Source organism: Strongylocentrotus purpuratus, unplaced genomic scaffold, assembly GCF_000002235.5.
Source record: "Strongylocentrotus purpuratus isolate Spur 01 unplaced genomic scaffold, Spur_5.0 spur5_contig_859, whole genome shotgun sequence".
Lineage (NCBI taxonomy): Eukaryota > Metazoa > Echinodermata > Echinoidea > Camarodonta > Strongylocentrotidae > Strongylocentrotus > Strongylocentrotus purpuratus.
In genome coordinates this window covers 708,380-780,468 of record NW_022145567.1, presented here as the reverse complement: position 1 = coordinate 780,468, position 72,089 = coordinate 708,380, and the positions used below count along the sequence as shown (strand labels likewise).

Genomic DNA, 72,089 nt, shown 5'->3' with positions numbered 1-72,089 from the left:
GAGATCATCAATCATTTCTTGATGTACAGAATGGAATCAAACTAAATTTATATGTTGGTAGTCTCTGGTATAAAAGCATTGAATTTTGATCATTACCCCTCTTAGAAAAGATAGGTAATAAAAACTCTAATTCTGCAAGAGTACAATGTAATTATCTGTTGACTGGTAATAAAAACAGTTTATCTTGACTAGTGGAGGACTTTGTTGGCCATTATGGAACTTGCCCTCTCCTTGTTCTTAATTGATGTACAATGTATCTCTAGGCCTAACTTTTGTATTGGCAAAATCATCTATAATTTGCAACTCCCATATCCAAAAATGCTATTAAGTTATTCCAACAAGTAATTCTAATTCTATCATTTATTATTTTTTAAGGTGAACGGAGAAAATGTGTTTTATTCTCCAGTAGCAAATGATTCTGTTCAGTTAATATTCATTGTGAAGATCTCTTCTCTGTTGTTCGCCATGTTAAATCGCCCGTATGTGAACAATGCCATGTATATGTTGTGTTTGTCTAGATCGTTGGTATCTTAATGTGAACAGGGCCATGTCTGCTGTGCTTGTCTAAATCTTTGGTATCTGATGTGAACAGGCTCATGTCTGTTGTGCTTGTCTAGATCATTGGCATCTTAATGTGAACAGGGCCATGTCTGTTGTGCTTGTCTACTGTACAATGTAGATCATTGGCATCAAAATGTGAACGGGCCGTGCGGGCCGTGTCTGTTGTGCTTATCTGATCGTTTGCATATAAATGTGAGCGGGGCCATGTCCGTTGTACTTATCTGATCATTGGCATATAAATGTGAGCGGGGCCATGTCTGTTGTGCTTATCTGATCATTGGCATCTAAATGTGAACGGGGCCATGTCTGCTGTGCTTATCTGATCATTGGCATCTAAATGTGAACGGGGCCATGTCTGTTGTGTGCTTTTCTGATCATTGGCATATAAATGTGAACGGGGCCATGTCTGTTGTGCTTATCTGATCATTGGCATCTAAATGTGAACGGGGCCATGTCTGTTGTGCTTATCTGATCATTGGCATCTAAATGTGAACGGGGCCATGTCTGTTGTGCTTATCTGATCATTGGCACCTAAATGTGAACGGGGCCATGTCTGTTGTGCCTATCTGGATCATTGGCACCTCACCACACATTGTTGACTCCGGAAGTCTGCTGGTGAGCTAGCAGAGCTGAGCCTATTGACTGAAGTGAAGAGTCTTTTTCTTCTCTTTCCCTCAGGAGGATGTATGCCCAAACACTGCATAAAATATAAAACTTAAAAATCACATGATTGCAATTGTTTTGTTAGTCCGAGCCATTTTTTCTCTCCAGTTTGGAGGGATGTTTAAAAAGGAAGTAGAAATGAGGATGTCTTGATGGTACATGTACATGAAGGGACAAGAAAGTCAAGATGTGCATATGTACACACTTGTGCTGGCTGTTCAGGAGTGTACAGTGGTCAGAAAGCTTATTTCTGTAAGCACTTTCAGTGAAATTGAGTGAGATTTAGTGAAAATGTAGGAATTAGTGTTATATTTCTGTGCATGTAGAATTACACTAGGCTTGTGTGGAGATGTTCATGGAAGAGATTATCAAATTCCTGCATTTACATACAATATGTGACAACTTTGTTTTCTCTTTTCTATAAATAATCAAATAATAAACTTGTTGAGCAAACTTACAGAACAGAGTATGATTCTAGATATAGATGAATTACACATATTGTGTTAACTTTTTGGTGTTATCGCTGTGTTTAATAATAATAATAATAATAATTGTAAATTATAATAATGCGCAGTTTCTATATGTATATACTCAACTGCGCATGACATATTGGATATTATCGCTGTGTTTAAGCTAGTAAGCCACTGTTTACACTATTTCATTTTTCAGAAACATGTAATCTTTCTGATAAAGAGTAATTGATATAGCGAGATTAAAAAGGCTATTAGAAGATACCAATTGATTGAACCATTAGCAAGCCTATTATTGTTGTTCCAAGGATTCTACAAAATGGTCTCGTTAACTAAATGAATTCTAAGATTTCCTTCTAAGAACTGGAAAGTCCCAGAAATTTGAGAATTTTATAGGACTTCACAAAAGGATATTGAACTGTAGAAATAATAGCCAAATGAAAATGGAGTTGAAAAGTTTTTAGGAGTGTGACCCACCAATGCAGACACGATTCATTCACAGTGTGTAGCAGAGCTTAATCCGATTCAAACATCATGCACAGACAATGAGCCTTCACAAAGCCAGCCTTGGATCTGTCTATCTTGAGAATCCTTACTGTCTATAGTATAAGAATCAGGATTGTACACAAAGGCCCATTGATTACCAAAATTGACCACACTGGAAAATACTTGCAAAAGAGAAACTAGCATCACTGAGTCATCATCTACCCATTTACTGGAATCTCTTTAGGGCTGCTGAATGATGACCTCCATAACCCATTATATTTCTAAAAGACTCCACACATGTACCGTAAACTCCATCCTTTTGCTCTACATGCATGGAGTCATTATACTTGGTATATTCGTGTGGGAAGGTGGAAACAGACACACTCTCTTTGAAAGGATTCTCTCGGTAGACAGGACTATTTTCACTGGTTTATAAAAGCGCTTCATTTAATCGCTTGCAATCCCATATGAATGCATTGGACATGCACACACAGTAAGTAAGGTAAGAGTAGAGTACAATTTAATATATAGTCATTGCATTATCTTTCCTACAATACTAAAAGCCACAGTGGATGGTTACCAGGTTAATAAAACTACCAAACTAAATTTATTGTAAGTATTGTAAATTGTGCTGTTCATGCCTGTACAGGGCAATTACTTGTTCTGCAGGTACTCGGGGCCGGGCCCTTGGATTGTCAGTGGAGTGGATAATGAATTTCAATTAAGTATATTTCCATTCATTTTGTGAATTATCACAATTACGGGATAATCTCTCTGAGGAGGATACATGAATGTTGTAATAGTATGAGACCAACAATTTATGGCAAGACTATAGCTGCATTTACACTGCAACCAAAAGTCATTGTTTTTGGCTCACATTCCGGCATAGCAACTACTAGCGGAAAAATTGAAATCTAGAAAACCCACCTCTGCATGGAGTGTAGATTTTTTAAACGCCGGCTGAAGTATTTTTTGCAGTGTAAAAGCAAACTTTGATGAGATACCATTTTATCGTCACTTGACTCTCCTCGCTAACGCATGCAGGGCATGCAGGGCACCGACAAGTCCAGTATGCACACTACTCACCCCAAAACCGGAATGAACAAAGTCAACAGTTTTTCATGGATCTTTATAGTAGTGTAAAGGGTAGACCAACAAATCAATTTTTTTTCAAAATGGTCTTTTGGATGTGTAAATGGGCCTATTGTCACTCAAATCCCATTTTCTTATTGACCTTCAAATTTACTGTAAAAATTCTAGAAAACAACAGTTTTTAAGTTTCTAAGAACACCAGACCAAATGGCCTTTCACACACATATATTTATTGTAATGTATATTGTAAGACATTGTTTAGTACTGATTCTTGTTTTGTCTAAGTATCGATTGTAACAGTAAATTCATTATTTTTTGTTTTGTTACGTTCTCTGAACTGATTTGTAACAAAATACTTTGTTTAGCTGTTTAAGGGGTTGGGTAGGCTCGACTAGCACATGTGCTATTATCTGGCCCCTTTTACCAACCAATAGTTTTCTCTTTCTGTATATAATTATTGTATAAAATGTATGGAATGTATTGCTGTTGCTGTTGGTAAATAAATCAAATCAAATCAATTTTTTTTTTTTTTTTTTTTTTTTAAAGAAAAAAAAAGAAGAAGATATTTTAACTGTGACCATAGTCTCATATTTTTTGTTTGTGTAGAAACAATTTTTAAAACATAAATGTACATGTATGTAAATTAGTAAAATTCTAATTGCTTAAATCTCTCTTGTACAGTGGCTCTTTGTAGATGTTTTTATCCACACATGAAGGACAAAGTAATGAAGAACAGATTCTGTGGTGCGGGACTTTCCTGCTTTGTATTTTCTTGAGTTGAGATGCTTGATTACTTGTGGGGAGCATGGTACAAGCAGTGTTTGTGTGCTTTTGCCCTGGAATCTGTATTGATCTGTGGTTAACACTGCTCAATAAAGAGCTGATCAGTGGATTTATTTGGATTTAGTGGTACAGAAGGAAGTCCTTTATGGATTAATTTCATGGTGTTTGCCTTTAGCTTCACAGGACTGCCAAAGCCCCATGTCATCCTATGGTTATACTGCTGATGTCACTTTAAGTTCGTTCAGTACAGGGAAAAAATAATTTTAAAAATTTTGGGGGCTACTTTTCAAGCATGCTTGCATGAAAATAACACTCTTTAATTTGTTTTGCATTGAACTCTATGCAAATTTGGGGGGGGGGGCGTTCTTTTATGACTTTCAGGGCTCTTTTTGGCTTCAGCAGTATATTTACAATAAAGACAGTTAAAGTGGGAAGATGAATTAAAACAGGTTAACTTGGGAAGCATTTGATGTCATTATCATCATCCTCATCATCAGCAACATTTATTGAAGTCAGCATTTTCCCTCTGATGAGGTGTTACTGACTTTTACACCTCTCCACTTCTTCCTGTCTAAAGCATCCTCCTCATTTAGACCAACTTTACTGCTTTCTTTCTTCACCATATCTTTCAATGGAATCTTCGGTCTTCTTTTCCCTCTTATGCCATCTACTTCCTGATTCCACACTCATTTCACAGGTTCATCATCTTCTCTTCTCAACACTTGACCAATCCATCTCAATCCACATCTTTTTATCACTTCCATCACAGTTGCTTCCGGGCCTAACCTTTCCATGAGCTCACTTGTGTTCTTTCTATCGGACAGTTTCACACCGCACATCTTCGTGCCATGGCTCTTTCTGTTCTCCTCAAGACAGCTTCTTTTACTGTCTTCACCATCAACTTTCTGAACCATATAATATCTAGAATAAACATAGAAGAGAAGGAAAATCAAACTCTTCAACCCAAAACACAAGATACTGTACTAACTACACAGAAAGAGTGTATACTTTTAAGGGGTTGACGTTCATCAAAAGGCTAATTGCCCTTTTTGTTAACCCCTTGTTATCTGTATATCATGTTTGTATGTTTTAATCATTTTTATGGAGAATGAAATAAATAAATGAAATGATGACCATGTGCTTTTACTTCACCTAAACATTAGGGGCGTATAGGGGGCACAGCAGTGACCATGTACATGTAGACAGGGGTGCGGGTGGTTGAACATTGAAGTGCTTCTTGAAAGCCAAATAGAGTACTGGTAGAGAAGGTGTTAATAATTTAGAGAAGAATCATTGGTGTAATTCACAAGTATTTTATCTCATAGTCTACATTGAAGAAACTTTAGTAAGAAGTGTTGTGCATGTTCTGAGTCTTGTCAAATGAGATAGGATCTCTATTCATTTTTTCCTTAGTATTTTCATGTTTCTTGTCCTTTAAGAACTTAATAAATTTCAGTTCTTTGGCTTGCACATGGAACATTCACTGAGTGAGAACTATGTGACCTTGAAACAGTTCAACTTTGCCTGGAAGAATGGAGACTTTACATCAAAATGATGTGTCATGAGATCGAAACAGTCTTTAATTATTGATGTAGAACAAATTACTCCTCCCCCTCCTACAGAATACAGATGTCAGATGATTCATGAAAGTCAACATTATTATTATAATCGTTTTGTTTTTTAATTGATTTTTTAAAATTATACCTGTGTTTTGTATGACAAACCACAATGATTTAAATCTCACACTTTCTCTCTCCCTCTCTCTCTTTCTCTCTTAGACTTCAAATCCGGATTGGATGCTGAGATACAAAGTGAAGTAAGATGGAGACTGTCAGCTTTCAGTGTATGGGGCGATGGTTAGTAGCCTTCCAAGTTTTACTACTGTTACAAAACTCAAGGTTTGGTGAGGCACAGAGCAACCCTGACAACATCACCTTTGTGGTCGAGCCATCGGACAAAGAGACTGATGTGGGTGGGTTTATCATGCTGGAGTGTATGGTCTCGCAGGTGATGAAGGAGAATTACCACCTGGTATGGACTCTCAATGACAATCCAATCTTAGAAGATAACTTTCCCGTCAGTGAAGATGTGAATAAGAATTTCCGAGGGGTGGCGTGTACCCCAGGGCCAATATTCTCATCAGTCCGGTAGCAAAGGTGGACCATGGTGCGCATTTCTCCTGCAGACTCTACAACGGTTCTGTGCAATCCGATGGGGCGAGGCTGATCACAGAATCTAGGAGTGCAGTTCTGACAGTGAAGTACACACCACCAAGCAAGTACCCTCTCTGTAGCGTTGGTCCACAGGAAAAGAATGGTAAGATCACTGTGGTGCTTTCATGTTGCACTGAGATCTCAAGTGTGCGGATGTCATTAGCTTGGATTGCACGGGGAGAGAATGCCAGCTGGAGGTTCACGCAGCAATCTAAAACCGGTTATGAAACCGGTCAGAACTGCCTTGACCATGACATTCACACAGGATTTAACTTTAGCTTGTATCAATGCCAAATGAATGAAGCTTCTGGTGAAAGAACAGAATTTGAATCAAACCCGTGTTCCATTTCAAGATTGAAATCTCTTCACATCGATCTCAAAACGTTGGACCACAGGAATGCGCAGTTTAACTGCAGTGTGGACGTGCCTGGGAGATACCGCTACTTATGGCATCTCAAAGACGAAGCCAAGTCAAATGTCCAAGAAGTGAGTGGTGTGAATGACATCTCAACTCTGGAGCTTCGGCTGAGCAAAGTCAGCAATGGCTCTTATCTTACTTGCACAGTGTTTAATAAGTCTGAGGATTACAGCACGGTATTAGATAAGTCTGATCAGTACATCATGGGAACAACCGACTTACAGATTGTTCATCAGGCTCCACCACCCGGCAGAGGCAATCCAACCATGTTGATTATCGGTATCGTGATAGGAGCAGTGGTCGGGACCCTCATCTTTGGTCTCACCCTGTACTTCATCATGGTTAGATGTGCACGACGCAACGAGAGATCGTACGCATCCCTTGGGCGCGCTTCAGAAGCAGGCATGCAGATTGGTCCAGGTAACACGTACATCTACCACAAGAGCAATGAGAATGGCAACTCAAATGGTACAGTGGTTACGACTGCTGAGGGTGGTACCATTCATTCTGAGGCAGATGAAATCCCTCCGAAGCCGGGTGGCCATCGGACAATCTCCTGGGAACCTGAAGACATCGTCATTCGCTCTAATGGTGGAGTCATCAGCCATGCTGGTGACCCCAAGAGGCGCAACGTAGAGGGTTTGGTTTACGCTGATCTTTCTTTCAAGGAGGGAGAGGAGGAGCAAGATGCGCAAGGTGAAGAGGATGAGGAGGCGATGAAGGGGGCAGTAGGGGGTGATACAAATGGTTCTAAAGAATCCAAACCAGGGACAACAACAAGGGAAAATATAGAGTATGCCAGTATTGTGCCTCCCCTTAGATCCTTGAGATTCTAGTCCTGGTGGCCTTTCAGAAAGAACAATGAACTTCATCAACAGGAAGTCTGTGAATAAAGGATATGTGCATTACAGGGACGTGACATGTAAAGTTGCCAAATGCTCACTCTGCATTTTGGATCCTCATGATAGGTGTATTACATTTATACAGTATTTCTTCTTCAAATACGAGTATGTAGAATACTGTACTTCTCGATTTTTTTATACTCTCTGTGCACTAGATTTGTAGTACTCTTTACAGGGTTTAAACAGTACAGGTAGTACATTGCCAGTTTTGTGTGTACATGTACATGTTTGTGTTATTTTATACGATGCAATTACAGTTGCTAATACGTAGACATAGATGTAACAAGTTCAACTCATTACCACTTTCCCCATGCTGCGTAGTAATGTGATAATTGTGTTTTGGGGATAGTTATCTGAATGAACATATAAATCTGTTAATCTTAAGTTTTTCAGAAACATTCAGAAACGATGCGAGATACATGTATTCATAATCAAGTTGATTAAATAAGACCAAATGCAAAAAAACAATTGTGTTCCTGAGCTAACTTTCTATGGCGTTTGCTTTGCCCTCTTGAATGAATAAAACAAAAGGAATTTATTAAGAAAACCTCATTTTGACCCCTTCAACTGTTACCAATGGTGTGCATATTTGAATAGTTGCAAAAGGCTGAAAATAATGACACCTAGAGCATACATTGTACATGTATCTAGACTTATTAACCCTTACTGTACTGGGCTATTTTGAGCACCTCCTGACTGGGGGGGGGGGCCTGGGAGGCCCCCCCCTATGATCTTGGCCGTCGGATGTCCGATGAACACGAAAATTTGCATGTTTGTAGATATTTACGTAACGAACAAGATGGTGTAATTAGTTTTTTGCGAATATGCAAATTTTTGTCGTTATAGCCTAATTAATTATGCAAAATGCTAATTTTATGCATTTTACAGAAAACGTGTCAATCAAACTTCACTTTTTGAACGTTGAAACTCTTTATTCATATGAAACTTCTTTTCTAACACAAAAATTTATTTGGATGTAATTAATAATAATAATGATTTATGCAAATTTGATGCGATTTTCAAATATTTGTTTTCTTATGTATTTTATTGTTTTTTTTATTTCTTATTATATCTATTGTTTTTATTTCTTATGTATTCTTTTGTTCTGGAATACATCAAGTTACTTTGAGAAACATATAAAAGCAATTCGATATCAATTCATATCACCCACTTAGGAAGGAATACATCTAAACCTGTATTCACATTTCTGCTTGTACATGAATATATGCAATGATAGCATATTTTGATGACATGCGCATACTAATTGTTATGTAACACCTCACAGGTATATCCGATTGTGACGAAAATGGTATCAAAATGTGCGTAAGACTTGAGGGAAAAAAGTCATGAAACGACAATTCAAAATTTCAAGCGGTTGCGGCGCAATCTCCGAAAATGTCGAGGGGGGGGCCTCCCAGGCCCCCCCCCCCAGTACAGTAAGGGTTAAAGGTACCGATAATACAAAGTTTTGGTATGGGGCCATAAATTTGGTTTCAAATGAACATATTGATTATTGATAATAAACTCTTTATATTGTATAGCTCCCTCTCAAGATTGATATTACTTTAGCTTCAAAACAATGTTTCTTTCCAAATTTAGACCAATTTGCTATTCCCTTTTGGAAATTATATACCAGCACTGCATATTCTGAGATTTTCATGATCGCAGCTACCGTATTATAGCCGTAGGTGCTATTTTAAATTTATCGGGAGCACCGATAAATTTGATATTTTAATATTTCGAAATCCTTAGTGTTTTAGAGCCCAATTTGTTCAAAGTTGCTTATTCTAACGGTACATGTACAGGTTTCACAATGAATGTTAATGCAAATTTCAAATTTCTTAATCCAATCTTGTTGGAATATTACCAAAACTTTGTATTACCTTTAACCCATCCAGTACAGTTACTTTCCATGAGCTTGTATTTGTCTTTTGTTCTTTCATTTTGCTCAAAAAATGTATCTGAAAAGAATACATGGCCAGTATTTTTTGTTAAAGATTGATATTGCACTTTCTACAGCAATAATATATTTAACGTACAGTACATGCCAGTTACAATGAAAACTATTTTATGCTTTTTTAACTGTTTTAACGAAATCATTTAGATTAGATTATAATGCATTTGCACCTTATTTATATGATACTAGATATTCACTAAAGTTTTTTTTAAATAAATGAAATAATAGATATTTCCTGTATTTTACATTGTACGGTATGTAGTTTTGAAGTTAATCTTTTGCAAGAATATGTCATGAACTATGTTGAAATACTCCCTCGTCACCTTGTGAATTTCTTTTTGTATTATTATAAATGTAGAGCAGAAATGTTAAAAAAATAGAAATGCACTATTTGCGTGAAGCAAAGACTAAGGAAGTGACTTCATATTTGAACATACATTTACATGTATTCCCATTTACCATACACTATACTTGTACATGTATACATAAATGGTAATTTTGTGCACATTGTATTCTCATTCCAAAGCATGTGCATCTGCTTGCATGGTTTAATGTATTAGTCTAAAGTATCAAATCAATTTTTGTTTGATAATTATCATTACCATGATTAATTTTATGTCCAGACTTTTTTAAACTGATAAATTTCAAAATGTAGGGGCAATGAGCTCTCCATTCCTTGCCCATACTACACTAGCTTCACTTGCCCATACGTATATATGACATTTAGAAATGCATAAAGTCTATTCAGAATTCATATAATCATAAATGGAGCTACCATAGGTACTGAGAAGTAAAGTTTGGAATGATTTGACTACTAACTAAAAGGAAGACTAGTACCTTGTCTTTTAAACAGTATTTGCGATCGATATCAATCGCAACTATGTACATAAGGGAGATAGATACTGTAAACTTGTGATTGATTTGGATCGATCCAAACTCTTTGTAAGATGGGGCTCTGGTTTCACTGTGTTTCCAGCAGGAAGATACAAATACTTAAGTATGTATTCTTACGTGGGGACATGTAACTCTAGAGCATTCTTCAATGGCTCAGAGGACAGTATCTTGCATTATTATCTATTTAAGGCTTCCAAGTGGTACAATAAATCAGCGTATTCAATATCTTTAGCGCAGTACCCGGATGACTGACCAATGTTGTTTTTGTATTGCTCAGTCATCCGGGAACTTCAACTATTGATAACGATATCATATCGATATCACACAAAAAAATCCATATTTACTGATGTAAGTCAAATTTTGTTATTTCGCCAGTCAGCCTGATAAAAATAATAATAATAATATTGTATGGTTTTTTTTTTTGTGTGATACCAGAATATATTGCTCTCGCTAAGACAATAATATTAGACTCGTCTTTGACTCATCCAATATTGTCATAGCTCGAGCAATATATTCTTGTATCCCACTCAAAGCCATCCGATATTATATAAATCACTTTGCAATACATGTTTTGAACAACTGACTACCGTATACAGTCAACTTTACTTCTCAGAGTTGCACAAGTCAAATTTTCCTGAGATCTAATCAATGTTTTGGACCAAACCATGCGTTATTCACACTTCATAAGTCGAATTTTACAAAAGTCAAACTCTTTTTTTGTGGTACCAACAGATTTAACTTTTTGGTATACAAAGTTAACTCTACTTTGGATTTTTACTTGATCCACACCGTATTTCATGATTACAAAAAAAAAAAAAAATTGATTTCAAATAGTGTTATCAGGAATACTGAATGAGTCATTTTTCTTTTTAAATTCCAAACTACTTAAAGATGAATTCAAACTCTGCCCACAAGACCCAGACAATGAACAAACAAGTTTGGATTTATTGTAAATTATGAGCAATGTACAAAGTACATACATGGTGTATACAAGCAGTCAAACATGTGGGCAGAGAATTCAAACTTTGTTTGAACTCCAAAAAGCTATAAAACTCGCACGATTCACTTCATATTTTTTATTGGAATGTGAAACCAGTGGGCAAGAGCGCACCAACAATACAAGATAACAAAAGAGTTTGTTTCATTATCTCAAATGACATTTATTCAAAGGTGTGTTTATAATGTTTCTAGTTTACTGGTAAATGTAGCATGCAAGGTAGCTTTGAAAATTGACAAATGATGCAATTTTATTTAATTCAGTTTTGATCGTGAAGAATGAAAAGGAGGCTTGTAATGACAAGACAATGCCAATGACTTGATGTAGGATATGTAGTGTAGAAAGATCAATCGTACTACACAATATGATTTGGGGAGAAGCTCCTTATTTCCTGTACAAGACATTGAGAAATGTTCAATATTTTATACATGAAAAGTTTGTGCAGGAAATCCTAAGTAGTTGGTATAAAATAATAGGTTTGGAAAATGATTGCACATAACATGGATTGTTTTTAACAAGTTCTTTTAAATGTATCTTTCACAGGGTTTTTAGATTTCAGCTGATCCATTACTGTTATCCTGAAAATACAGAATTTTGTTGTCTTTTTACAAAAATGATAACACATTGTGTTAGGTACAGTGTATAGTGCAAACAGCATGCTCAAATACGGAAGAGAATATTAATTTCACGAGAGCAACTGCTCTAATCAAATTGAAGTGATGAAATTGCTGTGCCCAAGTTTTGAGAGTATGCATATAATTGAGTGTAATGAAAGCCCATCTTCATTGCAATATCATTTCAATGAAGGGATGCCTTCATCATGGTCATTTAGGACTAATTGAAAATGCCTCTGGATAAAAATATGATTGATATATATCTAGCATGGCATTCTAATGCTAGAATACGTGAAGTATATACACACTAATCAGCAATGCTGGAGTTGTGGAGACGTAACCTTTATCGGTACTAAACAAAAACTGATGTGAAGTGGAAGATGCATGATGCACCAATCATGTACCTGAATCTTGGAAATCAAATCAGAGTTAAATCTTAATGGAAAAGATGCATCAAGCTAATGTGTGTAATGGATAAGGGTATTTACCACACACTGGCAACACAAATTTAGTGAATGAAAGAACTAAGATACCTTGTCTGACAGGAATGATGAATGGCGGAGTTGAAAAGCTCATGGGACTTTTCAAAGAAACGGAGAAAATAATTCTTCTAAATGAATTCATCTCATGATGCTGTATTGCATTAAGAGAAGACTGGAGTAGGATAGACCAAACATTAACACTCAAATTTCTGACGTCGGTCCAGAATTAGCCACCAACCCTTTCCTGTCGTTTTCCTGTTTTTGTAGAATGCACACCTACATGTATTCTTGAATGTGATTTCATCTGTAGCTCTTCTTTGCATTGATGTAATGAGCTTTTACATGAAAATATATAATCCAACAAGAGTATACCGGTACTATGAACATTTGAGAGTTGCTCGATGAAAATAAATCATATTATTTCTTTTCGTATTGATATCTCCAAGAAGAAAGAAAATGATATCGGACTAACAGAGGATATTTTTTCAATATTTTACATGGAATGAATAATGAAAGTTTTCAAAATTGAATAAAGCAGACAAAACTTATTTTTCTGTATAACTACAATGTACTATAAATTGTTAAAATTCCACTTGGATATGTTATAAATGTACTTCTCTTTTGAATTGTACTGGTTATGTACTGCTGGAAGTACTACTACATGACTGTATCCTATTGTTTGCTCTCTCTCTCTCTCTCTCTTTTCTTCTCTAATGTACATTCAGGTGCAAGTACTTGGCTAAAGTTAGCTCTGTGTTTACAATGTAGTACTATGCAGGATAAATGTATTGTTGGAAGATGAAATATGTTTATCTTAATTATAGTTAGTTGAAAACAATCAGTACAAAATATCTTTTTCCTGTTATTTTAAAAAGATGTGCTTTTTTTTAAATATGTAATTTACATGTTTACCTTAAACTTTCATATGATAATGTATGTGTTTGTATTTGAAACACACTGCCATTTTACTGTATTTTTTTGTTGTCAATTTGTTGAACTAATTTTTTTAATGAAAGCGATTGAAGCATATTGTGTACTTGCAAAAATATACATCTTGTAAATTATGGTGTCACTCAAATAAAGTAGCATTGAGTAGCTCTATCACTATGGCAAATATTTCTCTTATTGTTGTCATGTTGGAGTTTATTTTTACCTGACTAAAAAAAAAGCTTGTTGATTACAATCAAGCAGTTATCAGAGGGGTTTCTCATGGTAGAGCACTAATGTACCTCTAACTTGGTTTTGAACCCAAGACCTTGGGGTTAAAGTCCATTGATCTTCTCACTGAGCCATCAAATTTTGAATAATTAATTATGAAAGATATACTGTTATAATTGCGTATGATCCCTATGATACATTCTTTTCTATTCTTTAAAAAAACATAATGACGGTGGGAACATGGGTTAAACATACATATCAACAGAATGGGTGTCAATTTGGGGGTTTTATAGACACGTAATTATCAGATCCAATTGATATACATCAGAACTTATTAAATCTTCATCAGATCAAAAATGTGTACATGTGTTTATCTCATTTTCTGCCATTTTTGCAATCAACTTGACATCACAGTATTTATGACTCGGAAATCTAGACTTTGGTTGTAAATTGTGAACTGTTACAAGATACTTTCATGTGATGAATTTTGGGGATTTTGTAATAAAAGAACCCCCCCCCCCCAAAAAAAAAAAAAAAAAAAAAAAACAACAACAACAACGACAAAAAAAAAACAAACAAACAAACAAACAAAAAAAAAACGAAAAAAAACAAAAAAACAACAACAACAACAAAACAAAAAAAAACACTGATGTTGAAGAAAATTGTGAAAATAATATTTGGTAGAAATTGTCACTTCTGGGAACTGCCCTGGTAAAAGTTAGAAGAAACTGAAAGAATTTATGTAATTGATCACTGTCTTGTGTGATACATTTATTTTACAATAAGTTTCATTGGAACCTGTTCTTACTTCCCTGTTACATATTGTTTCATAAGAGATACTATATTCGGTGCATGCAACCGAATCCAGCTTCTTCTTTTTTTAAGGGGAGGGGGTGGGGGAGGGGGGGGGTACTAGCTCTGCGAAAGAACGCATTCAGGGAATTTTCAGAGAAGCGTAGGAGTGAAAGATGTGTGTTGTGACAGGAGAAGAAAAAAACTCGTGGAAGTGATCATTTATGGATGAGGTTTTGAATTGCTTTATATGACCATGAACTCTCTCGAGATTAGGATAGGAAGCAACCAAGAAGAGGACAAAAGAAAAGTAATTCGTTTTGAATACATAAATGATGAAGAAGGATGCAATTCTAGCTATCACAGTGTGTGGAGTATCGGTGAACCTTTGTTGGATCATGATGGTGGTGTGTCATAATGAAAGGATTATGAAAGAACACATTTACATGATGCTAATGATAGGAACTATCTATGGTGGGGATAATGAAGATGATGATGATGAAGATACTGGTGTACGATGTTAATAATACTGTTGCTGTTGCTGAAGATGATATTGATAATAATAATGGGGGTGGTGGTGATTATGATGATAACAGTGATAATGATGGTGATGATGAAGGCAGTCTTGATGATGATAGTGGTGATGATGGTGATGATAACAGTGATAATGATGGTGATGATGAAGGTAGTCGTGATGATGATGGTTTTTAAACATATGAATGATAGCAGTGATGATAAGGTAGACTAATGACTGAGTGATCAAAATATATGTGAACTTTCAAAAAAAGAAACACTTGATGATGGTGATAAATATGGTCACGTCACTCACGTGAGGTGGTCGCACCAAGTTCTAAACGAACATGCCGTAACCTAGCTATCAAGTATGATATTATATTGGGGACAATGATGTTTGAAGATGACACACATTTAAGTGAAATAATACATTTCAAAAGATAAATATGACAATTAATGTCAAATGATAAATACGATCATTAATTTCAAATGATAAATATGATCATTAATTTAAAATTTAAAAAAGGCATTTATTCTAAAATAACGATCCACGATTGTTCTGCATTGAACATTGAACTTCTGATGTGAGCCCCAAACTCGGTAGCCTAGCAGAGTTGGGTAACATTGGAGCACCTTGCGTGGTGGATATGTGTGCCAAAAGTTATCCAATATTATCATTTATATTATAAAATCCTAATTTATGAATCAACATTTCATAATCATAAAGAGACAATCACACGTTGCCCCTCGAAATTTCTGATAAATTTTCTATGAGGCTTTGGCGGCCAGGATGTATAGCTGTCAACTACAAGTAGTTTGACAAAATGGGCCACACTGTAGAGCGCAGAGTAAGTGTGATGATATGTAAAGTAGTGAGCTCATCAGGAGAGTAGCTATGTCTTGTTTGACTGGGGAATACAGATCATGATGTGGAACGATGCAATTGAGATGAAATCTAGCGGATTGGCTTCAGACCAAGCGTTGTTCAGATACAATTATGTGGACTTTGCACAGTGAAGCTTGAAGTGCATGTATGATCAGGACTTTTCTTCCTAGCTTCCCTTTCTCTCGATCCGCCTCTGTTTATATATTATTCATCGCTCTCAAGTCCTTGTTTGTTATACCTCTCTCATTATCTAGTATCGTGCATGTATTTTCACATCTTTTTGTACTCTCATAAAATGTATAAAATTCATTTTACATATCCTGGTAAAGATGATGGTGATGATGGTGATGGTGATGGTGATGGTGATGGTGATGATGATGGTGATGGTGGTGATGGTGATGATGGTGATGGTGGTGATGGTGATGATGATGGTGATAATGATGATGGTGATGATGGTGATGATGGTGATGGTGATGATGGTGATGATGGTGATGGTGGTGATGAGATGATGGTGATGGTGGTGATGGTGATGATGGTGGTGATGATGGTGATGATGGTGATGATGATTGTGATGATGGTGATGGTGATGATGATGGTGATGATAATGCTGATATATGAAGATGAAGATGATGCTGATTGATGAAGATGATGATGACGATGATGATGATGATGATGTTGATGATTGATGATGATGATGATGATGATGATGATGATGATGATGGTGATGATGATGATGATGATTGCTGATATTTATGATGACGATAATGATGATGATGATGATGATGATGATGATAATGATGATGATGATGATGATGATGATGATAATAATCTTCTCTCCACTCTCTCATTCTCATTTTCTGTTTATATTTCTCTCTAAAGAATAAGTACATGTTTGTATTTTGTATTTTCTATCTACTTTCTGTTTGTCATTGATATTTCAGTCTGATTGTCTCAAGATTTTATTGCGTCAATTTTTATTATCTCATATTGATGTATATTTTCCTTTTCATGTACAGTCATTCTGGCACTATCCCTAGACCACCAACACCTCCTCTCCTCTCTCCTTCTTTCTTTCTTTCTCTCTCTACTACTCATGGTATGCATGTTAGAGTAAAATATGATTAACTTCTAGATAATTATGCTAAGATTAAGCATTCTGACATTATTTTAAAAGGTATTTAATTACCTTACATTTGTAAATTTAAAAAATATTTGTAAATAGGGCCTATATCAATAACAATTCAGCATTCTACTTTGAATTGTTGTTGAAACATCAATGGGAAAGAATGCGAGTGGCCATATTGAATTGCACATCAATTTTCAGAACAGAATATAATCCCATATCCCTTTTAACATAAATAACAACAATGATAAATCAGTATTCAAACTCTTTGTGGCGAACTTGCTTTTCAAGCAAATATGAAATTTTCTCACTTTGATGGATGATAAATGCTGACAAATTCAGCCTAATGTATAGATTCTGGAAATAAAGATTATAAGTGTGGTGACAATCCCCTTGCTTTGTGTGTGGAATAAATCATCTAAATACAATATCTATGACTATGATTTTCATGTTTGTTGTATAGTACGCCTACGGTATGAAAGAAATTCTCATGATTGGACATTGAACATCAGCCTTAAATGGGATGTCCATTCCTCAACATTAAAGGCACAAAGATAAATTATGTCAATCAACAATTAAAAATACTTTTACAACTGCAGTACATTGAGATTTTAAAAAGAATTATTTAAAGCTCTGCCAGCGTTTCAAGAGTGACAAAGTTCCCGTCCTCCTAAAAGTTGGATTATATACCACGAGGTAGAAACATGGGAACTCTGATTGTGATAAATGGGATCGCACCCCCCCCCCCCCTCCTCTATCTCCTCCAACTGAGATGCGAGTAGTAGGTGCAAAGATGAGGATTAGACCGCATTCCCACTGGTATCAGCACCCCAAGGGTCTTGGTTCCGCATCTCTAGTCCCCCATCTACAGGACAATGGTGATGATGCGTGCTAATTATCGGTTGTTTTGACGTGAGCATCACACCTCCTATGATCTCCTCATAAACTGATGGGCCCCAATCTGTCCTCCAGCTCAATTATAAGTAACTCTTGAGGGGGATATCCTTAGGCAATGTTAGATGAAGACAACTGGCAACTCTTCTGCAGCCAGGCTGTCGGGAGGAGGCGGAGGCTGATACCATACAAGCAGGAGCCCCCAAGCCTTGCCTCTCCCATGGGATGCAGGAAAATAGAGGATGAAATTAAACTCCGGAGCACGAGCATTCTGTCCCAGGCCGAGATGCTCATTTCATTCCTGTTGACATTCCGTGGAACGGAACGGTGAAGGTAATTACAACGTCTCTTTTTCCCCGCCCCACAAAACGTGTCAAATATTACATGAAGTGCGCACTCCAAAACAGCACTAATGCGCATAATTACATGTACTACTCAGCTCTTGGAATTAAATGTCTTAACATAATTTAAAGTGTGTTTCTCAAAGCCTCTTCTCAAATTGTCATAAATTTATTTCCCCCCCCCCCCCCCCCCCAAGCTCGAAAATGTGGGTGAGCTTTAATTCCTGTAAAGCCGCTTCAAAGTTGCCATACCGCACTTGGCTAACACATGAAAAGCTAGCCTAAAGGTTAATTGAAACTTAAGTCATTTTGTTGGTTATTAAATGAAACCCCCCCCCCCCCCCCCCCCCGCGACGAAAAAAGAGCATTAAAGGTAAAGACCAGTATTGGAAACGCCCCAATTTCAAAAAATGAAATGGAAGCTCTCATTACCAATCATGTGAAAGAATATGTTTTGACTAATACATGATGATAAAAAATTTGCCGGGAACCGCCTACTAATTCATATATTTGATAAATTTGTTTCTCTCATGGTCTGTGAGAGATATAGGTAGTCCCATATAAATCTTTCTGTGTATAGTGCTTGTAACTTTACGAAGAATGGGCCAAATTTCTTATCATTTTGATGATTCCAGAACCTTAAAGATGCTAGATGCTCGATGATCAACCTTTTCTGATCGATTCCACAACGTTTCTTTCACAATGCAATCGCATGACCATAACTGGTCTTTACCTTTAAGTTAGTTGCAAAGCAAATTCAGAGCAGCTCCACAACACCTCTGTGTCGTCATACAATAACCTAGATCCATTCTTGATCACTCCATGGACCTACTACATGATCACCCTGTCTGTATTAGGGGCTATCAGTTCATATAAAGCTAACTTCGTGGCTGCTGAACCTTTCGCTAGCCTGAATAACCTACTGTATCCTACGTTTATGTAAAAGGTTCATACATTGTACATACAATTTTACTTTTTAAGCAACTTTATGAAAATAAACAAAACTTTTTATGAAATGTTCAAAGATTAACATTTTTCGATTGAATTTGTTCTTTCTTTATCAACCCAGAAACACAAAAGGGAAATGATATTCAGTCAAAGTTTACATGCAATTTTCTTCAAAAAGTTGGATAAAAAGAATGCCAACATTTGAATTCAAGACAAATAATTCAAGATAAATGTGATTAAGTAGGTCATGTAAGAATATAATGTTATAACAATCAATGATGAAATTGATTTCCCTAACAACACAAAGCCCCCTAAATAAATTCTATGCTTCCACTGTATGATTTTCACCTAAAGTAGGGGATACTGACAATGGGAGAAGTAACAGGATGGAAATACTGGTAGCTAGCTGTCTATCATGCCAAAGAGACACAGTGTTCCCTGGGAGCATAATTCATCAACCTAATTCACGATCAAGGTCACACAGAAAACTTGCGGCACGCTTATCAACGAACCTTACAACTAAAAATTGATGAAAATGTCAGGGAAAATTAATGAAAATTTCCCACACCACGCAGAGATGATTGTTTTCATTCCGTCTTCCACAAGCAATTAATATTTTGTGGGATGAAATTTGAAGTTGTACATGAAAATAGTACTTAGTTTTATACTGAGCGTTACATGCATGGGAAGTGTAGACAAAGTAACAGTTTGTATCGAACATGTTTTCATGTCAGAAATAATATTAAAGGAACAAGCAGAATTTATACCTAAATATAGCCGCAGTTGTCTGTCCTTGAATCATAACACATTATATGCCTCATGAATGTTTGATGTCATTTTAATTGTTCTGTTGGTAATGTCTCTAATGGCCATGCTATACCAGGAAAGCTTCTCATGATGGATTATGGGAAAAGAGCAGTCTCATTGCCATAATGATTTAAGCCGTTAAATTGTAATGGTATATTGCATTGAATGTTATCCCCGATATAATATCATTATCTCCTTAAACCCCTCATATTTCTCTCTCTCTCTCTCTCTCTCTCTCTCTCTCTCTCTCTCTCTCTCACTCCCTCCGTCCTTCCCTCCCCTCTCTCTTGTTTAAATTCCATGGGGCTATCATTTTTGTTTTCTCGTTTCAAAGTTGGCTTGATCACATTTTTGTTTTTTTCATTTATAGTGAAAATTGTATTTCTTCATGTACAAAATATACTAGATATAAGATACATCAAATAGATAGAATACCTCGTTAACATAGAAGGCGATGGTTGCTTAAAGATAGGTAGTCTAATCTCACGGGGAGGGATGGAGGCTTACCCCTCCATATAGACGCCAGCCAAATAAAATATTTCAGACTTGAAGGTACCATATGCCCCATTTGCAGGCCAAAAATGAAAAGGTTGAATTCCAAAGGCATTTGAAAGATTAATACTAATTTAGAACTTCCCTCAAAAAGAAAGGGCTGGAAAATGTCTTTAAGTGGAAAAATAACTACTATTAGTTGTCGAATCGAATCGACTTTAGTGATTGCAATCCCTTAAGTAGTAGTCTGATTTTAAGACCCTTGTACCGAATGGTCGTACTTGGGAGGAACAAGTCGGTGAAAGTTTGAGCAAAATCCGACTAAAAAATAGAAAAGTGATGAATGTTTAAAGTTGCTTCTGCTTCTATTAAAACCAACTTCGTCTTAAAGGTAATACAAAGTTTTGGTATGGGGTCATGAATTTGGTTCAAATGAACATATTGGAAGCATATGCGATCCTACAATATTCAGTGATAGTTGTCGCGGTTGAAATCGAGTCTAAAGTTATGAAATTGTAAATAATACACTATTTATGTTGTATAGCTCCCTCGCAAGGTCAATATATTAGTTACGCTATAAAACAATGTTTGTTGTCTAAAATCGATCACGGAAATATGTAATCCCTTTTAACTCTTCTAATAATGAGGAGTGTGTGGTATATAGCTATATTGTACAAATCTTCTTATTCATTTTTTAAATGAACTGTGGAACACTACACCGCAAATTCGTGGTGTAACGACTTTACACAACATTGGGGTTGTGTTAAGTTGTGTAAAAGAAAATTACACAACTTTACACAACGAATTTGCAGTATAGGTTTCCCTTACTATCAGGCGCGTACGCAGGATTTTTTCAAGGGGGGGGTTTTAACATTTATAAATCGGTCCGAAAATTTCGCAACGACTCAGCCAGCCGCTGAATAAGCGGGGGGGGGGGGGGGGGGGGGGGGGGGGGGGGGGGGGGGGGTTAAGAGGACACATTTTTTTTTTTTTTTGGGTCTCGAAATTTGGAAATTTGACATTTTGCTCCGTTGGGGGGGTAAGGTCACCTTTTTTAGGTCGGCCATGGGAATAATTTTTTTTTTTTTTTTTTTTTTTTAATAATTAAAAAAAAAAAAAAAAAAACCAAAAAAAAAACCAAAAGGGGGGGGTTTTAGGTTTTTTTAGGGGGGTTACACACAGAAAATTTCCAAAGGGGGGGGTTTAACCCCCCAAACCCCCCCCCCCCCCCCCCCCCCCCCCCACCCCCCCCCCCCCCCCCCCCCCCCCCCCCCCCCCCCCCCCCCCTGCGTACGCGCCTGCTTACTATGCATGTGTCCTTCATCATAGAACTATGAAGTATACTTTCCAGATACATCAGAGAGATAAATATTTGAACAACCATGGTGGAATGTTAGACACAGTAGGCCAGGCGCAGGATCATCACAATGATGACTATTAAACATCGCCACATTTTCATCTCGGCAACCAGCATCATGAATATCTGAGTGCTGTTTGACGGAATCGAATGAATAGGAAATGAAGATGCCTCGCATAGAGAGAGAGAGGGATACTATGTCACTAGGGAGTAGAGCTGGAGATACAACCGGTGTATCTACCCACCTATACAATGTAAACATGCCCTTTAAAACAAAAATACAATTTCACGATTATTTGTTTTCACAGTGATCGATAATGTCATTGTTTTACATCTTTTGGGACAAGAAGTAGAATAGTTATTCACCTGGCTTGTGTTTTTAATGGAATTTTTTTGGCCATAATATCTGCAGGCGATGTAAAACAAAAAAATAAAAGCCTTGGATAGCAAATGGCAGAGATGATGTTTAATTGAAAAGTTTCTATTAAAAAACAAGTGTCCTTGGGGTTATAAGAATGTGAATTAGATATGAATAAATCTGATTAACAATAATGATAACGAATTACATTGACAAGCTTCAGATAATCAATAAGCTCATTCCTCTTTTGTTAGACGATGTCTTGCTCTCATGACAGAGTTTCATCTGCTAAATTTCCATCCATTCAAGAGATTACCTATCATGTGAACAATCCTCTTGTCTGTAACCATAGTACCATACTGAAAAACAAAACATGAAAAACAAACAAACAAACAAAACAAGAAAAATGCATTGCTATTAAAACCCAAGGCAAAGCTACGCCTATATGATATAACTCACCACCTACGGGTAATGTCTTGACTCCTTTGAGTAATTATTAGAAGCCTCCCTTAGCAGCAAGCCTGTCCCTCAGGCTAAAAGGATGATTCGACAAAGTAACAATAATATAGGTTCATAATAATAATGCCACCTCCCGAGCGCAGATTTTGCAAGATTATTTTGATGTTTTACACCTAAAGTCATTAAAAATCATTAGAATAATTAGATTGAAGGAGTGAATTCGGATGTTAGCTATCCCTTTCCCTATACATGTCTCACTCCTCATATCTCTCTCTCTCTCTCTGTGTCCCTGGCTGTCTCTTTCTCTCTCTCTCTTTCTCTCTCTCTCTCTCTCCCCTGTCGCTTCTCTTTCTACAACTCTCTCTCTTCCCCTCATTCTATTTCTTTTCTTCACCATTATCTTTCTTTTTCTTCTGTCTCATTCTCTCTCTCTCTCTCTCTCTCTCTCTCTCTTCTCTCTCTTCTTTCTCTCTCTCTCTCTCTCTCTCTCTCTCTCTTTTCTCTCTCTCTTTCTCTCTCTCTTTTTCTTCCCTCTATTTCCTTTCATATTCTAATTATCTCTTTTTCATTCATCGGGGATAAAAATGAAATGAATGAATAAATAAAAATAATTTCACTGCTTTTATGTAAGGATTTCTTATAGCGGTGGAATTTGATAAATATGTTAAATGGAAATGGGCTGCTAGTTGGCAGGTTGTATACTTCTTTCTTCAAATTATAATTTGATCCCTTCCTTATATTGATAATTACTGTTTGTTGTTATACAGTATAGACTAAATATGTTATCCCCGTATTATTTTTTTCTGCGGAAAGAATGATAAAAAATGAGGTATTATATACATCGAAGAATAAAACACATTAAAACAATAGCTTAGCTCTAGTTTGCTATCTCAATGCTCCCCAAAGTGCACTTTAATCAGACACATACAATCAGATAGACTTGTTTGCTAGACAGAGCAGGAGAAAATAATTTCCTGTTCTGGTGAACAGTTTTGTGTTTGACCTAAGAACTAATGAGAGTGTGTATGTACATCTAGGAATTATTAATTCATAATTATATTCTCCAGATTTTGCTCTGGATATTTTTAATTGCAATCAAATTGCAGCAGTATATTGGATCCTTGGGACCAACGATTGCAACTATATCAGCATCGAAGACAACACAAAAAGGAACCTTGCGAGTGAATTGTTAATATTGTTATGAATGCAACTCTCACGCTCTAAACACACACTGTCATGAGGCAGTCTCCGGATCGCATCCTATATGCATCGAAGCAAGAGGAGACATGAAGGAGACGACTGGAAAGGGGCATGGGAACGCAACAAAGCATGCAGATGACTTGTGACAAGATAATGGGCTATATCAACCCTGACGATGAAATTGGAAATTAAAATGAGAGTAAATGATATTCACTTACTTGGAGGGTTTGGGATAGATAGAAGAGGCAGTGACAGAGAGATCTATTAAGAAAGAACAGAGAGTCGACTACAGAGAGGAAAGAGTGGGGATATGTTGTGTGATGTGGAAAAAGGGGAGTGTGTGCGAAAAAGAAAGAGAGAGAGAGAGAGAGAGAGAGAGAGAGAGAGAGAGGGAGGGAGAGAGGGAGGAGAGAGAGAAAAAAAAAACACACGCAGATGGGGGAGGGGTGCAGTGGGTGGAAGGGAAAGATATGAGATGGTGGAAATAGACAAAGAGAGCAAAAGAGGAAAAGAAGAGAGAGAGAGGGGGGCATGGAGCGACAAAGCGAGAGAGAGAGATATGGGGGGGGGGGGAGAGATAGAGAAAAAGAGAATAAGATAGATTCACATGGATAATACAAGCAAGATATGTGTAGATTAAAATAAGGATTGGCCAACATGTTGATATCTATTTGATGTTTGTTTTTGTTTTTCATTCACAATTTAGGTAAACTATCCCTAATATCAGTTTTGTTATATTATAATTAATTTTTATAATATTTTTTTTTTATTGAACTGCATTTGTTGGGTATCATTCAAAAATCGTTTGCCTCTTGTCTAATTATTTTTCCTTGTATACAAACGTTTTAAGCAAAGAATACAATGTTTACCTGAGAACCTTGTATATGCCTGTAACAATGCTTTGAAAAGGAGATGCTTGATAATGCTAAAAAGAAACTTGTACCTCATCATCATTAGCACTTCCTGTTTAGGTATTTCGAGGACAAAATTCAAACAAAGAACACAAAAACATTGTCTGACTTACTTACTTTACCCGAAAGAGGTTTAAGGAATAAGAGAGCTTAATCTGTATTTGTGGTGGCATCGGTACTGAGCCTTGAGCACCACAACTTCCATAAGTGTCTATATTGAGCATCAAAAATGGATGCGGTTGGATGGTACACATAGCCCTAGATGATAATCAAGAGTTCAATGTCAAATATGGCCGGATGCAAACCGCGTTTGTTCAGACGTGCATGGCACACCAAAATAACGGATAGAAAGAAAAAAGGGGAAAGGTTTGACAGTTTTAGAGAGAGAATGAGACATGAAACAAAGAAAGGGAGAAAGAGAAGACGAGAGGAAGAGTAATTGAGACAGAGAGAGAGAGAGAGGGGGGGAGTGGAGAGAGAGAGAGGGGGGAGAGAGAGAGGGGGAGAGAGAGAGAGAGAGAGGGGGAGAGAGAGAGAGAGGGGGGGAGTGGGAGAGAGAGAGAGAGAGAGAGGGGGAGTGGAGAGAGAGAGAGAGAGGGGAGAGAGAGAGAGAGAGAGAGGGGGAGTGGAGAGAGAGAGAGAGAGAGAGAGAGAGAGAGCGCGGTGGAGGTGAGAGGAAGAAGACTTGCAGAGACATAAAGGAATATCGGAGAGAAGGGATAACGATACAAAATATGGCAGAAAGGTAGCTATAAAGGCAAAGACAGAGAGGGTAGGATAGGACCAGTACAAACGTATTGGAAGGGAGCCAGATAAGGAAATCTGCAGCAGTATGTCTACCTGTTATAGCATATTTCATAACTCGATGTTGACTACATCAAAATAAAACTTATGATAGGCTCTTATAATTTCTTATATGACGAACAAGAGAGGGCTCTTTCCCAATAGCATATTTGAAATACATTGAGTGATTTCATATCGTTGCTACGAACACACAATTCCCCCATAGTCGACAGAATGATTCTCCCACTTTTTTCACTTATCCTCTTTATAATGAGCCTTTCACGCATCGAAACATTTTCTGATGAGCAGAACAAAGACTAAATATGAATTAAGTTAAAGTTTTCTTCACCTGATTATTGCTTTACAATTCAAATACTTTATCAATATGCAATAAAACTGGACAAATATGTTTTTATCCGATGCCTTTATTTATGGTACATGACTGTAGATATTCATTTTTCTGTGAAATCCAACAAAATATCACTTCTGGCCAGTAGCATTGTTTTATTTCATTGAAATGTGTACAATCCATTAACACCCCCCCCCCCCCCTCGAAAAAAAATCCTGCGTTCGCGCCTGCATGAACCAATCACATCACTTTACACGACACTCCTTTGTTCTCTTTGTATAAACTCTACTTCCTCTGTGCCTCCTATCTTCTATTATCTCTCTTTCTACTATTATCTTATAATCATCGATTAATAACTTCTTTCCTATCTCTTAATCCTAGCAATGCCAATTTCCTCCTTTGAATACGTCCTCAAGAACCATTCACCACTATAGCTCAATCTTCGATACGATGATGTTGCTAATTGTCCTCCACACAGATACAATTTTTGCTTCTTCCAGGACTTTTATTTACACAACAGCAGCATAATACTCGAAATCTCTGAAGATTTTGTTGTTGATCATCAGAAGCAGTCCGATGCCTGAAGTGGAATATACTCCAGATATATTTTGGACATGATCGTTAGCTCTACAACCATCCTGAATATCATTGAACCTACCGAAAAAGTTCATGGTGTAATTATTTGAATCTGAACATCCAGCATAAAACAAACGCAGTGCCGATTTTGCTTTTATGCTATAGCATCTTGTATTATCTTGGAGTGCGTCAGCTTGTATCAGCTTTATTGGACAGTGGACCTATTGAACCTATTCAGGACTATTATTATTCTCAGAGATGGTGTTTTGATGTGTCATTTTTCAATTCCCAATGTATGGATGACCAATGTTTGCTGATTTGAGATGGGAAAGAAGTTACATTGTTTTGAATAATCATATAACTGCCATTTGATTTCATATGGACATTTCAACTCTTGGATTTATAAAAGAGGGGAGCTGGGAATGAACTTATACGATTGATACACAGACCAGAAGACCTTGAAGGAAAGTATCAACTATCAATACAAACTATTCCTACTGAATCGAAGCTGAGTTAAGTATAACAGACAGACACTGATTGTGGAAGCAAACAAAGGTAACAAGGATGAAACCTTCCAAGACAGCTGCAAAATGTGTGAATTGTGTAGTGTTTGTGCTATGCGTTGCCATGGGAACTGCATCACTGGACATGTTCCTCCAGGAGCCAGAGGACAGTGCATCCATTACAGGAGATCCTGTCACACTGAAATGCAAAGTCAATTTGGAGGCTTTCACTCAAAATACACATCACATGATTGTTGCTTGGAAACAAGATAATGTGCTCCTGGTAAACTCATCATCCTCGACCACATCATCATCATCATCATCATCATCACCATCTAAGGGTGTCCTCATGACTGGCAATTCTTCCATTGGAGAGTACGACCTCACTTTCACATCTACCTCTGAGGTAAACTCTGGGAACTACACTTGTGATATCTACACGTTTGTGATGGTGCAGATATTAGGAGGAGGCGTGCACAACGTGACAGTGTTTGTAGGAGAAACTGATCCAGCAGCACTTACTGTTCTCCCAGATGTAAGACCCGTATGTTCCTTTAGTTTTGATCTACAGGATGATGACGATCCCACAATCCTCACAGGAACCACGTTGACTTTTATTTGCAGCATCACTGAGGTAAACTCCTTTCAACTACACTGGAGGGTTAAAAGCTCGACTTCAACCGATTTCAATGGTAATTTTATGGAAGAGGCTGAGCGTAAGATGGGTTCTAATACCACAACTCTGTTTTACAATAGAACGGTAACTCCTTTAGATAATGGTAACGTCTTTGAGTGTGAGATGCGCAGTTCAGGTTTCCCAGCCATGACCAGGACTTGTACTTTACCACCACTCAGCATCTTGTACAAGCCCAATGTGAACATTGTTCCTCTCTCCAACATTTCAAACATCCATGTTGGTGATGACTTAAGCTTCTTCTGTTCTGTGGATGCTAGTCCTTTGGAAGATGAGATAGAGTGGATTGTCACGCCCCCTCAGAACATTGCCTTTCACCGTCAACAGATTGAAGTTCACCAGGCTTCTTCACCACAGAACTTCATCAATCTAACTTGTCAGGCTTCAAATGAAATTGGAATGACATCAATCTCTATTTCCGTGCATCTCAAACCGGTATACAAACCACTGATCTATATCTCCATGGTAACAACCTCCCTAAACACCAAGCCGGAAGATGGGGTGAGATTTCGGTGCAACATTGATGCAAGCCCATCAGAGGTGACTATACAATGGGTGGTTGTGCCTCGCAATCATGTCATTATCCAAGAGAGTGAAAGAGAGATGACCCTGAGCAGCCTCAGTACCGAGTCCATGTACGTTGATATATCATGTCTTGTAACAAACAGGGTTGGAAAGGCCATGGCTCGTGTATTCATCTATCTCTCATCAGCATCTTTAGAACAGTCTACCAGTAACCCCCTGGGAAGCAGACTATCATCTGCCAATACAACGGAGGCAGAATCAACCGCACAATACCTGGTGAACCTGGCCGAGCAATCTGCAACTTCAGAAACACCTCTCCCGGAAACACCCCTCCCAGAGACTACTTTAGCACCACTTTCTTCAAATACCACGACATTGGAGCCACGCGTGATTGGATCTCTTCCTTTCTCACCTTTCGAGGAACGTTTTCACACATCTTCTATTCCACAAGCTACTATCGACTCAACTCTAACAGAACAACAGGACACTGTCATCACCAGGGAAAGATATCCATCAATCACAGACACTCTGGTGAGATCCCAAGGAAACGCTTTCAGAGGCTATGAGTACATCATAGGTGGTGGTGCTGCTGGAGGACTCCTCCTTGTGATCATCCTAGTTGCCATGGCACTCTGCTTCTCCAGGATGAAAATAAACAAAGCCCTTCGGAGCGGATGTACAAGGGTGATGTACCGTCCAGGTGACAACTCTCTGATCCTACCGTTTGCTCAGTCTAGACAAGCTGTTGGAAACCCATATGAGTCTCTGACTGCTCCTGATCAGGCTTGTCATCAGGTGTCAAGAGAGGTCAATTTCCAAATGCTACAACAAATTTTGAAAAGTGAACTTCGCAAAACTGTTTAAGAAATTGCTTGAATAAAAAAAAAAGGTATTGTGTGGGAGTGTCGTGGCCGAGTGGTTTAAGGCGCTTGACTGGAGATGCGAAGGTCGAGGGCTCGAAACCCGGCACGGCACTAATATCCTTTGGCAAGATATTAGCCTGCACTTGCTTGGGTACCCGGTAGGATGCGACCGTCATTGTTGGTCAAACAGTTTTTGAGCGTCAAGTAACACCTGGCTAAAATGCTCCCCAGGGAGTGGGAAATGTGCACACAGTGGGCAAGCACTGAAACCAAAGACCGGGGTAAAATATTATGTAAAGCGCTTAGAGACATTGTATTAAGCGCTACATAAAAGAGGAATACTATGCTACTTATGCTAAATCATTTTGCTAAATTACATCAGTTTCTCTTCTGATGTCTGCTTCCTCATAATTTTTAAAAATCAAGTCACCACATTCCCTTATATATGCATAATTGTAAATATGTTATTCTTTTTAGGAATCCTGTATCCTTGTCTACATTTTGTATCATGATTTTTGTCTAAATATGCGCATTGACTTTTGATGGTGGGTATTGTTTTCCAATTGATTTGATGGACAAACTGTATTGTAAATATCCTTTTCATGTCTGACATATTTTCATTTTGTTATAATATGTTTTGATCTCAAATAGCATTAAGATCATAAAACTAAGACTAATCAAAACATATCAAAATTAAGTCATGTATTAATATTTGTTACTTTGATTTCTGCCACATCTCATGTTTTGTTTAAAAAAAAAATATAGACAAGAAAAAAAGAAAGAAAAGAAAAAAACAATCCAATTCAAAACAAATATACTAATTTCAACTATATCACCTTGATCACCATAAGTTGCGAATCTTAAAAAGAAGTACCTTGAGCAGTGTTCTTTGGTTACCATACAATCGTCGATATACTAAGCATTTGTTACTCATCTTGCGAAATTTGAGGTCGAAAATAGTTTAATCAACCAGTTAAAAGTTTTTCATTTTTGCACATACAATTTGTGTTAGTTTTACATTAGTATTCTATGATAAAACTATGATGAAATTGTCATTCTTTGTTTACTGTATGCCTAATAATTATCATACCGATAGTAATATTTATATCACATTATAACTTGCACCTCTGATATACTTTCAATAAATGACATTTCACCATTAAAAAAATGTTTAAACTTAGTCATTAGCAGTGATGAGTTCCGAAACAATCGGGTGAGTGTGAGGAGCATGTGGACTGGAGGGACAGATCATCTTCTTTGCCATAGCAAGTTGAGAAAGAGAAAGAGAAAGAGAGAGAGAGAAAAAAAAGAGAGAGAGAAAAAAAAAGAGAGAGAGAGAGAGAGAGGGGGAGAGAGAGAGAGAGAGAGAGGGGGGGGGAGGATACTCATAATGGATCTAGAGACTGACAAACTTAGGAACAAAGAAGTTAACTGAGGTAAATATCAAGCAGGACTTGATGTCATCATTTTCCCCCAATTATTATGCTCTTCCTTAACAAAAACTATACCCTTTCACCAGAATGTCTCATAAAGTACTACAGGTAATTATATGTCTTATAATGATTGACAAATATCTCATTTCTCCCCTTTAGTATTGTCCATCTATATTAATCCATCAGTCATCACCACCTAAAAATCACAAATTATATTGATATGAAACTACTGACCAAAATACCTTGGATCACATTTATTTGAAATGAGGGTCAATTCTATCAAGAATCAAACTGTTTAACGGTCTTAATTATTTCATATGCACCTAAATAATTTCCACATCCCCTATTCGTCCCTCCTGCCCCCAATCACAGACCCCACAAGCTTCCTTCATGATGCATGTTAATATTTTTGATACTTTATTTTCTCTCACTCTCCTCATGTTTATGTCTCTGATGATCTCTTTCTCTGTTACTCTTAAAATGTATTTACACCGAGTAAAACCTACACATACAGCACTAATATACTCATCACTTTTGTATATTCTATATTATCATACTGACACAACACGGACAGGGAAATGCGAAATATGAATTACAGCCATAATATATGCCATGCTATTACTACTGTACTCATTCTACTTGAATCATATACCAAGCATACTGATACACACACATTCTTATAATCATTAATTGAGTATAACTATTATTACGGGATTTCACCTAATATAATTATTCTCACTCACCAGTCACCCAATTTCTGAATGTACTTGCAGACAGTTTGACCTTTCCCTTCACATCACTGCTGTCTTTCCCTGGTTCGGAAGCCATGTTGTTGAATGAGAGACTGGTATGTAGTTTGGAGCAGACGACACGAATATTAGAATTCAAGATAGGAGCAAAGATGTTTGATTTTAATGACACGCACGACCTTAGATAGATATATGGCACCATTAGAGTGACGTCATAGACTTAGTAATGTTACAGTAGCTGTTTGCGATGATTTGCAAGGCTATAGAGAGAAAGAGAAAGGTCTCATTCTAGTCGATGTTTACTCTTACACTAGCCTGCATTATAATGGACGGGTAGGAGTTGTATTGTACGATGCATGTAGAGTGAGATCGATAGTACACGCATCTAGTGCACATGACTATACATGCATCCATCTACACTGCGATAATAATAATAACAATATTCAGTTCTTGTATAGCGCATAATACGTTATCAAATAACATCTCTTTGCGCTTCCAAAGAGCGTTGGAAATTATTACCCTAGCTAATTAGCGAAAGCGTTTGCGAGATGGACTACGGAGATGGACGAGGAGGGGAGGTAGGGGAGGTCGAGGGGTATTGAGGGAAGGTAGAAGGTAGGTAGATCGAGAGACAAGATGGAGGGGAGTAGCTAGGGTGGATCTAGGACTGTCCAAACTGAGGGATGGGGGGGGGGGGGTGTGAAATGTACTGCGAGGCCTTCATGGGGTCCAGGCCCGCCGGCCCCTGGTGCTTCATGGTGCATTCTGAGGAATTTCTGAATGTTGAGTAAACTGAACATTTTGTTTTGGGGGATGAAACTGAAAGGTAAAAGGGGGCGTGCGCCCTCACGCCCCTCCCATGGGACCGCCACTGGGGAGGAAGGAGGACGGGAAGACAATGAGGGGAGAGGGAGCTTCATTTGACGAAACAAATACGATTTTTATCACCATGCATTTCTGTAGCCAGAAGTTTTTTTAAATGTTTTTAAGACTGTGTTTTATTACGTTTGAAATAGAGAAATGCATATTGAAATTAAGAAAAATGCGTAAATGCCAAATTTCAAAATGTGGAAATCATTGATTAATTTTGTGCTTATATTTCAGTATTGTAAATTTTATAAATGTTCGATATCCGTTCTGTGTATTTTGTTGTATCATAATTTTAATTAATGTTAGTATGCTTCTCCATATTAATTCATACATAAAGTCAACCCGCTTGTTCAGTGTTAGCTTAGGGAGTTGGGATTGGATTAGAACTAGATCAACACCTCGATGTATATAGGCCTTGAGGCCTACTCTTAATTGTGATTGATTGATTTTTTATTCGACAATTAAGCTTCCAACATACAACAATATACAATAATAACAGATCAAAAATAAGTCAGCTTGAACAGGATAACACACGAAAGCTCGAGAGCTTATTTCCAGTGGGGTCCCTTACAGACATAAAAATTAATAAGTTAAAATAGTAATACTTACAGACAGATAAGAAAAATAAAAGAATTACTTATCAAAGATAATAATAATAATAACAACATTAAACTGATGATAGAAATGATAATAAGTACAAGAAGAAAAAGAAGAAGAAGAAAAAGAGGAGGAGGAAGAAGAGGCAAATAATGATGAATTTGTAGAATTTCTATAACGTACAAAAACATAAGTATATACAAAATGAAAAAGTATGAACCGGCAGAAGAATACAAATTTCAATCATATAACATGTCATTCACTTCTCTTCTCTGACTGTCAAGTATTAGATATTCCTTATTGTGATATTATTTCAACAACAAAAAAGATATTGAAAAAAGTTGATGGATGTTTGAACTTGCAATGACAGACTTATTAATCATTTTATATACTTTGTTGTTCTTTAGTGATGTGTCTGTATCATCTAAATTGATATAAATCAATCTCCGTTGAAGTCTGTTCTGACACAAAAACTGAAACTTTTCAAATCTTATTCCGTTATTTTGCAGTAATTGGTTGGTGGTTGTTATTCAGTTTACCTGACTGCTAAGAAAGCATAAATGCTTGTAAGTAAGCAACCAGACGGCCGACGGCTTTAGGTCCTCTCCGAGGGACCTGATAATAATCGAGGTAAAATTATAAGTTTTAAAAGATAATAGAGTCAGACCATTAATATATAGCTCTATGAGTCAGATACACCACAGTCTTATTCTGAATACGCTGTGTTCAAATATAATAATATCGGAGCAGCCCCTTTTCTCTGACATGTAACTTTTTTAATGACTGTGGGGTAGGTCTAAATCTGTGTCATGTTCCATAACCTATTATCAACGACAACTACATTATAAACTAGTTAGCATAGCTACTGAACTCCTTACATTTGATTGATTGTGAGTATATTTGTTACAGAAGTATGGAACTTGCTATTAAGGTTCTAGATACTTCACTCTCTGCATGACCCCTTTCATTCCCTTTACTGCACCCCTTCCAGATGTTACCCTTCCTCAGCTTCCTAGTATACTGCCCTCACTAGTCCTTTGCTGTTCAGTTAAATATTCATCATGGCCGCCAGGAGATGTCTACCTTTGGTAAGATTTGATAAATTTTTACATTTCACAATACAATGTTGAATATTTGTTGTTAAGAAATGATGAATAATTATATAATGTCAATATTCATGTGTTTTTCTCCATGCTAAAGAGAGTATATGATGCGAATAATTGGGAGTGAAAATGTGACTGCCGCGAAGCATCGCCCTTGGGCGGCTACTGTGTGAGTGCGGTGCAGTACACGGCTGGCGCGTTTCCGTTTTACACCCTGCCCTAGGCTTTTCTCCAATAAAATTTTACAAACCGACTGGTATTCGGAGTCTAGTCGTCCACATCTTGCCTCGGCGCTCTGCACACCACCAGAACTCTGAAAACGTCACGTAGCGCTAGCTAACTCTCTATACTAACTAGTTGATCTTCCTAGTCGTATCATTTATTTTTATCCATTAATACGCAATACTCTAAGAGCGTGAGGATGCGTGATCAGCTCGCAAAATTTAGCCCAGCGATAACAAAACAATAATATATCGGGAAAACCGTCTTGAACAAGAAGACCCTCGCATCCCCAATTGAAATTGTACATAAGCTTTGGCTTCGCTATTCTTGACGTCGATATAAACAAACTTAGACTTCGGATACAGCATGTTTCGTGTAATTTCTTGCCGAAAAGCCTAGGGCAGGGTGTAAAACGGAAACGCGCACACGGCTGCCGGTGTTTGAGTTGGAATGGGAATCTCTTGGATCTAGTTGCCCGGTATGGTTATGGTATAGACGAACAAAAAAATCTATGATGGGGAGTCGTGTGTCTGCGCAACTATAAATATAATTGACTTAAGATATCCAAAGATTTTTGTTTGTACATTCGCTCCGCCAACAGGTTTTGCATGAACTAAATTATAAATTAAACAGTTTCGGGTAGGATTCTAATTTTTTGAGGAATGATTAGTAGCTAGGCCTAGATGATAGATCTAATTTCATTACCCAAGACTCGAGATCTCTGTGTAATCTTTGTAAGCTGGTAACTTATGGTCGTTTAATTCTCTTTCTTGTGTTCCGTAGGTTCGTCATTTCAGCACCTCATCAGTGGGTGCTCAAATGGTGAAGGTAAGTTGATAAAGATTTATAATCATCATAATTCCATTTTCCATTGGGAGTTTTTTTTAGGGCCAACATCGTGTATCTTAAACTTTTTAACTTTTAGTTTCTGAAGATACTTTAAAATAGATTCAGTCATTATTTCCAGTGATTGAAGGGGTATGATATGACGTTTAACAATGTAGACCTATCTTATTGATTTGTGTAATCCATCTGTTATCTGATTCTCTTTTTTCATATTTAGCCATGAAAATTGACAACAAAATAATAATACTAATAATAATAATCTTTTAGTCCACTCCAAATTTTATTAAACCGAAAATGGAAATTCTTTTTGCCCAATTGATCGTGAGCCAGGCAGCCACTGAGCAGCGCCAGATCGACGTTGCTCTATCCCCTTATTGTTGAACGCCAAACAGGTAGCAGCAACTTCCGTCTTTTAACGTCTTTTGGTATGACGCGGCCGGGGTTTCGAACCCACGACCTCCCGGTTGTGAGGCGGACGCTCTACTGACTGAGCCAACACACCATAATGACTTGTTACATCTCAATCAGCAAAGTTGTACATATGTCACACAATGATGAAGGATTACAAGACTGTTAGACTTAAATACACACAAGCTTGCATTCTACATTTAAAGTTTATTGCATGTGCATTGGACTTCAAAGTTGAATGCTATGGTACATTGTTAGAAATTATCCTGGTAACAGTGGTATTACATCAATGTGGAAAATATAATTAATTATGTTCCTTTCAATACCCTTCCAGCCACCAATTCAGGTTTATGGTTTTGGTGGTCGCTATGCTACAGCTCTCTACTCAGCGGCTAGCAAACAGAAGACTCTGGACCAAGTAGATAAAGATATGGGCAGTGTTCAGGTATGTCATCTAGACTTGATTGTTAAAAGATTAATTGGTACAACATGAATACAATTTGGCATGTTCAGAATTCATATATGTTCAATTCCGAATAAACATATTAGCCTTAGGCATACTTTGTAATGTAGAACCAAAGTGCAGGTTCAACTAAAAAGACGTGAGAAAAGAAAGTGGTAATGAAATTTAAACTCACCGATAAGGAACTAAGAAAACTGAAGTAAGGAGACTGGAAATGATCCAAAAACTTGGAAGTGTCTTCTCGACGAATTCACTACGTAATCTCGACGATGAAACACTCTGTCAATTCCACAAGGCAAATGCAATAAACAATCTTATCAGAAGCTTCGACGAAAACCGAAACTATCAGGAATATATATACAATAATAAGATTTGCTCAGAAACAAAATGGCTGTGTCAACCGAAGGAAAAGAATGAATAGCCTACTTGGCGAATTAAACAAATGTAGAACCGTATTTAATCCAGCGAAGAAAAGAAATATTACCGCAGACGATTAAATAGACCGAGAAAAATACAACGTCGCAAAAATCGTACGCGAAATGTATGAAGTAAGGAAAATGACTTAAACCGTAGACACGTGTAGCTCTGACGAGTACAAACGGGATGAGTGCCGATAATCACGCTGCTTAGCCAAAAACACAAGACTATGGAACACCGTGATTGGCGCTTCGAGAAAAACAAACCATGGAGACCACAAATGTCATATCGCAGGTGCGAGGTAATTTACAAGACAAAAAGGAAGTGCCGATATAAATGAAAGAAAGAAATGCCGATATCTTGCAATCTCCGAAAGTTTGTTGACCCACAACAAATGGGTGTATGGATCACTACAGTAATATCAAATAAAACTTCTCCTGTTATTCTTCGTAATGTATCCATTTGAATGTCTGTAATAGATTTTAAAGTATGATTCAATAGATTTTTATGTCTTCTGAAAATAATGATTGCTTCTTATAAAGTGCTCTTACTGAATACTTATCAGCGCTGATGCAACCAAAACAAAGAATACATTTAGAATAAGAACATGATATACGTATAGTAATTATCGATATACAATGATTGGGCATATATTCATGACAATATTATAAAAGATATCATGATATTCTACATAAGTATGTGTTTGTGTAAGATTGGTCCCTCATTAAAACCAATATCATGCCATTTCAGTCAACGCAAGATTTACGTGTAAGTTTACGCAACTGTTTTTTCATTCTTTTCTTGCTTTCAGTCCCTGATGAAGCAGAGTGCCGTCCTATCTGACTTCATGAAGAACCCCACCATCAACAAGAAGGCAAAGATCAGTAAGTTCACACATTATCTCTCTTTTTTTGAGATGGTTAAATATAAAGTTGGGTTCAGGTCATGCGATTGCATTGTGAAAGAAGCGGTGTGGAATCGATCAGAAAAAGTTGATCATGTAGCATATAAGTATTGGTGTGAACTGCAAGGTTCGGGAGTCATCAAAATGATAAGCAATTTGGCTCAGTCTTGGTAAAGTATCAAGCACTGTGAACATAAAGGAAACATTTTTTCTCTGATGTTTTCCATACTTGCATAATAACAATGATAGCGCTCACAAATAATTTTTCACCTCTCCCCAGAACTCAACCTTCTCTTTAACTACCATGTTGATGAACAATTATTGTAAGTGTTCATTCAAGATACATGTTCTTTATTAATGAAATGTACATTTCAGAACACATATATCAATGATTTTCAGGGAGAATACAAATTAGTTCTTATGCCAAGTTTATGAACAATTATTGTAAATGTTCATTCAAGATACATGTTCTGTATAAATGAAATACCGGTAAACTTTTCAGAACACATGTATCAATAACTTTCAGGGAGAATACACATTAGTTCTAATGCCAAGTGGTAACCTTTATCCAATCAGGTAAATTGTTCATCTTGGACCAGGAAGGGAAGGGCTGAAGTAGTAGGTGAAATTTCATAACCCTTGGTTATAGGTATGGATACAGACAATCTTTTCAGCAGAGAAGTGCCATATATGCTGGACTGAAACCAATGTGATTTCTTTTCTGTAATGTAGGTGTAATATCTGATGTACTGAAGGGTGAGAAGATGGCCGATTCGACGGTCAACTTCTTTGGCATGCTAGCTGAGAACGGTCGACTGAACAAGGTCAAAGAGATCTTTGTGGCTTGGACTAAGATCATGGCAGCACACAAGGGAGAGATCATCTGCAAAGTCACAACAGCCAAGGTGAGTTAAAGCCCCATTGTACTACTTGTAGCTACTTGCTCCCTCTATATAGAAAACTTCCCCAATCGGTGCCTGTTGGTCCCCCATGAACATCTTTTTCATATGTTAATTGAGAGATGAGCTGATGAGATGGCCACATGTCAGTGACCTTACTGGGTGGTCAAAATCCTTTCTGGCTGAAACTAGTACAGACGGCCTTTAACATCATTGTTGGCTTATGTCAGCAATGTGCACAAATATCCACATGTGGAAGGTGCTGTATGTATGTTAGGTCTTTTAGAATGATCATTCCCAATGGCTTCATGGATAGATTTCTTTTTCCCTTTCAAAAAGTATTAAAGTATTACCCCCTCCCCACCCCCCACCCCCCCCCCCCCCCCCCCCCTCCTGGAAAGGAAAAATAATGTCTATCACTGGTTTACATGTGTTTTTAATCATTATGACCATGACAAAATTGTCTATCGAAGCCCTCGAAGGTGAATTCATGTAAAGCTTTGCTTGAAAAAAACATGTAACAAATTTTATCTCCTTTCTCGTCAATATCTATTTTCTTTCCATGAATAATGACAGAGCAACCCTTTTCTTTAAAGCTTCCCACTTTCCAAATCAAAGATTTTGTTTATGGTCGCATGAAAGCAGTTGCTTACTTGACGTACTTGTACACATATACATGTACTGACGTATGCATCAATCGTTACTTCTGTTTTCATGTGGATTAAAGATAATGTATTGATAATTGAATGAATTGATGATTGAATGTTTTGATAGTTGAATGTATTGATAATTGAATGTATTGATAATTGAATATATTGATAATTGAATGTATTCTTAATTGAATGTATTGATAATTGAAGGTATTCTTAATTGACTGTATTGATGATTGAATGTATCCTACCCAATGCTTATTTCATGATAGACATTGGATGCAAGTCAACAGAAGCAGGTCCAAGAAGCTCTCAAGGCTTTCATCAAGAAGGGAGAGTCATTGCAGCTCAACCTCACTGTAAGTACTCACTCACACACATGTTGTAACAGCAGTAAGGCGTTAACAAAAAAGATGTTGTATTGCCCTTTGCGACCGACCCAAAAGTCTTGAAATCTACGGTCTGCTTTTTAATAATTTATTTTTTCTACCCTGTTTTAGAGAAAAAAATATTTAATGAATACAAAATATGTATTATTGATAAATATCAGCCCAAAGAGGGAGGAAAAAAAAATAACAATAAAATTAGACCGACCGATCCATGTTTGGGCACCTAAAGGCAATACAACTAGAGAATCTTTTTTTATAGGCCTAATGCTGTTGTTCACTGTTTCCTTGGGTTCCAGGATCAATGGAAATTGAGTTATTAATTGGACTTGTGTACTAAATTATTGCTATTTTCACAAGGAATACACTTAAGTAATCGACAGTAGTGGATTTTAATCTATAATTCCCTACTACCCATTTAAAAATATTCAATATGATCATCACTAAGTGTATAATATGTTAAGAGTACACGGTATGGTTGATGACTTAACATGTTCCTTTAAAGATCTTTAAAAAAAGAAAAGAAAAATGGTGGGGGAGTGGTAATTTAGGTAATACTTAATCCACCTTTCCAAAATGATAGCAATATGGAAGAACCAGTTTACATTCCATTTGCAGACCTATTGACTTCATTCAATCCAGCTATGATAGCTTCATCAGAAGATCCAAACGTGATAGGTTTTTAGCTTTCCCTCATGCATTGTGAAATTGCAATAAATAAATGAATTATAAATGCACTAAATGTGAAGTTGGAACCAGTTGATTTGATTTATTTATTTCTGCAATAGTTTCCTAGTTACACCGGTGTGTTGGCTCAGTCAGTAGAGCGTCCGCCTCACAACCGGGAGGTCGTGGGTTCGAACCACTGCCTCGTCATACCAAATGACAGGAGTTGCTGCTTCCTTATTTGGCGTTCAACAATAAGGGATAGAGTAACGTCGATCTGGCGCTGCTCAGTGGGTGCCGGGGTCACGATTAATTGGGCAAAAAAGAAATTCCATTTTCGGTTTAACTTAATAAAATTTGGAGCGGACTTTAAAAGATTATTATTATTACACTAATTCATTTATCCCCAATCCTCTTTGTTTGATTGCAGGTGGACCCAACATTGATCGGAGGGATGATTGTAGAGGTCGGTGATAAGTACGTTGACATGTCAACCGCATCCAAAGTCAGGAACCTCACAAACCTCATCAAAGAAACAGCATAACCTTTGACCTTTCAACCCCTCCCTGTAAATGATTATTAGAGAGTTTATAGTGATAAAGTGTGTATTCCAGGTACATTATGTGGGATGACTTGCTTGGGGCGGATGTTCTACTCCATGAACGAAGGGGACATTTAGAGTAGTTTGATCCATGCAACAATTGAACATGTGTTCCTATGTACTTCCTTGTTATATTAAATTTACCAAGCAAGAGTACAGGACCTTTTAAAAGCACCCAATTCCAAATCACATAAGAGTCTTAAGAAGACAGATGTTTTGTGGATCCCAATATATTTGATCTTAGCTTTGATGTGTATGTGTTCACATACAGATTTCACTTCACTTACCAACTTCTGATCTCAATCAACAGTTTGGATTGGAGATTTATTTATGTCACTGTAACACTTTGCCGCTATGACATGATGTGGGGTATTTAAAGAGCTTTGCTGGAACTATCCCATACTTTTGTGTATCTTTGAATAGAGAATGTAATAAATACAATAAACATTTGATGAATATGATGCTTGATTTTGTTGATTTTTATTTTTTAAATACTTTGTGAATTACTGAAACACTGCAAAGTAATGTATATGGAGGAAGAAGCATTACATTGAAGGAAATTGGGCATGAAGTAAAAAAAAAAATAGCCTTCAGACTGATGCTGCTACCTGTAAACAAATCAGATACATGTAAATCTAGTATTGTGATACATATCATTAGGAATTCAGCATTTAGTTTGCATGTAAGAGGTTTAAACCAGAATACCAGAGTTAGAAAAGACAAAAGGGGAAGTGAGTGAGTGAGAGAGAGGGGGGGGGGGGGGGGAGCAGCGAGAAGGGGAGGAAGAAAGAATCGGACAAAGTAAGATGAGAGAGCATGAGAGAGATGAAATGATTTGACAGAGAGGGGAGTGTGAAAAGCTGATATAGAATGACAGAAAAAGAGAGGGAGAGAGAGAAGTAAGAAAAGAAGGAGAAAAAAAAGAGACAGACGGACTGAAGTTGACAGGAATGCCTTCCTGTCCCCTCCCTTGCGTCTTACCTTTTCAGTAGAAAGAAAATGCTGCAACACACATGAATGTACTACATGTATTCCAAAGTCTAACATTCTACAGTTTGGATGAAAAACAAGCTGCAATATAACATTCTGCAGTTTGGATATAAAACAAGCTGCAATATAACATTCTGCAGTTTGGATATAAAACAAGCTGCAATATTCAATTCAGTTCATATTTATTTCATTTCCAACAGAATTTGAAAGATAAACGATATAAATGATTTGCAATTCCAAAGTCTAACATTCTGCAGTTTGGATAAAAAGCAAGCTGCAAATGAATGATTTGCAATTCCAAAGTCTAATATTCACTAGTTTGCATGACCTTTAGCCAGGTGATCATAAGGTAGCATAGACATGGAGGAATGCAAACCCCGTCTTACATACTTTGCAGGTCGAGGATTTGGTGAATCTATTCGCCTGGCCTTCTCTGCAGCGGGAATCGAAGTAAGTACCCTAGCATCAGACAGCCTTTATTCATTAATGCACTGTTATTATCAACTCATTAGCTATAGCTCTGTTATCAAAGTCTTATCCATTCATTGCTTGAAATGATATCATACTTGGGTTGATCCGAACTCGGTCTATATAGATAAGAGCAGGTATTACATACCCTTCTTCTTGACCTCTTTTAGTAATGATCAGAATGACATTTTTCTAAAGATATTCCTTTGCCAAGATTGATTAGAGGGACAACTGTTTCCTTCAACTTGGTTTTGGATTGTTGGTATAATTTTTACGAATGAGAATTTACATTTTAACTGGTTTCAAAATATGTATATTTACAGTATATTAGTATAGTTATTATAGTATACTTAAGAGACAATGGTAATGATAATAACATTCATACATAATTCCTTGCTGATGTAAACAAATACAAAATAAAATCGTAGGGATTTTGAAGATGTAGCTGTACCATCATGTCTGCCTCCTTTATAGATATCCATTGTTTGACTTTTCAATTTTTCAGTATGAAGACGCGTACCTCGAATCGAGAGATCAGTTTTTGCAGTTGGTGAATGGTAGGTGCGATCACACCTGGAGCAGGGTGTAAGATAATTTTGAAGGGAAAAGAGAGAAAGAGAAAATAGAGCAGGTAATGAGAGAGGAGTTGAGGTATCAAGAAAGAGATAAATGGGGCCCGAGGGGCGGGGATGCATGCACGTCGGCTTGCTTCAAACTTCAAATGTATAATGTTGGATACGCAATTGGAAGGGGATGGAGGGATGGGGGAGCTCTACAGATAATAGATAGATGGAAAGATTTAGATAGGTATATAGATAGATAGATAGATGGGGAGAGAGAAAGATAGAGAGAGGGAGGGAGAGAGAGTGAGTGTGTATGTGTGTGTGTGTGTGAGAGAGAGAGAGAGAGAGAGAGAGAGAGAGAGAGAGAGAGAGAGATTGAATGGGGGGGGGGGCGGGGCGCTGACGTGCAGTCGAGTGGAACCATAATCTCCTCATTCATGCAGAAACTATAACGAGAGAGAGAGAGAGAGAGAAATTGCATGAGATCGAGAGAGTACTGTTGTATTATGTTAGCTATATAGATTCTTTCGGTAGCTTTGGGTCGAGAAAGAGCTAGGGAGGGGACGCTGAATCATCCCTCAAGACAAGAGATGGAGGCAATTTTTTCATTATGATATATATTGACATGCTGTGAATTTTTTTTTTTGGGGGGGGGGGGGGGGGGGGGGGGGGGAGAAAGGGGGGAAAGTATCGTGTTTTCTCCTTTGTAATATGAGAAAGAAAAAGAAAATCTGTTTTCTTCTATATAGATGGGAAGCTAATGTTCAGGCAGATGCCCCTGCTAGAGGTAGACGGTCAATGTTTGATCGGTAGTGAAGCCATTCTCAGATATGCATGTCGAAAGGGAAACTTGAATGGAAAAACAGACGAAGACAAATACAGGTAAGAAAATGCTGTTATTGATTATTTTGTTTACTTATAAATTAATATTTCTTTACTTGACCTTTGGTGACAGTAGCTTTCCCTATTATTTTAAAACAGTAAACTTTTAAAACTCCTCAACATTTGAGGAACCACCTTTCCCATTATTGTTTAAATGCTTTAAAATGGCTGCAAAATATATTCTATCAGCGATGCCAGCGTGTCAGCAAGAAAATGTTTCATTTTTTTTGTTCTCTCAATGTCTCAATATACAGCTGCTCTTTTTTATGTTATAGAATCTCTGTACACGAGGTAAAGTTGGTCTGATACTTTCATTTTTACATGTATATTGAAGAAAATTTATTGTAGACATTCAAAGTAAACATTTCCCTTTCCCTCTTGCCTTTTTTGTATAGATTTTTGCAATGGTTAATTATCGTATACCATAATCTTTCCTGAAAATGTCTGCCATAGAATTGACATGCTTTCAATGGGTGCGGAGGATATAGCGTTTCCTAGCCTCATGTCGCCAATGTTTCTAGAGGTACAGTTCACCAAGGAAGCAGCTGATAAAGCCAGTGAGAACGGTATCAAAGAATGCAGAGAACGCTATCTACCAGTCTTTGAAAAGGTACAGAGAGAGAGAGAGAGAGAGAGAGAGAGAGAGAGAGAGAGAGAGAGGGGGGCATGCATCGGTTTGGGAACCTATCAAATACAATGTACCTTGCTTAAATATTGGTTTTATAATGATATTCTCTCTTAAGTATCTGTTTTTTCTTTATCGTACCGAATGTTATAATCAAAGATTATTTTTGGATACCATTGAACTCCTCATGTTCACCTCATGTCCCTTTCTTATCTTTTTTCGACCCTAATTATAATGGACACCTCATCCACCAGGTTTTAGATGAGAGTACATCCGGGTTCCTGGTAGGAGATTCAATGAGCAGGGCTGATATCATGCTGTTCGACGGTCTCTGCTATCTTCACGAAGATCCTAAACTCGAATCAGAACTGCAGAATTTTCCTCGCTGCTCGGTAAGAGCCTTGATCTTTTGGGCAAAATTTGTGCGAACAATAGTGTTGTTAGTAGAAGAAACTGATAATTGTTAATATAGGAATTCATCATCCAACATTCATGATATAATGTCATGTTTCGACACGATATTACAATAAACAGACAAAACAGCAATAACACAGGCCATCACCGACTATATACATGTACAAAAACATTGACGTGTTGTATGTACAAGTTTTGGGGCAGTGAAAAATTGTTATCTGGCTTTCCAATACGTAAAGACAAGAGTAAAATCAAATGCGATTAATTTGAGCGGCATTATATTGAAGTAGGATTAAAAAAAAAAAATTATGAATAATCGTAAAAAATTCGTATTACAGACACTATATCCTTACTTGTGATTATCTAAACGTTGAAAACAACTCTAATATTGATGTTTTGCACCTTTCCGTAGGCTTTCATCGACCATTTCTCCAAGCAATCTGGCATCAAGGAATACCTTGCCAGTCCTCGTCGAAATGGCTTACCAGATCTGGAGTATACCAAACATTGCTGTCGAATTCTCAACCTGCCCCTTGCCGGAAAATAAACTACATTATAAGCATGTGAAAATGAGGGGAAACAAAATGATGTCACTCAATAGAATAATTAACTCTGTGTTCTTGTGTTCTCCGGCTCTCTCTTTCTCGTCTCCCCTCTTATTTCTCTCTACCCTCTCTCATCAATCTACCTCAGGGAAAAGAAATACTTTAACAATTTTGGGGGCTACTTTTCAAGCTTGCTTGCACGAAAATAACACTCTTTAATTTGTTTTGCATATTGAACTCTATGCACATTTTTTTTGGCTCTTTTATGACTTTCAGGGGCTAATTCGCCCCGAGCCTCCGTGTATTTGTTTCACTGATCTACCTCTCAGTACCTACATGTATAGTATGTTTATATCTTTGTACATGAATCTGCGCAAAGCTTGTTATGCTGAAAATGTATTTTTCTTTTCAAATACAAAATAGAGCCGAGCTGATCACTGCCAATTGAGCTTTACTTGGTAAATCTATTTTGTAATATTCAGAATTATGAACCAAAACTACTCATATTGTTAATAACTATTCATATTTAGATAATCTGTGTGTAATAAAATACAAATTTCATTATAAGTCTAGACTTAGAGGTGAGTTCAAAGGTGCCATGCAGATTTCTCTCCCCCCCCCCCCCCCACGAAACAAAAAACTTGGGATAACATCCGAATCTGTCCTATGTTGCTTGAAAACAAATTCAAGCACATTGATTATCACTATGATTCTACTTTGTTCAGTATATTGCTTAGATTTAATCCGGAAAGACATGTACAGATTCATCTGCATCAGATACCAAATTACAAAGCTACCTGGTATATTTCACTGGGTTTTCGTCATCACCAGCATCATCATTATCCATGTTCTTGATAATCACCACCACCATCATCATTATCCATGTTCTAGATAATCACCACCATCATCATCATTATCCATGTTCTTGATAATCACCACCACCATCATCATTATCCATGTTCTTGATAATCACCACCATCATCATTATCCATGTTCTTGATAATCACCACCATCATCATCATTATCCATGTTCTTGATAATCACCACCATCATCATCATTATCCATGTTCTTGATAATCACCACCATCATCATCATTATCCATGTTCTTGATAATCACCACCATCATCATCATTATCCATGTTCTTGATAATCACCACCATCATCATCATTATCCATGTTCTTGATAATCACCACCATCATCATCATTATCCATGTTCTTGATAATCACCACCACCATCATCATTATCCATGTTCTTGATAATCACCACCATCATCATCATTATCCATGTTCTTGATAATCACCACCATCATCATCATTATCCATGTTCTAGATAATCACCACCATCATCATCATTATCACCATCACATCATCATCATCATCATCTTAATCGTATTCAGCTAGATCAAAGGCGATGCACACTTTTGTATCATCAAAACAGAAACCTGTTGATGTACTTTGCATTTCCCAACATTCCCTTCACATTTCTATTTGATTTTTTTATTTTTGTATTTGTATGTTTAATTCTATTTAAAGCAAGAATATAATTTGGAGACAAGCCAATTTAATGCAACATGTGTTCTGACATATGTAGTTCTATTCTTTATTCACAATGTAAATGACAAGTCTTATCTACAATAAATATATAAAATGTATACCAAACATGTCGTACGAGTGTCTATATTGATTGTAGAGGGGTCAATATTACACTACTACATGTACCCATGTAGAAATCTGGCCAGCAACGCAAGAAACATTCAGATATCCCATCTAATGTATTAATTTTACAATTTGCATCTCTTTGGGATGTTATGATAGTTTCTAGCAACAGGCTAATATGATCTTCAAAGCAGAAATGGTTGAAGAAAAAGAAAGAAAAACAAATAAGAGAAAACAATCAAGTAATGGATAAACATTAAGTGATGACCTGTAAAAAGTGAAAAGCAACAATGTACAGACAAGCTGAAAACTAATTCATGTAATCACAAACACACAATACACAAATACAGATGGCAAATACAAGCAAAACTGCACTACAATGGAAATAAATAGGTCCAACATAATACACACACATCTGGATTCTCTACCAAGTATATCAGTGCACCAGGAGGAGGGAGCTAACACACTTTGTGGGAAATGTTTTCATTGTTTTAGGTCTGTCATGAATGGATGAAGATGGAGAAGTTTCGACCTATCCCTGTGAACTTTTTAACCATAAATGAAACAAAATTTACAAATAACTTCATTCTAAAAATGTATACCAGCTGACTATTGCTGTTTCTGTAGTTGTCATGATTGTTGGCATGCAAGATGTCAGTTGACAATGTGTTTGACAGAGCTCCCCACGAGGAGGTTGACACAATGAGAACAGAAACAGTAATTTAATCGGAACCTGACTTACACAACTCAGTGGCTTTTTATCTATTTTACACAATGATGATGATAGTCTAAAACCCTGATAAATACTAGCCTGGCAAGAGAATGACTATGAAATACTGAATGACACTGTATTATGGAAAAAAAGTGCTACAGAAATATAATGTGTGAGAGTGAGACAAAGATATAAGGTGAAATTCTAATTTCAATTTCTCTAGAAATTCAATGGATCATGAATTTGCTATATAATTCTGCATTTGTTTTTCTTTTGTTTCTTTTTAAATCCAAATTGTAATTTTTTTCAAATTTGTTACATTTTTAGATGTGGTGATTTTCTTAAAAATTATTATACGATACGATTGGTCCACTTGTATATCTTTAACATAAAATACTTTATATAATACTAAAAGTGTAGTACATTGCATTTGTTACTCTTTAATATTAACACTATCAAAGTGAATCACTAAAACATCCATGTACATGTATAATAACAAACAATTTTTTTAGTCAATGGCATGATTTAAATTGAGTTGTACAGGTTACAGGTTATAATCCAATACTGAGCCAGCAGTAAACACATACACTATTACAATTGGTCAAGTACTTTCTTTGGGTAATAAATTAAATCTTTAATTGTTTAATAACATGTACCTGTAAAATCTATTTTTAAAATCTGACCATTCCACAATTGCACTTTTGTTGACAGTCATGAAATTAGTGAGATATGTTTATGCCTACAATAACATTTGTTTTTTAAGAGCCCTCACTTCTAATATGCACTCTCTTAAAAATTAGATTTTTTTTTTTTTTTTTGCAACACACTGTTTATGCACATAGACTATTGAATGCTAAATTATCTGTCTAAATACAGTGGAACCTCACTATAACAGGCGCGTAGCCAGGGAGGGGGGGGGGGTGGTGGGGGCGGTCGCCCCCAAAAAAACGCCGGCCAAAAAAAAAAAGAGAGAGAAAAAGAAGAAAAAAAGTAAGAGGACGTAGGAGGAAAAAAGGAAAAGGAGTCGAGAATGGTACAAGGAATCGTCTTCTTTCTCTAATAATTTAATGAAACGTCAAAGCTTCGCGCGAAAGGGGGGGGGGAACAGAAATCAGACAAGGATTAAGAAGTCGAGAACGGTACTTTGAGTCGTCTTCTTTCTCTAATAATTTAATGAAACTTCAAAGTTTTGCGCGGGAGGGGAGGAAACTAAATTCAGATAAGGATTAAGAATCGAGAAAGGTACAACGAATCGTCTTCTTTCAAAACCCCCCCCCCCCGCGCAGGAGGAGGGGGGGGGGGACTGAATTCAGACAAGGATTAAAAGTCGAGAAAGGTACAACGAATTGTCTTCTTTCTCTAATAATTTAATGAAACGTCAAAGCTTCGCGCGAAAGGGGGGGGGGAACAGAAATCAGACAAGGATTAAGAAGTCGAGAACGGTACTTTGAGTCGTCTTCTTTCTCTAATAATTTAATGAAACTTCAAAGTTTTGCGCGGGAGGGGAGGAAACTAAATTCAGATAAGGATTAAGAATCGAGAAAGGTACAACGAATCGTCTTCTTTCAAAACCCCCCCCCCCCCCTCCCTGCACCCACCACCCTAGGGAGCGCGCTGTGCACGCTCTTTAAGTGATTCGCGTGCTCACTACCGCCCCCCTAAAATAAAATCCTGGCTACACGCTTGCATTATAAAGAGCTCCGATATAACGAGGTATCTGTTATAACAAGGTGACTTTGCTGGTCCCAGCTCTTTATATTCTTTCATTTTCTACCTTAATATAACAAGATTCCTGATACAACAAGGTAAAGTCCTAAGGACCTCGTTATCATGAGGTTCCACTGTACGAGTACATGTAACTCAATTATATGGCTTCTCATCCTTCATGAATCTACATGGATACTATAATTAGTACAGTAATTGCATTTGTAGGACTTCTATGCCTTTCCAAAATATACATATATTTAGTATCTAACACTCGAAATAAACAACATGGGTAGTACTTTCTAAGAAGTGATTCAGTCTCAAGGTAATACAGTATGTTTACTACTTGTTATCTCAAAATTGAAAAAACGAGATTTTTTAAAAATAGATATAAAATACCCTTATTTTACTATTGTGCTGGGTATCATACAGATACTTGCCAAACAGCTTATTGTTTTATCTGGAAATGCATTTTTAAAGATCTACTGATACATTTTCTTTATTTTTTCAGGAGGGGGGGGGGGGTCAAATATGAAATATCTGTTTACGTAGCTACAAGCATAAATTCATTAAACAGTAAGTTGTCATGTTTAGATTTATGATAAATATTTCCTGAAATAAAATAAAACATACTATTTAGAATACCACCTCAAATTTTCTGCCTCAGTGATTTATCCAGATAGGGTATGTAGGGTTGGTTGAATACTAGATATCGTAAGTGAAGAGTTGTTTGGTTTTCCTACCAGAGAGGATGCTTCTTAAACATGCCTTGCCATTTAGTAGACTCTGCTTCATGCATCCTTGTGTTCAGGAATGTCATCTTTACATTCAGATCAGTCATATTCTGTGTAAATAAAAACAAAACAAAAATAAATCAATGTCATTCATCAAAACCGAGTTAAGCCTTGGTCAGATATGAGGTGCTAAAACATTTCAAAATAACCACTACAGAAAATTAAATGAGATAAACTTAGCAAATTATTTCTGTGTCTTACAGCATGCAAATCAAATGGCTTTAAACAAGGCCCATTATTGCACACAGCTGTGATATTTTCCTCCTGCAAATTACTCTCTTTAAATTTGTTTACACCTAAAATTTGTTTCAGATTTTTTTAGCTGGTTTGCAATGTCATGCCTGGCCTTGGGAATTTCAACATGATTTCAAGATTAAACTAAACTTTGAAATTGTTCATGCATAAGAAAATGAGGTTGAAGTAGATTAAGTAAAAGAACAAGAAAGAGATTCACCAAAACCACACAGACTTTACTGCTTTTGCTTCATGAAGATTTGTAAGAAATTGCAGTATAGTCAATGGATTATATTGGCTGAACATATTATGAAGATAATGAGAAATGTACTTGCCTTTGCGATGGTTGTTTCTCGTTTGCTTTTCATTTCAGGCTCTAATTGCTCTAACTTGTCAATCTGTGAACATAATACAACAAATACAAATATCATACGTTAAGCCATGTAAAAAACTATACATGTTTAGCGTCCCTGCCCGCTTCCTTTTTGGGGGCCGCTTCCTATTTTTTTTTTTTTTTTTAAAGAAAAAAAACATGAAAAACACTGCTAAAATTGATCTATTTCTGATTTACAAAAACAAAAACAAAAATGTCGGCGGCCATCTTGAAAAATAGCCCGACTGACAGGGAAAATGCACCGAGCGGCCATTTTGAGCGGCCATTTTGAAAGAAGAAAAAAAAAAAAAAAAGGGCCTCCTCCTTCCTATTTTTCCAAAAAACAGGACGCTAAACATGTGTTTTCTTTTTATTTGGCCTTACTATATATTGACTGATTGATCAATTGGAAAAGAGATAGAGAGGAGAGAGAATAGAAAGAGAGAAAGAAAGAGAGAGAGAGATTTGGAAGAAAGAAGGGGGAGACAGATGGAAGAGAGAGAATAAGGGAAAGGGAGGGAGAGGGAGGGAGAGGGAAATCGGTGGGGGGGGGGGGTAGAAATAATGAAAATAGAAATGCTCTTTTAAAAAAAAATGCGAGAGCAAATTCTCCCTGCTGACACAGATACCAACAAGTATAGTCAATGTATGTTAATGCATGTTGGCAACTTCATAATTTGGTTCTCCAAGACTACCTCCTTGGATGCTGCAGGGCCAGATTAAACTAAGTGACCAACAGGAGTAAGCCAACTTATGTTGAGGATCCTGGGCAAAGTTTCTTGAAACAAGTGTTTCAAAATTAACACGTGTTTCCAGGGATGTCAACAAACTTAGTTTCAAGAAACTGGCCCCTGTGTGTCCTGAAACTGTATTCTACTACTGATATGGTGGCATGTGATTGTGAAACAGTCAGGCTTACCCTCTTCACAATCTGTTGCAGTCTCTGTTTGATGATATCATTATAGCCATTAATCTTCACTGATCGCTTCATGGGCTTGACTGTTGAAAGATGAAAGACATAACATATAAATTATAATTTATATTCATATCAATTATTTGAATTCCCTAGACCTTTTTTTGGAATCAAAATCAAATAAAATTGGTCACAATGGTTCTGAATTTAGTTCTGTGTATCTTTAAATATCTAATTATTCCAAAAGCAAAAACAGAAATTTAGAAACATATGCTTATATGATGGGAAACAAGTATTGAGCTTTATAATTCACTTTGTTTTATAATAAATTTCAATTTTTGGAGAATTACTTATTCTATTGTATTGGAACATTCTTTTCACTTACTGTGTTTTTTTCACAGGAGGTTCAAGATTTAAATACAGAAAAGGAAGTTTATTGGAATCTGATGTAAACTAATACTGCACTTTATGAGATAAACATAACAGTCCTGATTTCATGATCATCTATATTCGTAGATTCTGCAAATATAAAAATAAATACACAGTCTATCCGTTTAGGTTTGATATAGTAATAGCTGTCATACTCAGGTATTCCAAACTGGAAAAAAGAGCTTTATCATTGGATTGATACTTACCGTTCTGGTAACGTCTTGTGACTTCAAGAACATAAGGTCTGTAGAAAGATAACACCAAAGCAATTCCATTTTAACAATAGGACATGTCTCATGCTTAACATACATTGAAAGTACTCTTTAATCAATGTACTATAAACGTCAGAATTTTTTTTTCTTTTTTTTCCTTCTGAATTACAAGTAGACAAACAGGTGACAGTAATAGTTTGGAGTACTAGTAATGCTTAAAATTTGTGGGTGTATTATGCAACTGCAGATGAATGTTGACTGACTTTCACAAGCAACTTGCTAAGCTACTATTACCTGTTCATATCACAGGTTAACAATATAAAAACGTGTTTAATATAATAACCTTCATGGAGCGCCAGGAGGGTCAAATCTGACTGACATGAGCGCTATACAAGAACCCATTTTTATTATTATTATTATGAGATATATGAATTTGATATACTCACTGGAACTTTGAATTAGGTGTGATGAATCCATTGATAGGGATTAATGAACCTCGGTTGTTACGGAGCTGTAAACAAAGTTATTAATCTTGTTGTTATATGAATGTCAAGGTCACATCTAGAGTAACATGATATGCTCATCCTTCATCTCACTTCATGTACGGCTTAGTTCAGGGGGGGGGGGGGGGTACATGGTGACGTATTTCAGGTTTGTGTTCATTGTGTCCCTTAAAATTCAGAAATTTTCATTGAGGGTGAAGGGTAAACTTTTGAGTGCCTGTGTGTACTGGGACTTGGTTAGTATGAGTCTGGGAAAAGGACAAAGGTATCATGAACTGATGAAATTTGATCCTAAAATGTACCCATATTCTCACTTACACAGGGATATACATGTAGGTACAGCTGATAGAAGTACAAAAGGTGCTGGGAATATTTAATGTTAATAATGGTTGTTACTGAAATGACTTGCATCAATGACATGATGGTTTTAAGACATCTTAAGGACAGTAGAAAATTGTATTGGGGTTGAGGGGGTTGTCATTCATTTCAATCCCAAACCACTGATTTTGTAATATTTCAGAGGTTTTGCATTTTGAAATCTTAAAATAAGCCTGTAAGATATTCCTTACCTTCAACACCAAGTTTTCATCTTGTAATGCCAGACTAACCCTGAAGATATCCTGGATCTCTGGAGTGGGACTGTCCTGAGGTAGAATCACACATCGCGGAACAGACTTTGATTTATCTTCTGTCTCGGCTGTAAGATATAAACAGAATTTAGAATTTAAAAAGACCCTCTTAAGACAGATGGCTAAGCTTGAGTGACTTGTATTTGTAATGCCACATAGTGACATACCGGTACATGTAAACTCCAGGGAGCTACTTTGGCGTCGGAGCTCCCTCGAGTTACATGATGTAGGTGAGCACTTGTTTTTTTATTAAGAGAGTGAAAATGTCAAAGGTCAAACGAGCAAGATCATCAGTTATCATGGTACAAAACCAGCCTGAAAAAAATTCCACTTATCAAGGAAGATCAAGATTTCTACTTGAAAGTTGAAGTCAGGAATTTTATTGACTTCAGAAATTGGATCATCACACTCTTTCTTTAGTTTTATGTTCCTCCTCCTATAGTCCAAGTTTCTTCTTCCCCTTCTTTTCTTCCTCCTCCTCCTCCTCCTCCTCAGTCGGATCCAGATCTCATCATTCATGCATATTCATGCATCATGCATCACACACTAGATCTAGTCACTAAAACCTTTTCATCAGCGAACATATAATTCAACGCGTGGGACTGAGTTACATAATTAATTTTGCAATGTCTATATTTCACTATATATTTCAACATATCTCATGCTCTAATCTGTTTAACAGCATCATAAATCATTACTGAAGGTTTGAGGAACGAAGGATAATACTCACATGCTAGATCACTGCGGTGAATGGTGACCCAAACACGGCTGAGAGAAGATGCCTTCCTGTCCGCGGCCATTGTTGTTTTTCATCCGTATTTAGATTCGACTAGTGCGTGCCCAGCCACAGATGGAATCCATAAAAGACAATGTCTATATGCGAGAAACTCGAGATGGGAGGGTGGGGCACCTTTCGTAATTGGGATCCTAAAATAGGACTATCATGATGAAGTCGGATGAAATACGAAAACAAATGTCTATGAAGTTAAAAATACAAGAAACTTTATGTGCGCGTGAAACCATGCAAACGGGGGGGGGGGGGGGGGGGGGTCTATGCAGATATGACTCAGAAAAACTAAAATAAAAGAAAGTTCCTATACTAGGAAAAAGAGGCGATTCAACGAAGACCCTGCTATCATAGATATTTTCTCTTTTTTTCTCTTTTTTTTAAAACCTGCTTTCTTTCATCTCACTAGCATGGCCTATAATTCTTTCTAAGACAATATACCATTTGTTCCAATTCCAGGACTAAAGAAATTGATTTTTCTTTTGATCTATAACTCTCAATCAGGGGCGGATCTAGGGGGGGGGGAAAGGGGCCGGGAGGGGCCCCCTCCCCTGGCAAAAAAAAAAAGGTTTAAAAAATAAGATGGTAATTAATTGTTGTAACTCAAATGGGGGGGGGGGGGTGTTGTGAATAGAGCTCCCCCCCCCCCTCCCCCCTCCGCTTATTCTGCCGGTCGGCTGTTATCTCATAAATTGGGCCCCCTCCCTCGCCGACAGCTTGATCCACCCCTGCTCTCAATATCTATATAGTTCCTATCTCGGAGCCTAATTTTAATGTTTATGCCGCTTACCAATTAAGATTTAGCCATTCCCACATCATTATGTTTTAGCTTGTGTCTAAAGCATTTTTTTTTCTGTACCAATTAAATTCAAGAAATTTAAAACAAATAAGTTCAAAGCTAATGAATATTAACATTAAAACCTTGAGGAATCTAATTTTGTTTTTATACTACACCAATCCTATATGACTTTTACATTGCAAATAATACCATGGTTGTATGGTAAAGGTGTTATTCAGATTCCAAAGTAATCGTGGCGTGGCGTGCATGGGTCCTCGCAGCCATTGAGGGATGTCGCTAAAATTGTATTTTTATACTGCAAATATGCATTATCATTATAACCATTCTTTTTCGTTTATTAGCTCGGTTGCCTTCGTAAAATGTCGCGTCCATCGAGACCCCCTCGCCCGTTCCCCGTTTTTGAGTCGCTGCCCATATAGCTTGCTTCATGTCCTAACCGTGATGAAACCAATCTCCCTACCCCCCCCCCCCCCCCTCTCTCTCTCTCTCTCTCTTTCTACTTTATCTTCAACCATACCCCCTCTCAGCCCCTCTGGGCCCTAGCTCTCTCTCTCTCTCTCTCTCTCTCACGGCGTCGCGGGCCCTCTTAAACCATACCCCTCCCCTCTCTCTCTCTCTCTCTCTCTCTCTCTCTCTCTCTCTCTCTCTCTCTCTCTCTCTCTTTCTACTTTATCTTCAACCATACCCCCTCTCAGCCCCTGGGCTCTCTCTCTCTCTCTCACGGCGTCGCGGGCCCTCTTAAACCACCCCTCCCCTCTCTCTCTCTCTCTCTCTCTCTCTCTCTCTCGCTCTCTCTCTCTCTCTCTCTCTCTCTCTCTCTCTCTCTCTCTCTCTCTCTCTCTCTCTCTCTCTCTTTCTACTTCATCTTCAACCATACCCCCTCTCAGCCCCTCTGGGCTCTCTCTCTCTCTCTCTCTCTCACGGCGTCGCGGGCCCTCTTAAACCACCCTCCCCTCTCTCTCTCTCTCTCTCTCTCTCGCTCTCTCTCTCTCTCTCACTCTCTCTCTCTCTCTCTCTCTCTCTCTCTCTTTCTACTTTATCTTCAACCATACCCCCTCTCAGCCCCTCTGGGCTCTCTCTCTCTCTCTCTCTCTCTCTCTCTCTCTCCCGGCGTCGCGGGCCCTCTTAAACCATACCCCTCCCCCCTCTCTCTCTCTCTCTCTCTCTCTCTCTCTCTCTCTCTCTCTCTTTCTCTCTCTCTCTCTCTCTCTCTCTCTCTTTCTACTTTATCATCAACCATACCCACTCTCAGCCCCTCTGGGCTCTCTCTCTCTCTTTCCCTCTCTATCTCTCTCTCTCTCTTACGGCGTCGCGGGCCCTCTTAAACCACCCCTCCCCTCTCTCTCTCTCTCTCTCTCTCTCTCTCTCTCTCTCTCTCTCTCTCTCTCTCTCTCTCTCTTTCTACTTTATCTTCAACCATACCCCCTCTCAGCCCCTCTGGGCCCTAGCTCTCTCTCTCTCTCTCTCTCTCTCTCTCTCTCTCTCTCTCACGGCGTCGCGGGCCCTCTTAAACCATACCCCTCCCCTCTCTCTCTCTCTCTCTCTCTCTCTCTCTCTCTCTCTCTCTCTCTCTCTCTCTCTCTCTCTCTCTCTCTCTCTCTCTCTTTGTCGAGGGCCCTCTTCAACCAGGTTAGTTGCAATAATAATATAACGCGGGTATATTAATCATTTATCACCTTTCATTCCCATATGTTCTTATCTTTATTAAATTTCCCGAGAGCCAGTATAGAAACAGCCAGTCCTCGAGTATTAAAGGAGTCGATATCCCTTTTATATGCCGAATTCAAACAAATATCTACCAATAATTCTAACCTTATCCTTTAAGGACCAAAAAACAAACAAACATGTTTAGCGTCCTGCTTTTTTGAAAAATAGGAAGGAGGAGGCCCTTTTTTTTCTTTCAAAATGGCTGCTCAAAATGGCCGCTCGGTACATTTCCCCTGAGAGTCGGGCTATTTTTCAAATTGGCCGCAGACAATTTTTTTTTTAATTTTTTTTTTATTTAAATAAGAAATAGATTCATTTTAACAGTGTTTTTCATGTTTTATTTCTTTTAATTTAATTTTTTTTTTTTTTTTTTTTTTTTAAATTGCTAAAAAAATAATAATAATAACAAAATAGGAGCGGCCCCCAAAAAGGAAGCGGGCGGGGACGTTAAACATGAATATTTTTAATGGCCTTATCGAGTAAAGATTGGTTAAAACATCACGGAATTTTGCCGGGATTTCACTCTTGGACTATTAAATGGTTTTGGCATTTTTCGTTTCTTTACGGGAATGGCTAAAATCAAGACTGCAATTTCGACCAATCAGATGGCTGGATTTCTTAAGTGAGGTATATAATGAACTATACTCACACCTCGTCTTCTCTATTATACCAAACAATATCTTGTTCATCAAACTGGTCCCATTTTACTGATGATATCACATCCAAAGAAAGGTACATGTATTCCCGCCTTGAAATATAATCACTGCTATCAATATTATGTCGTCATTCAAAATACATTGTTTAACATTACTCCTCGAATATATGAGCATAATTATTGGTACGTACGACGCTAAAAGAAGATTCAACATTTAAGCAAATGTATTTCCTTCTCATTTTATTAATTTATTTCCTTTAAACAAAAAGAAAACAGATGTGAAAAGTATTCATGAGATAGAGAAAAGAATTGCAACGGCAAGGATATATTTAATAAGATGAAAGCAAGAGTAAAACCATCACTCATCAACACAATAAGAAAGATGCAAATGTAATTTGTGACATATACAGATAGGATTATCTAGAAGAAAAAATATTAGGAAGCCTTAACCCTTAAATGGGCAACCAAAAATGTAATTAGCAATACCAGCTCTTTAAGAATACTCGAAACATAGGCAGAAATGGAGGGCCATGACGGCCGATGTCTGTAACAAACCCGGCACTTGATGATGATAATGAGGGGGGAGGGGGTTAAAGTGTTATCATTTTTTTTCTAGCTTGCAAGGGATATTGAATTCATAATGCATAAGTTCAAAATATAATATTGAATCGATGTGATGGAGGGATGGAGGCAATAATGGTTCTATATAAATGCATGATACAATATTCCTTCTTCGTATGGACAATGATGGACATATGAATTTCTAAATAACAGATTATAAATAAGTATTGTAAATATTACATTGTCTATGAAAGTTTGGTGTAAGTTCAGTATAGCTCAGACCCTGTATCACCTGATGTGATTGACAAGGTGGGGCGTCGGCAAACTAACAGATATTACGTTCAAATTATCTCATCTAAAAATGAATATCTCACCCATCACCAAAATTCATGTCCATATGGGGGAGCTGCAGTATAGGCCTAATAATTATATCAACATCAACATATCTAAATATGAATTGATATAAGGCTAGCTTTGAGCACTTTTAATCATCATGATCTGTCATTAATTTATTGCAGGAATCTCGCCGGATAACCTTTCTTTCTTTTTCAGCCATTATCGATCCACTGCAGGATGAAGGCCTCAGCATGCTGTCTCCAAAGAACTTATATATAACCCATCGTGCCACAAGTACATCTTGAACGACGAACCTTGCACAAAGCTCCATTGTTATTCACAATCCTCCACCGACTCACAGCCTCCCATTTCAACACAACATTTCGCCGGCGTCTGACCCTCCTGTGGCATACAGAATCCATCTCGTGATGAACAGGACTGTGAATACAAAATAGTGAAACATTGATATAACAATCAATGAGCAACAATTAAATTTGTTTGTAAGCAAGATATTAGACTTCATGCGTAATCAAGGAGTATAAAAAGTGAGATTATTGCAGAAAGTTAGGAACAACACCGACACGAATTGATAATGTTTCAAAATTGCATTCTTGCCCTATTTAGTGATGTTGATCTCGTATTATTTTCTGCTGAATAAGCAGTCGTATGAGAATAACAATTTCTTTCATGGACAACAGGTACAGAACAGATAAAGGAAGATTATGACATTAAAAAAAAATCCTGGATACAAAATGAAAACATGAGAATGTAACAGTTCTACTTGTTAAATATGATTCACTTTCAAAAGTACGCATTTCCATTTATTTGACATATACATGACATGTAAGGAGGAGGCGATGATCTTATCAAGACACATTTGGCGAAACTTAGACTGTAACGATACAAGGGCTGTTTAATGAATGAATGAAGAAATAAATGAAGGAATTAATGGATGAGTGAGGGGTGAATGGACTTATAACAAAAAGGTTAGTTGCAATAAGAATATAACGCGGGTATATAAATTATTTATCACCTTTCATTCCCATATGTTCTTATCTTTATTAGAAGGCTTATATTACACTTATTTTAAAACAAAACTATTATATTAATGGAGAGGAGTGGAAATCCATTTTCAAAGGTGTCATATTAGGGATCACTTTCTTTGGAGCTGAATCAACTCTAAAGAAGTGATCGAATAACTCTTTTGAATCACAATTTTTCGCGTGGATTTCCATTTCAAACGATTCCAGTACATGTATACAATGCGTATAAAAAAAGTCCACACTTTGAAAATATGCTCTAAAATGATACTTTCACTATATCTGCATGATTTCTATTACACGATTGCGAGTAAATAAGCGAATGCTCACTCAAGCGTAACACATTGTCAATACTTTTAGTGCCATCCTATTGAATCGACGGTCATCCATTATTTTGTAATTTAAAATCATGCAGATATCCTTCAATGATAATTTTGGAGGATATTTTCAAAGTTTGAACCTTTTTCGTTACGTACTGTAGAGCACTATAATCTTATTGCGTATTTTACCTCGTCATCGTTGGCACCTCCTGATGCACCCTGGTATGTAGCTAGTACACATAGCATGGCCAGCATCAAGTATGTAGTATACACTCTCCGTGTGATTGGCGCCATCTTATACGTCACGTGACCTATCCACCATATGAAGCAAAGCAGAACAGTAGAACTTGCAATGTTTCCCTTTTTTCAAAATCAAGTCCTGAGTAATATTCAATATTGTTTCAAAATATCTTTATTTCGTACTGTGTCACCACTCGCAAGTAAAATTTGTGCATGTACAATGCATAGTGTCATTCTCACAGCAAAGAAGCAGGAGATTGTAATGTTTTTAAATTACTATCATGGCAAGGACAATATTAAGAAATTGAATTGAATGAGTCACCTTACAGGTGTAAGTCAGTGTGAGTAAAGGCCCTATCTCACTGAGCGACGGTTGCTTGCGAACGTAGCGAATTTGGGGTTTCGCCAGGGTTTTTAAAAGGTTGCAAATGTTTGTAAAAGGTTGCAAGAAAGTTCGCAAACAGTTTTTCTTATCGGAAAGAAATTTTGGACATTCAAAGAGGTGAACCCTGCTTTTCGCCAACATTTGTCAGAAAAGTTGGCGAATCCAAATTCGCAACGTTCGCAAGCATTCGCCGCTCAGTGAGGAGACTAGCGCTCTTTAGTGATACGAACTCGGGACCTCCCGGTTACGAGATCACTGGGCCCATGGGTGTCGATCCCGGGGGGGGGGGGGGGGGGGTGGGTGGGGGATATACCCCCCCCCCAATATTTCAGGTGGGAGGGTGGCTTGTAGAATCATCCCCCCCCCCCCCCAAAAAAAAATAAAAAAATAAATAAATAAATAAAAATAATAATAATAATAATAATAATAATTCACCATCAAAAAAAAAAAAAAAGAAGAGAAAAATTAATGATGAGAGCCAATATGGAGTCTGTGACGAATTCGTGATGAGATTGGAGACAAGGAGAAAGATTTTCGGACATTAGTATGACTCATAAGATAGTTCACTAGTTGTTATGTTGTTTTCTTTCACCCTTTTAAAAATTCACGTTATTGTATCTTTATTTGTTTGTTTTTTCACTCATTTTATTTCCTGATATTTCCCATAACATTTTTCAAAACGCGCTAAAAGTTACAGTCGTGTATATGTTTAACTCTTTAAATTTGGGAATTATTGCCAAGAAAAAAAATTATCAACCAATTCCTCAATATAAAGATTTCTTAAAGGTAAAGGAAAGCATCTGAGCAAGAACATCACATGACTTTTGGCCAGTTCAAACTGAAGTGATTTTTAAAGCTATGTGGGGTTGATGATGCGCTTTTTTCTAAGCAAGTAAAGTAATAAAATATTGTATCATTGAAGAGAAAGACGGTTTTGTCCGAATGGCAGCATGTAGAAGACGAAACTTTCAGTTTGTTCCCTGATTCATACTCAGTACCTATTTCGTTATTGATTTCATCCATTTCTTTGTATTTATATCTCTGCATGTAAAACATTTGAAGAGCTATTTTTCGAAAGGAGAAAAATCTTTTGATAGCAAATGGAGATAATGATATACAATTTCCTCTATTTACCTTGAACAAAATTATTAACCTAAATTACGAGAGAAATTATGAACACATGTACCTTTTAATAACAATTTTCAATAGACACCTGAACAAAATCAGGTAAACAAAGAGTTCTTTCTTACGTTGCACCAGAGGTGGCCCTCCCGGGGGGCAAGGGGGGGGGGGCATTGTTTTGAAAGCACCTGAAAGTGCCCTTTAACTTTTTAAGAAGTGCCCCTTTTACTTTGACAAGTGCCCCTATTAATTTGTAAAAGTGCCCCTTTCCCTTTCAACTCTGATAAGCGCCCCTTTTATTTGGACACGTGCCCCTTTTCCTTCGACAAGTTCCCATTTTCATTTGCAATAAGTGTCCATTTTCCATTCTCATAAGTGCCCTTTTTAATCTCTAGTTTTTTTTTTTTTTTTTTTTTTTTACAAATATATTGTGACCGTCAGGTCCGCAGATGCATTTCGTTTTATTCTTCTTAACAATCAAACTTAAATGTTGATGAATATCAGATAAATCTAATAAGTATAAGTGTTTAAATGCAAGAAAATGAAATATGATGAAATACACATGAAACAACAATCTTGAAAGAAAAAGAATGAGCTATAAAAAGTGTGTAATATACGAGAAATGTATATTGACCATCAATTTAAGTGTACAAAGTGCTAATTTGAATGCTACAATTTTTTTTGTTTTTTTTTTGTTGTTGAAATAAATCTTTATAGTACATAAATATTCATAACAAAGCACTTAATCACATGCCTAAATGAGGTCAAATTAAATTATATCTCTATTTACTTGATAGCAGATTTTAAATTAGTAATTGTCTTCTTCCACTTAATAATATTCAAATTCGTTGTCTTAGTTTTGTTTTCCTCTACTTCTATTTTGTATTTCAACATAAACAACAAATATTTGCTTATTATTCTCGTCACTACATTTTTATTAAATTGATTTCCAACACTCGCTTTATAGATTGCAAATAAAGCATAATGAAGTATTAAATCAATATCTGTAACATTTTCTTTTGCGTCATGAAAACCATATACAACACAAATGGGTGAGAATTTAAATTCTTTACAGAAGGAGTTACATAATAATATTTCAATCACATTCCAAAATCGGTAAATATTTTCGCATTAAAAAAATACATGTATAATAGTACCAGGTTTATTACAGTAATAACACAAATTGTTTTCTTTGATTTTCCATTTGAATAAATTAACAGGTGTTGGTAAAATATTATACATAAATTTAAAGTTGAATTGTATCAAATAATTATCACGAACATATTTCAATTTAAATAACCATAAAGAATCCCACTTAATAGTAAAATTTGTCTGTAAGGTTTTGTTCCAAAAGTTTACCGCCCTAGATGGTTTTTGGATTAATTTTATGAGTTCCGTATATATTTTTTTCACAGTAATAGAGTGTATTGAAAATTCAAAACTATTCAAATTCAAATTAGAGTATATAACTGATTTACGTTTGTAATCGTTGAAATCATAAACTTGTTCGCCGTATTTTATGATTCGCCTCCATCTTTGCTGTATTGCGGTTCTTATTTTGGCATATTCACTCAACCATCTACCATCATAATAGATAAGTTTATATTTCAATTCTTTGACTGTCAAAAATCTATTTCCTATCACTATATCCCCTAAAAATAATATACCCGATTTTATCCAATTTGTATACAACAATGCTTTTCCTTTAAATTTGATATCACAATTTAACCAAATCATTTCTTTTGTAACACTTCCATAGGTGTGGTGTATATCTTTTACATAATTAACTCGCTTTACAGTAAACCATGTACAAAGTAAGTCACAATAAAAATCAGGTATTTTCCCTCTATAAGAAGTCACATATTTTGGTAAACATTTACAGTTCATAATAATATCAATCCCTCCCGGTTTTTCAATCCAATACTCAAAAAAAATTATCCACTTCCCTTTCTTTTCTAGGATTTCTTTAAAACTTAAGAAGCTAAACAACCATTTTATTCGTAAAGACATAAATTGCGTACACATGTCAACCATATTCATGTCTCCGTTTTGAAGAGTATTTATCATGTTTTCCTTTTTCACTTTTGCTCTATTACCCCATAAAAAGTTATAAAATAACTTTTCATACGCTTTTATCCATTCCATAAGGCATGATAAAACTTGAGCTGTATAAATCAATTTTGAAATAACAAGGCTTTTTAAGATAATTACTTTCCCTTTAAATGTCAAGTTCCTCCGTTTCCAAGAATTTAAAAGCTGTTGTATTTTAATGAATCTTTCTTGAGACCAATTCATATTCACACCCAAAGATTTATTCTTACTGAAGTATATACCCAGAGATTTAACAAAAGTATCACACCAACTTATATTCTTTATTGTCTCGGAAGGAGAAGTTTTGCCCAACCATATAGCTTTAGTTTTATTCGTATTTAAATGTATTCCTGATACCCTTTCAAAATTTTCAATCACATTTATTACCTTCCTTCCAGATTTAACGTCTTGTACAAAAATTGTCATATCATCAGCCAGTTGAGCTACCTTAATTTCTGTTTTGTGTCTTCCGATAGTAATACCTTTAATATTTACATTCTGTCTTATTTTGTTGCTTAAAACTTCGACACTCAGGATAAAAAGTAGGGCAGACAGGGAACAACCTTGCCTTATGCCTCTAGATGGTTTAATATTACCAGTAAACCATCCATTTACTGTAACTGATAAGCTTGGATTTGAATATAACAATCCAATCCATTGCCGAAAGGATTGCCTAAAACCATATAACTGCAAACACTTGTCAATGTATATCCATTCCAACGAGTCGAAAGCTTTTCTAAAATCTGTGAAAATAATTGCCCCATCTTTTTAATATCTAGTAAGTGCCCCTAGTTAGGTACGAGAAGTGCCTCTTTTCACTTTTGATAAGTGCCCCCTTCACCTCTGATAATTGTCCCTTTTCCTAATGATAAGCTCTCCATTAAAAAAGAACCCCTTCCCCTTATCATAAGTGCCCCGTCTTTTGTAATTGACCCTTTTCAGGTACGAGAAGTTACTCCTTTTCACTTCAGATGGATGCCCACTTCACCTCCGATAAATGCCCCTTAAAAATCTGAACAGTGCACATTTTTTTAAACTAATGCACATTTTCCTTTATTACAGGTGCCCTTTTTTCATTCACATAAGTACCCCTTTTCATATCTGGTCAATGCCTCTTTTCAAATGCGATAAGTGCCTTTTTTCACCGCTGATAATTTCCCTTTTAACAATATATAATAATATCTTGTAAATGCCCCTTTGCCGTCGACAAATGCCAAATTTCCTATTCTCATGACTGACTTTTTCCATCCCTGGTGAGTGCCTCTTTTTGAGGGTGTAAGAAATGCCCCATTTCACCTCTGATAATTATGCTTTGTACTTTGGCACATGCTCCTTTTTTTTCCTGATAAGTGTCCCCTTTTCCTCTCATCATTAAACGCGCCCTAGCTAATTTCAAGCGATAAGAGCAATTTCCCCTGAAGTTCGCTCGCTACGCTCGCACGCATCTAAAGATGATTTACTTACGTTACTTATCAAAGGTCTTGTCAGTCTTCCGTTATGCCAATGTGCTTATAACCCCATTAGGATTGGGATTTTCTCTTTAAAAGATGTTATTTTTCGCACTGCGACCTCACACATCTTAAAAATTTTCCTTCGCTCGCTTCGCTTGCTCGTTCGCAAACAATGTTGTCAACAATCAAACCCAACTACAAAGCGTGATGCTTAAGCAATATCTTCTATAATGTATAAAGTGAAACAAATATTGAAATCATCCCTGATAGTTGTAATCACAATGTAGGCGTATATACAAATATCTAAAAAATTGTACTTTTCGCTTTGAAATTTCCCTTTGTAGGTGCCCTTTTCCCCCAGAAAGTGCCATTTTTTCTTGGTGCCCCCCCCCCCCCCCCACGTTGAAAGTCGCTCGGCCTATCCTGAGTTACACACATGGATCTAGTGCCTCTTGAAAATAAGCTCTTTGTATGTACATAAACAAGCAATACAACAGAATACTCCAGTTCGATATTTTGGAGAAAGATTATTATGTCACAACTTATTTTTGTTTGATTGAAAAGCTGATATGTAGTCAAACGTGAAGGGATAAAACAGTTAAGGTGTTTTTGAAGGTTAGAATGTTATTAAGTTTGAAGTTTTGTTTATAACACCCTTCCAATAATAATGCAGCTCAACTGGTTATAGTTTTTGAAGAAAAAATAGTGCTCTGGTCAGGGCCTTAGGGGAATATTATGCTTATATTTTAGAGCGTATCTGTTATGATAAGTATGTCTGGGTGAAGAAGGAGATAATGGAAGTTTGTTGTTTGGTTGTTGGAACGTAAGTTTTATATTATGTTCTTAAGAAACAGACAGATTGTATGAGATCTGAAGAGGAAAATTTCTGTCATTTTGAGAACCAAATTTTGCATCAGTGATATTTTGTTTTATTGAATTGAGTTTCCCGCAGAGAGGATTCAGTTGGTTTAATTAAAGAAGGAAGAGAGTCAAATGAAGAACCAAAAGCAATATGTTTTTCATTTTAATGAGAACTATGTTTTTTGAGATCTCCTTACACAGAATATTGGAATGGGTTTTTCACGATTAATGTTGTTTGGAGACATCAATATTCATAAAATGTATGTTTCTATCACCAGGAAATCCTGGTTGCTTATTAATGCATTTGCCCACTGTTATCATAATACTTTCACAAGTTGATATCCCTCACCATTGGATTTTTGTTTTGGTAATGTCTAAATTTCGTATAAAAATAGATGATACCAGTCTGGTAGGCCTACACTGCAGGCAAGAGTCAGGACTAACATTTAGCATGTTTTTAATATTATTTCCACTCTTACTATATTCTCTGAAATGTTATCTTTATTGAGGGTGACTTCAAAAAGTTAATAACCTGGAAGGGAGGGGTGCAACCTGCCACACGCTTCTACCTCTTGGTTGCTTTGATCCATTGCCGAAAATATTTTGGCACCTATCATCCCCCCAACCACGGATACAAATCGACACCCTTGACTGGGCCATATCTTTGCGTATTTGGCTTGCGTGTTGCTGCGTATTTATGGCAAGCCGTTTTAACAGTTATTCCGATTTCTTTATATCAAGAAAAAGGAATAAATGTTAAAACGGCTTGCCATAAATACGCAGCAATACGCAAGCCAAATACGCAAAGGTATGACTGAGGCATTATCTGAGCGGTGAATGCTTGCCACGAATGTAGCGAATTTGGGGTTTCGCCATGGTTCGTAAAAGGTCCAAAACATTCCAAATAGTGGCAAAGTATTGCCAAATAGTTGCTAAACTTCGCTTATACTATTGCTAACATTTTAGTCGCTAATACTAGTCGCCAACTGCAAAAATTCGCAACGTTTGTAAGCATTCGCCGCTCAGTGAGATACCCCCTTAAATTAAAGGACAGTAGCGCTCTTTAGTGATACGAACTCGGGACCTACCGATTACGAGATTACTGGGCCATCGCACCCTCAGAGTTGCCAAAGCATAGCTCCTGATTAACGAACACTAAAACTAAAAGTCCGCTGCACAAGAGGCGAAGAAATGTCTTAAGAAATGCGGACCTACGCTCAACAACTGAATTTATATTAATTATTCCCAGATCCAGACTATCAACTACCAAGAAACTTTATACAATGGCGGCTTCAAAAACGTAGAACATTATTCCCCTTTCCATCAGAAAATTAAGCTGTCTTGCCACTTTCAAAAGATCCAATAAAGGTACTACGTCCCATTTGCAGGCCAACAAAAATGAAAAGGTTAAATTCCAACGGCATTTGAAAGATAATTCTAATTTAGAACTTCTCTAAAAAAAATTGGTGCTTGAAAATGTCTTCTAGTGGGAAAATAACGACTATTAGTTGTCAAATCGACTTAGGAGCTATAGAGCCAATAAGTAATAGTCTTGATTTTCAGACCATTGTACCGAATGGTCATACGTTTTATGCTGCGCAAAGATTCAATCAGTTTAATTTTGGCCATCACAAGAAGTGGGTTATTGATGGAGACAAAATGCTCATGTACCCTTTACAGCTCATTGTATGTATGTTATTATATTACCAAAGAAGAAAAAAGCCAGTCAGTCACTCAATAGTGTCTGACAGTGAAGTCTAGCAAGTAAACAGGTTTTCTTGCATAATTTGAATATTAGGACACAGCTAACGTTCAAATTTCACAGATAGGACATACATGACATATTCATAAATTCCGCAAAGTTCTACAGAATTTGAGGTTGGATGCAAAAGGGACATAATACCTTTAACATGTACTTCTTCCCTTAATAATAAAGTATAATTTACCTATTTAAGAGTTTTATGTTTTTTCTCTTCTCATTCTGTTACTTTGTATAGAGTAGACTTACGGTTGCACCATGTGAGAGGGGGAGGACTGGGGATTCCTGAAAAATACTGTCGGTAATCTTTCTTTCTTGAGTGTGTGTAAGCCTACTGTATATCTACATCACCATGCAAGCCGATACTTATAAGCAGCATCTATTTGTTTTAGCGCTACAAAATAATCGATATCATTCTCAATACAATTACAAACTGACGCAGTCAGAAAGACATCTCTTGTGCAACAGGAATAACGTAAGGGCATTTGAGCCTACCTGATTTCGATGCGGTGTTCGACTAGAATTCGGTGAGATGATGATATACTCTCTCGTAGCTTGATGTGACGAAGTGTCTCTATCCAGCTTTCTGTTGAAGTACTTTCTAGATAGCTTCTAGTATTATAGAAAATCGAAGCCTGCAATGACCTTCAGCTCGTAACCGACAAGTCACCGCATTCAAATTAAATTGCGAATAGTGCTCAACAACATGCTGGTGGATAAAACTTTCTAAAATGTTATTAAATATGACCTCGGAACGCAGTTTGATTATTTTTTAATCAAAATTTTAATCATCGTCAATGTCATCATTCTGGCATCTCTCTTTTTTAACACCTTCTTGTCTGTGTATGTACTACAGCTAGATTTCTTATTTGTTGATGGATTGAGTAGATGTCAAATCCTGCCATTAGTAACCGACAAGTCACCATGTTCATGTATCTTAAATGTTCGTTTTGATTCATTTCCCTCCCATTTCTTTCTCCCTGTTTTATACTGATAAAATGTTCAATTTGTCCTTAATAATCAAAGCCGAATATTATATTCATATTTTCTTTATGCACGAGAGCGAAAGAGAGAGAGAGGGGGAGAGAGAGAGAGAGAGAGAGAGAAAGAGAGGAGGAGAGAGAGGGGGAGGGAGAGGGAGAAAGAGAGATTATAATAACTGACAATTATTGTGTACAACTATGAATTGCATCCTTTTCAATATGATATAATTTGCTGCCAATATTCAGAATCTAAATGTGATAAATCCACATAATACACCAACGCTGTTAACCGCATCCATCAATCCAACGATAGCTCAAGTGCAAAAAACACCATGATGATCAAACATGGAGAGTAAAAATGACATTTGAACAAAAATTAATGCACTATGCACTGAGAGGCTTCAGTTGAAATCATAAATTCTCTGTGACGAGCTTAGCACTAGTTTCTGAGGGACCTATCACCGAAGATCCATAATTTTACAGGTGCCTCGAACACTATGATTGCATGGTACATTTGATTTATATCCTTGATCAAGAAATGAAAAACTAAGAATGTAAACTATAAAGAAATAAATCGGAAACCAATTATCAATTCACATTTTTGTCCAAAATACACACAATTCCCCCTCCCACCCACCCCTTCCCCCTCCACATACACACGCTGCGCCTGCAAAGAGAGTTATCCATTCCACAGTGGCTGTGTGTTTTTTTATTTGGGGGGGGGGGGGGTTTGTTGATGTTATGATTGATTTGCAATGTGTTTTTTTTTAAATACTTTTTCCCTCAACAAACAAAATCGAAAACATTAATTGCATAATTAAGATACAACTTACAAGATAGTGCAACATTATATTAGATGAAACTTAATACAATTAGCCTTTACTTCTAACCTCGCCAATACAGTATATGAAAGTAATAGCTTATAACAACTGTATATTTGATACATGTGTAACAGGTCAAAATTGTATTGTTTTATACTGAAATTTCAGGTACGTAACTGGGATTTGGCTGGAATTACTGTTGGACCTAGCCGGGATAGAGTATTTAATATTTATTCCGAAACCTCAACATGAGACCGGAATCATGCATGGAAGAAATACTGGGGCGACTTCTAGGAACAGTAGGGTTTATCTCTCTACCTTTGTTTTTCTGTTAACCTCACGGAGAGGCCGGGGAGGGCACATTGGTAGCGAAAAGGGATTAGCCAAAAGCAAAGGTTATAAGATTTCTTTGTATTTTGCTATGTCGAATTCTTGTATCTTAGGAGGTTCCTAAGATGTGAAAGGATTTTTCGGTGGGGTGGTCGTTATGAAATATAGTTTGTAGTTTTACTGCTGCTGCATTTGCAAGAGTGTGTAAAGGTTCTACAAGGACGAAACCTGCCATGACCATATGCTCATAACCGACTGAAATTGAAAATAGTGTTCAACAACATGCTGGTGGATAAACCTTTCTAAAAAATTGTAATACATATGACCTCCGAACACAGTTTGATTATTTTTTAATCAAAATTTGAATCCTCGTCAATGTCATCATTCTGGCATCTATCTTCTTTTTTTAATTTTTTTTAAAACTTTCTTGTCTGTGCATTTATTACAGCTAGATTTCTTATTTTTTGATGGATTGAGTAGATGTCGAAGCCCGCCGTTCATAATCGACACGTCACCATATTCGTGTAATATTCAACGAATCAATCAACGTCAAATAATTGATTCATCATCCCTCTATAAATAATTATTTCACATTTAACATACCTGCGTTCGTTTCCATCACGAATAAACATTTAGTAGGTATCTTAGATGTTCGTTTTGATTATTTTCGTACCCATTTCTTTCCCCCTGTTCAATACTGATAAAATGTTCAAGTTGTCTTAATCAAAGCCCTATATTATATTCATATTTTCTTTATGCCCGAGAGAGAGAGAGAGAGAGAGAGAGAGGGAGAGAGAGAGATGGAGAAATAGAGAATATATTAACTGACAATTATTGTGTACAACTATGAATTGCATCCTTTTCAATATGATATAATTCGCTGCCAATACTCAGAATCTAAATAATTATGATAAATCCACATGATACACCAACGCTGTTAATCGCATCCATCAATCCAACGATAGCTCAAGTGCAAAAAACACCATGATGATCAAACATGGAGAGTAAAAATGAAATTTGAACAAAAATTAATGCACTATGCACTGAGAGGCTTCAGTTGAAATCATAAATTCTCTGTGACGAGCTTAGCACTAGTTTCTGATGGACTTATCACTGAAGATCCAAAATTTTACAGGTGCCTCGAACACTATAATTGCATGGTACATTTGATTTATATCTTTCATCAAGAAATGAAAAACTAAGAATGTAAACTATAAAGAAATAAATCGGAAACCAATGATCAATTCACACCTTTGTCCAAAATACACACAATTCCCCTCCCACCCACCCCCTCCCCCCCCCCCTCCACATACACACACGCTGTGCCTGCAAAGAGAGTTATCCATTCCACAGTGGCTGTGCGTTTTTTTTATTGGGGGGGGGGGGTGATTTTGTTGACGTTATGATTGATTCGAAATGTGTTTTTTTTTTTTTTAATACTTTTTCCCTCAACAAACAAAATCAAAAACATTAATTGCATAATTAAGATACAACTTACAAGATAGTGCAACATTATATTAGAGGAAACTTAATACAACTAGCCTTTACTTCTAACCTCGTCAATACAATATATGAAAGTAATAGCTTATAACAACTGTATATTTGATACATGTGTAACAGGTCAAAATTGTATTGTTTTATACTAAAATTTCAGGTACGTAACTGAGATTTGGCTGGAATTACTGTTGGACTTAGCCGGGATAGAGTATTTAATATTTATTCCGAAACCTCAACATGAGACCGGAATCATGCATGGAAGAAATACTGGGGCGACTTCTAGGAACAGTAGGGTTTATCTCTCTACCTTTGTTTTTCTGTTAACCTCACGGAGAGGCCGGGGAGGGCACATTGGTAGCGAAAAGGGATTAGCCAAAAGCAAAGGTTATAAGATTTCTTTGTATTTTGCTCCCGGTGGGGTCACTCAATGTGACTTCCGGACCGCATGACCGTTACCAAAATCGCGGAAAAAGGGGTCAATTTCAAGCACTGTCCGCGGACAAAATATTCCTCGAAATAAAGAAAATAGGGGTGCACATGTGTCCCCGAAATTGATAAATAGGGGTCAGGAAAAGGGAAAAGAGAAAACCGGGAAGGGAAAAGAGAAAACCGGGAAGAAAAAATTCTCGGAGCCGAGTCTTGTCCTTGAAATATGGTAAAATAGGGGTAGAGTCTAGGCCTAAATTTGCGAAAGTGTCCTTACAATCTTATAAATAGGGGTATTCCAAAGTACGATTTTGTCCTTGTTTTGACGTAAAAAAGGGGGTTAAATTTCACAAAATGTCCTTGAAATTGACCGCAAAAGGGGGTTAAATGCATTGGTGGTAACGGTCATATGTGTCACTTTTTGCAGGGGAGTGACCCCACCGGGATTTTGCTATGTCGAATTCTTGTATCTTAGGAGGTTCCTCAGATGTGAAAGGATTTTTCGGTGGGGTGGTCGTTATGAAATATAGTTTGTAGTTTTACTGCTGCTGCATTTGCAAGAGTGTGTAAAGGTTCTACAAGGACGAAACCTGCCATGACCATATGCTCATAACCGACTGAAATTGAAAATAGTGTTCAACAACATGCTGGTGGATAAACCTTTCTAAAAAATTGTAATACATATGACCTCCGAACACAGTTTGATTATTTTTTAATCAAAATTTGAATCCTCGTCAATGTCATCATTCTGGCATCTATCTTCTTTTTTTTATTTTTTTAAAAACTTTCTTGTCTGTGCATTTATTACAGCTAGATTTCTTATTTTTTGATGGATTGAGTAGATGTCGAAGCCCGCCGTTCATAATCGACACGTCACCATATTCGTGTAATATTCAACGAATCAATCAACGTCAAATAATTGATTCATCATCCCTCTATAAATAATTATTTCACATTTTAACATACCTGCGTTCGTTTCCATCACGAATGAA

At 36.9% G+C, this 72,089-nt stretch overlaps 4 protein-coding genes across 5 annotated transcripts; 3 read left to right on the top strand and 1 right to left on the bottom strand.

Moving 5' to 3' along the window:
* The first annotated feature begins 2,455 nt into the window (after nt 1-2,455).
* LOC100890890 lies at nt 2,456-7,716 on the top strand. 2 transcript variants are annotated; one of them, XM_011684642.2, is made up of 2 exons: nt 2,456-2,673; nt 5,834-7,716. In XM_011684642.2, exon 2 carries the CDS (start codon nt 6,422-6,424, stop codon nt 7,520-7,522), a length of 1,101 nt encoding a protein of 366 aa, XP_011682944.2. In that variant the 5' UTR covers nt 2,456-2,673; nt 5,834-6,421; the 3' UTR covers nt 7,523-7,716. The 2 variants fall into 2 exon arrangements, with proteins under 2 accessions (XP_011682944.2, XP_011682943.2); XM_011684641.2 differs by having other exon boundaries at nt 2,456-2,682.
* A 25,986-nt stretch (nt 7,717-33,702) lies between these two features.
* Nucleotides 33,703-40,739, top strand: LOC587430 (ATP synthase subunit O, mitochondrial). Its single transcript, XM_030998274.1, has 7 exons — nt 33,703-33,801; nt 34,822-34,866; nt 35,627-35,737; nt 36,984-37,056; nt 37,809-37,981; nt 38,898-38,984; nt 40,108-40,739. Exons 1-7 carry the CDS (start codon nt 33,775-33,777, stop codon nt 40,219-40,221), a joined length of 630 nt encoding a protein of 209 aa, XP_030854134.1. The 5' UTR covers nt 33,703-33,774; the 3' UTR covers nt 40,222-40,739.
* Nucleotides 40,740-43,611: 2,872 nt separating this feature from the next.
* On the top strand, nt 43,612-44,973 carry LOC115929465 (glutathione S-transferase-like). Its single transcript, XM_030998427.1, has 3 exons — nt 43,612-43,791; nt 44,061-44,198; nt 44,633-44,973. Exons 1-3 carry the CDS (start codon nt 43,642-43,644, stop codon nt 44,765-44,767), a joined length of 423 nt encoding a protein of 140 aa, XP_030854287.1. The 5' UTR covers nt 43,612-43,641; the 3' UTR covers nt 44,768-44,973.
* A 4,377-nt stretch (nt 44,974-49,350) lies between these two features.
* On the bottom strand, nt 49,351-53,787 carry LOC100890471. The gene is made up of 7 exons (XM_003729688.3): nt 53,657-53,787; nt 52,867-52,994; nt 52,241-52,305; nt 51,789-51,826; nt 51,160-51,239; nt 50,203-50,265; nt 49,351-49,683 (listed from the first exon to the last, which is right to left on the bottom strand). The coding sequence occupies exons 1-7, from the start codon at nt 53,724-53,726 to the stop codon at nt 49,579-49,581; spliced, it is 549 nt and encodes a 182-aa protein (XP_003729736.1). The 5' UTR covers nt 53,727-53,787; the 3' UTR covers nt 49,351-49,578.
* Nucleotides 53,788-72,089: the final 18,302 nt, after the last annotated feature.

Excerpts from the sequence above, each read along its gene's own strand:
- LOC100890890 (XM_011684642.2), top strand. The coding sequence starts at position 6,422 with ATGTCATTAGCTTGGATTGCACGGGGAGAGAATGCCAGCTGGAGGTTC.
- LOC587430 (XM_030998274.1), top strand. The coding sequence starts at position 33,775 with ATGGCCGCCAGGAGATGTCTACCTTTG. Across the intron at positions 33,802-34,821 it reads CCAGGAGATGTCTACCTTTG|GTTCGTCATTTCAGCACCTC; the intron begins GTAAGATTTGAT and ends TGTGTTCCGTAG. Across the intron at positions 38,985-40,107 it reads CATTGCAGCTCAACCTCACT|GTGGACCCAACATTGATCGG; the intron begins GTAAGTACTCAC and ends GTTTGATTGCAG.
- LOC115929465 (XM_030998427.1), top strand. The coding sequence starts at position 43,642 with ATGCTTTCAATGGGTGCGGAGGATATAGCGTTTCCTAGCCTCATGTCG. Across the intron at positions 43,792-44,060 it reads ATCTACCAGTCTTTGAAAAG|GTTTTAGATGAGAGTACATC; the intron begins GTACAGAGAGAG and ends CTCATCCACCAG. Across the intron at positions 44,199-44,632 it reads AGAATTTTCCTCGCTGCTCG|GCTTTCATCGACCATTTCTC; the intron begins GTAAGAGCCTTG and ends ACCTTTCCGTAG.
- LOC100890471 (XM_003729688.3), bottom strand. The coding sequence starts at position 53,726 with ATGGCCGCGGACAGGAAGGCATCTTCTCTCAGCCGTGTTTGGGTCACC. Across the intron at positions 52,995-53,656 it reads TCACCGCAGTGATCTAGCAT|CCGAGACAGAAGATAAATCA; the intron begins GTGAGTATTATC and ends TATATCTTACAG. Across the intron at positions 52,306-52,866 it reads ATGAAAACTTGGTGTTGAAG|CTCCGTAACAACCGAGGTTC; the intron begins GTAAGGAATATC and ends CTTTGTTTACAG.